Raw genomic sequence first — 72,089 nt, forward strand, 5'->3', positions numbered from 1 at the left:
AACAGACTAAGAACATGATGTCAGGTCTACTGGCTGTGAGATACATCAGAGACCCAATCATTTGTCGATAGAGCGTCATATCAGCTGCTGGTTTCTCCAATGAGGGTGTAAGCTTTGTCCCAAAGGCCATAGGCACTTTCAGTTTGGAGTCTCCCATCATCCCAATCATTTGTCAAGAACCGTTACCCATTTCCGAGGATCGATGATTTGTTCGATCAGTTGCAGGGAGTATCTTGGTTCTCCAAGATCGATTTGAGGTTGGGGTATCATCAGGTAAGGGTGCGAGATGAGCACATTCAGATGACAACATTCAGGACTCGTTATGGGCATTATGAGTTTGTGGTTATGCCTTTCGGACTCACCAATGCCTTGGCAGTGTTCATGGATGTCATGAACAGAGTGTGCAGGCCGATGTTGGATCGGTCAGTGATCGTGTTCATCGACGATATTTTGGTGTATTCGAGATCCAAAGAGCAGCATGAGGAGCATTTGAGGGAGATCCTCGGAGTACTGAGATCAGAGAGGCTTTACGCTAAATTCTCCAAGTGTGATTTTTGGTTGCGAGAGGTCCAGTTCCTAGGGCACCTCGTTAACCAGAAGGGGATATTGGTCGACCCGGCCAAAGTGGAGGCAGTGATGAGTTGGGAGGTGCCGAGGTCACCGTCCGAGATCAGGAGTTTCTTGTGGTTGGTAGGCTATTATCAGAGATTTATCAGGGATTTCTCCAAGATCGCCATGCCACTCACCAGGTTAACCCGGAAGGGTGTCGCTTTTTCCTGGGGACCAGAGCAGCATACCTCCTTTGAGACGCTTCGCCAGAGGCTATGTGAAGCCCTAGTGTTAGCCCTCCGAGAGGGGATGGAGAACTTTGTGGTGTATTGTGATGCGTCGATCTTGGGGTTAGGAGCGGTGCTGATGCAGAGAGGGCATGTGATAGCATACGCATTGAGGCAGCTGAAGCCTCATGAGACGAGGTATCCCACCCACGATCTAGAGTTGGGGGAAGTGGTGTTCGCCCTCAAGATTTGGCGTCACTATATGTACGGGGTTCGCTGTATGATATACACGGACCACAAGAGCCTGAAGTATTTGATGGATCAACCCAACCTAAACATGCGGCAGAGGAGGTGGTTGGACGTGGTCAAGGATTATGATTGTGAGATCCTATAGCACCCGGGCAAGGCTAATGTTGTAGCCGATGCACTGAGCCAGAGGGCGGAGAGCACCCCGTTGCGAGATGTATGTTTGAGATTGACCGTGGGGCACAGGCTGAGGCCGTGCAGCTTGAGATGTAGAAGAAAGAGTGAGTTGTTGGGTTAGTATCGGAGTTCGTTACCGATGGCCGGGGGCTTATGACATTTCATGGGCGTATTTGGGTACCATTTGTGGGAGGGACGCGTACCATTTTGATGGAAAAGGCTCATCGGTCGAAGTTCTCGATCCATCATGGGGCCAATAAGATGTATTTAGACTTGAAGAGGGAGTATTGGTGGCCCTGTGTGAAGAGGGATGTCGCGTGGTTTGTTGAGAGGTGCTTAACCTGCCGTTGGGTTAAGGCCGAGCACCAGAGACCGCATGGTAAGTTGCAGCCATTGGAGGTTCTCGAATGGAAGTGGGAACAGATTACCATGGATTTTATCACCAAATTGCCAAGGACTGCTAGGGGAGTCGCTGCAATGTGGGTGATTATGGACAGGTTGACAAAGAGCGCCCACTTCCTTGCTATGAGTGAGACCTCATCCGCAGTGAAGTTGGCAGAGATGTAAGTGAGGGAAGTGGTATCACGGCATGGAGTGCCAATCTCGATTGTCTCAGACCGAGATGTGCGTTTCACTTCCAGATTCTGGAAGAAATTTCATGAGGAATTGGGTACTAGGTTGCATTTTAGTACCGCATATCACCCCAGACTGACGGTCAGAGTGAGCGGACGATTTAGACGCTCAAGGACATGCTCCAGGCATGTGTGTTGGATTTCGGGGGGAGTTGGGACACGTATTTGCCCTTGGCAGAGTTTTCCTACAACAACAGCCATCATTCGAGCATTGGTATGCCACCCTTTGAGCTGTTGTATGGGAGGAGGTGTCGGTCTCCTATTTGCTGTGGAGAGGTCGGGCAGTGTGTTATGAGTAGTACAGAGATTGTGCTGCAGGCGACTGAGCAGATACAGCAGGTCAGGCAGAGGTTATTGACCGCTCAGAGTCATCAAAAGAGTTATGCGGACAGGCGCCGGTCCGAGCTCGAGTTCAAGGTCGGCGACTTTGTACTCCTAAAGGTCTCTCCATGGAAAGGAGTGATCCGATTCAGGAAGAGGGGCAAGTTGGGGCCCCGTTATATCAGTCCTTTTCGGGTGATTGCAAGGGTAGGCAGGGTAGCCTACCGGTTGGAGCTACCTGCAGAGTTAGGTCAGATCCATGAAACTTTTCACGTGTCGCAAATGCGGAAGTGTATAGCCGATGAGTCAACTGTGGTACCATTGGAGGATATTCAGGTGGATGCGAGCTTGAATTATGTTGAGAGACCGGTGGCAATCAAAGATCAGAAGATCAAGGTTTTGAGGAACAAGGAGGTGCCTTTGGTTTTGGTTCAGTGGCAACATCGAAAGGGATATGAGATGACTTGGGAGTTAGAGTCGAAGATGCGAGGGAAGCATCCAGAGTTGTTCGAGGAATGAGACTTCGAGGGCGAAGTCTAGTTCTAGTGGGGGAGAATTGTAACACCCCGAGATTCAGGTATATTCCTTTCATCGTTGTTATTTATTGTTTGGGCATGTTTAGTCCTTGAGTGGAGGGTTTGTAGCAAGTGAGTACACTGAGCGTACCAGAGGGGTACGCTGCGCGTACTCACGCACTTAATTTGGACACGGAGTCGCCAAGGTACGTTGGGCGTACCTAGAGTTACGCCGGACATACCCGGCCCAGGTGCAAAAACCCTAATCCTCCTTGTGCACTATTTGAAGGGTGTTATGGCTCATTCCTTAGCCTCCATATCCGTGAGTGAAACCCTAAAAGAGAGCCCCATCATTCTTAGTGTGTGAGAGTGTTGATTTGAGCTTGTTGGTGCTTTAATGGCTTAGTGAAGAAGAAGGAAGGGAGTTCTTGGAGGCTAAAGCTTGAGGTGCCATTTTGGATCTGAGATCTACAGAGGAAAGGGCTACACTTGGAGGTATAAAGTTCAAAACTTCCCTCTTCTTTTGGTTGTTGTTGTGTGTGTCCTTTTTAGGGCTAAAACCCCCAAAGGTGGAGACTTTATGAGTGTAAAGTGCTGCATGGTCCGAGATCTGTCCCTTTTCAGTGTTACTAGTGATTTAGAGCCATAAAGTTCCCATCTTGGATGTTACTTTGGAGTCATGCATGTGTTTTAAGCCTTCTAGAGTTGAAGGTTGGATCATTTTGGGAGTTAGTGACTTATTTAGCCATGCAAAGGCTTAAGGTCATCAACTTTATGGATTAATGGACTTAGATGGGGTCAGATCTAAAATATGGACGTAGGTCTTAACTATTTAAGATCACAAAAGAAAAAGGGCTAAAGCAGGGGAGTACGTCGGGCGTAATCCCTAGTACGCGCCGCGTACTGGGTGGCGCTCCCCGATTCTGAGATGCAGCATGGTACGCTCAGCGTAACCCAGAGAGTTGACTTTTGGCTGACTTTTAGGGAATGGTCTATTGTGGGGCCTTTGAATTACGAGAGGGGTAAAATGGTCTTTTACCCTTCTGAGAGTGCCATAAGAGAACATAGTCTAGCCTTTGAGAGTTATATTAAATAGAGTGTTATTTTCATATGATTAGGCGGAGGCTAGGCCAACGTTTACCGAGTCAGAGATTTACCGAGATACCCGAGGTGAGTCTTCTCACTATACTTTACCTAGTGTGGTAATAGAGTTAAGAGACATAGTATTATAGAGTTATATGCCAGTGTGATTGCATGTTATTATGTGATGTCATTTATTCTGATATGTGATATGCATGATTCAGAGTTACAGAGTTGGGACTTTCGGGTCCCTAGAGCTAGGGCCAGAGGGCCCACAGAGAGTTGGGGCTGGAGGACCCCACTGAGACAGTTTGACCAGAGGGTCAACAGAGTTACAGCCTTGAGTGGCTATTATGTGATTAGTGTGGTATTTTGGGGAACTCACTAAACTTATGCTTACAGTATTCAGTGTTATGTGTTTCAGGTACCAGTGATGACCGCGGGAAGGCGCCAGATTCATTCGTACACACACATGGGATTAGATGTATTTTGATCATGGGAGACACTTTGTGAAATAAAAACATGATGTTATGACATTTTATGAATGAATAGTTTTGTTAAAATGTGTTTTTCAAATGCGAAAAATTGTTTTAAATTTTACGGTGTTACAAGTTGGTATTAGAGCCTAGGTTTGAGGGATTCGGGTGCACCTTTGGGCGTATCTGAACTCAAACCGAGGATTTGAGAAAATTTTTATAATAAAATTTTTTTTCAAAAGAAGAACTTGCGGGACAAACAAAGCAGAGTCGTGTGTACGAACAGCCAGCACCCGAACGGTGATTTCCTAAAATACCATTATTATAAGTGTTATGAGATATGATGTGATATGTTATATGATGAGCTATGATATGCATGCTAGAGTAGACTAGGTATTCTTATTAGGACTAGAGTGGCCTGATATGTGATGCCTGAGTCTAGGAGTATTGATGCTATGAATATTTTAGAGTGGTTAGGTAGCAGTGAGGAGATTGTGAGAGATCTGTTTGCGAGTATCATATGATTAGAGAGAGTAGAGTGCTTGGGACTTGGGACTCTGGGAGGAGGACTTGGGGTGGATGCTGATGCGGTGTGGACAATAGTATTGGGCCCATACTACTGAAGACACCGGGTCAGTGCACAGTCCAAGTAAGAATCTTTGGAGTACCAAGGAACAAGTAGGATGGAGTACTTGAGTGTGAGAATACTCGAGCGAGTCCCTGATATTATTCTTATGTTGTATTTCAGAGAGAGAGATCATGGTTGGGACTCGCCACACATCCGGGACCAGTGATACGAGGGATGAGGAGATCCGTAGGATCATCCAGGAGGAGGTGGTTGCGGCCATCTGGGCAGAGATACCAAAGATGTTCGGGTCTATCAAGACCACGTTTATAGAGTCATTTGATGACAAGTACGCTGCTCTTTCTGAGGTTGCTGTTGCTGCAGCCACTGCAGCTATAGCTGCGACGAGGCCTCAAGGTGGTGATGCGTTGCTGTTCCGAGAGTTCAGCAACACAAAACCACTGGAGTTTGACGGGACCCAGGACCCGATTGCGGCGATGAGATGGATTTCAGACATAGAGGGGTGTTTCTTTACTTGCTCATCTCTTGAGCATTTGAGAGTCCGGTTCGCGCTGAACCAGCTTCGCTTGGGAGCGAAGGATTGGTGGAAATTTATGACGGCGCACTATACGCCTGCTGAGCTTGCAGCAGTGACCTGGGAGAGGTTCACTGCTATGTTCCGAGATGAGTACGTTCCCCAGGTGGAGAGGGAGCGTTTGGCCCAAGAGTTTCTCACCCTCAAGCAGGGTACTGAGTCTGTTACGGTGATCACGAGGATGTTTCATGAGCGGGCGATGTTCTGCCCAGAGCACGTGTCCTCCGAGCAGGCACATATGAGTCGATATTTGAGCATTCTGAGGAGGGACATACGTGAGTTCGTGGTGAACTAGACGTATCGGACATTTGCCGAGCTTCAGCCAAATGTCCGAAAGAGGGAGATAGAGCTGGAGACTCAGGCTAGGGAGGAGACTGAGTCTCAGGTGAGGGATCGGCGACCGGTGCAGTCCTAGCCGGATGCCAAGCGGGCCAAGCACGCCGATTCGAGATCAGGGAGCCAGAGGGGCCGCACTTGTGGCAAGTGCAGCAAGAGCCACGACGGGGTGTGCAGAGCAAGGTCTTGCTACAAATGTGGCAAGGAGGGGCATATGGCCGAGGACTGCCCCAAGGAATTTGCAATATGTTTTCACAGAAACCAAACCGGACACCGAAAGGCAAAGTGTCCACAGTTGCGGGGATCAGCATAGGGAGCACCTCAGGGATCTGCCTCTTCCGCCATCAGAGCTACCGAGAGTCGGCAAGTGAAGGCCGAGGCGCCGAGGGCACGAGGGAGAGCCTTTCAATTGACCGCGGAGGAGGTCCGTGCAGCGCCCGATGTCGTGGCTAGTATGTATTCTTTTGTGTATTTATTTTGATGTTGAGATATTGTGCTTATATTATGTTATGCGTAGGTACTTTTCTTGTGAATTCTATACCTACCTTGGTGTTATTTGACTCGGGTGCGAGTCGGTCTTTTGTATCTTTGGCTTTTAGTCAGCATATCAGTGTTAGTCATGAGGCGTTGAGTCGGCCTCTGAGAGTTTCCATAGTTGAAGAGAGGGTGATATATGCCACAGAGGTGATCCGAGGGTGCGTATTCGAGCTTTTTGGTATTGAGTTCTCAATTGATTTGGTTCCTATTGTGATGGGTGATGTCTGTGTCATTGTGGGCATGGACTGGTTGAGCAAATTCGGTGCGGTTATCGACTGCGAGCGACAGCTGGTGACCATACGAGACCCTAGTGGGGGAGTTCTTATGGTGTACGGCGAGGGTACACGTTCTGGGTCAGCGTTTTGTTCGGCCGCTAGAGTGAGGCAGTGTCTACAGCAGGGCTGTAAGGGCTTTGTGGCGTATGTGATGGATACGCGGGTTGATTCGGAGAGACCGAGGTCAGTTTAGGAGGTTCCGATAGTGTGTGAGTTCCCGGACGTATTTCCAGAGGAGTCGCCCGGTGTTCCTCCCGTGAGGCAAGTGGATTTCAGTATCGATTTGGTTCCGGGGGCCGCGCCTATTTCCAAGGTGCTCTATCGCCTTGCACCTCTAGAGATGCAAGAGTTATCCTCGCAGCTTCAGGAGCTGTTGGGAAAGGGATATATTCGGCCGAGCAGCTCGCCGTGGGGAGCGCCTATCCTTTTTGTCAAGAAGAAGGATGATTACATCGGATGTGCATTGATTACCGGGTGTCGAACAAGCTGACGGTCAAGAACCATTACCCGTTGCTGAGGATCGATGATTTGTTCGATCAGTTGCAGGGAGCATCTTGGTTCTCCCAGATCGATTTGAGGTCGGGGTATCATCAGGTAAGGGTGCGAGATGAGCACATTCAGAAGACATCATTCAGGACTATTATGGGCATTATGAGTTTGTGGTGATGCCTTTCGGACTCACCAATGCCCCGGCAGTGTTCATGGATCTCATGAACAGAGTGTGCAGGCCGATGTTGGATCGGTCAGTGATCATGTTCATCGACGATATCTTGGTGTATTCGAGATCCAGAGAGCAGCATGAGGAGCATTTGAGGGAGATCCTCCGAGTACTGAGATCGGAGAGGCTTTACGCCAAATTCTCCAAGTGTGGTTTTTGGTTGCGAGATGTCCAGTTCCTAGGGCACCTCGTTAACCAGAAGGGGATATTGGTCGACTCGGCCAAAGTGGAGGCAGTGATGAGTTGGGAGGTGCCGAGGTCACCGTCCGAGATCAGGAGTTTCTTGGGTTTGGCAGGCTATTATCAGAGATTTATAAGGGATTTCTCCAAGATCGCCGTGCCACTCACCAGGTTAACCCGGAAGGGTGTCGCTTTTTCATGGGGACCAGAGCAGCAGACCTCCTTTGAGACGCTTTGCTAGAGGCTATGTGAAGCCCCAGTGTTAGCCCTCCCAGAGGGGATGGAGGACTTTGTGGTGTATTGTGATGCGTCGATCTTGGGGTTGGGAGCGGTGCTGATGCAGAGAGGGCATGTGATAGCATACGCATTGAGGCTGCTGAAGCCTCATGAGACGAGGTATCCCACCCACGATCTAGAGTTGGGGGAAGTGGTGTTCGCCCTCAAGATTTGGTGTCACTATCTGTACGGGGTTCCGTGTACGATATACACGGACCACAAGAGCCTGAAGTATTTGATGGATCAGCCCAACCTAAACATGCGATAGAGGAGGTGGTTGGACGTGGTCAAGGATTATGACTGTGAGATCCTGTACCACCCGGGCAAGGCTAACGTTGTAGCCGATGCACTGAGCCACAGGGCGGAGAGCACCCCGTTGCGAGATTTATGTTTGAGATTGACCGTGATAGCTCCGGTGTTGGACACCATTCGTGGGGTACAGGCTGACGCTGTGCAGCCTGAGATGCAGAAGAAAGAGCGAGTTGTTGGGTTAGTATCGGAGTTCGTTACCGATGGCCGGGGGCTTATGAAATTTCAGGGGCGTATCTGGGTACCGTTTGTGGGAGGGACGCATACCATTTTGATGGAAGAGGCTCATCGGTCGAGGTTCTCGATCCATCTTGGGGCCACTAAGATGTATTTAGACCTGAAGAGGGAGTATTGGTGGCCCTGTATGAAGAGGGATGTCGCGTGGTTTGTTGAGAGGTGCTTAACCTGCCGTAGGGTTAAGGCCGAGCACTAGAGACCGCATGGTAAGTTGCAGCCATTGGAGGTTCCCAAATGGAAGTGGGAACAGATTACCATGGATTTTATCACCAAATTGCCAAGGACTGCTAGGGGAGTCGCTGCAATGTGGGTGATTATGGACAGGTTGACAAAGAGCGCCCACTTCCTTGCTATGAGTGAGACCTCATCCGCAGTAAAGTTGGCAGAGATGTAAGTGAGGGAAGTGGTATCACGGCATGGAGTGCCAATCTCGATTGTCTCAGACCGAGATGTGCGTTTCACTTCCAGATTCTGGAAGAAATTTCACGAGGAATTGGGTACTAGGTTGCATTTTAGTACCGCATATCACCCCCAGACTGACGGTCAGAGTGAGCGGACGATTTAGACGCTCAAGGACATGCTCCAGGCATGTGTGTTGGATTTCGGGGGGAGTTGGGACACGTATTTGCCCTTGGCAGAGTTTTCCTACAACAACAGCCATCATTCGAGCATTGGTATGCCACCCTTTGAGCTGTTGTATGGGAGGAGGTGTCGGTCTCCCATTTGCTGTGGAGAGGTCGGGCAGTGTGTTATGGGTAGTACAGAGATTGTGCTGCAGGCGACTGAGCAGATACAGCAGGTCAGGCAGAGGTTATTGACCGCTCAGAGTCGTCAGAAGAGTTATGCGGACAGGCGCCGATCCGAACTCGAGTTCCAGGTCGGCGACTTTGTACTCCTTGTTAGGGTCAGTATAGTGTTGCGTCTATTGGGCTCATTAGCTAGTCCATGTTTATCTCCGGTATGGGCCTGTCCATCCGTGATTTTTGTAGGGTTTAATATAAATAGATTCTTGCATGCGTTGTAAAAAAGTATGATTAGTATTGATTAGAAAAGTATTGTTCAGAATATCATCGTTCTTATTTTGTAACCCTAGAATCCTCTACAGTGGAAGTTCTTAGTCAAGCTCTGCTGAGGTTCGAGTAATCTAATCATTCGACACATTTTGATTCATACTTGTGTTTTGTTTACTGTTTTATGTTCATCACCTACCTGTTACAAAGATCTAACTGATCAAAGAGTTAATTCATAACTCATCAATTGGTATCAGAGCAGGAGGCTGTGTAATTCATACACATCTTTTCTGTGAAAGAGTTTGCGATTAGGGTTATTCCGGATTAACTAATATTTATTGAGCCGTCATTCCATAATTGACGTAACTCAACATTTATTTGTTTTGCCCTAATATTACATATTACAAGTCTGATCTTTCAAACAGGTTAAAACGATAAAGCATGGACGAGTCACAAGCTAATCCCATCAACATCTCTAACAGCATTGGATCGACGACGAAGATTCCTATTCTTTACACCCAGGATTACGAAGTCTGGGCACATCTCTTTGAAGATTATGTCATCGGATCGGAAGACAATGGATACCTTATTTGGGAAGCAATCATTTCTGGATCGTTTGCTCATTCAGGAACATCAAAAATCATTAAAACCCAGAAAGAGTATAATGATTTGTTAAAGGACGTAAAGGATGTTGCTCAAGACGAAAAGGAAAATTTTCAATGCAACATTAAAGCATTGAGACTGATTCGATTCACTCTGTAATCAGATACATTCAGGCTAGTGAGTTCATGCAGCACCGCTAAAGAAATCTGGGATAGGCTGTGAGGATTTGGAGCATTCTATTCAGACCTTGCTTTTCTCTGAGTTTGGTGAATTTAAGTAGAATTCTGATGAAACTGTTACTCAGACGTTCGATCACTTCAATCATCTTCTTAGCAAGATGATCAAACACGATATAGAAAGGAAGCTGATTGAACAAAAAGTAACCTTTTTGAATGGCCTTAGATCCGAGTGGAGAGCGGTTGTGTCCACTGTTAAAGCTCATGAGCAATTTAAATCTTATTCGTTGGCAAAGCTAGTGGGGATTTTAAAATCCCATGAAAAGATTGTTTTGCAAGAGAAAAATGTGGTCTCTAGTTTAGGGTCCTTGGCCCCCCTGTCCAAAAGCAAAAGTGTGGTAGAAGATGAAGATCTCAACTTAGAAGCCTATGATCTTACTTCTGAAGACTATGCAATGATGGTGTCGAATCCAAAGAGGTTCATTAAGAAAAGGTTCCCCACCAATAACAACCGAAATTGGCAGGGAAGCTATAGTTCTGAAAAGGTTAGGGAGGAACCGAAGACAAAGGAACCAAAGAAAGAGGCGAAAGTTGAAGGTGATTATGATGTGAACTGCTACTACTGTGGAGGAAAGAACCACTATGCAAAAGAATGTGTCCTAAAGAAAATGGCAGAGAAGGATGAGGAAAAGGATGAAGAGGTCGTGTTGATGAAAAAGCTGGAAGAGATCAAGAATAAGAAAGCTGCTACTAACCCTTCCATGAATGCTTTAATTGGGCAGGGTTCGGCAGCGGATGATGAGTTCGGTGGCATGCAGGTCTGGTCAACCGACTCAGACGATGATGAGGTCAGGAAGCCATCTCATGGAAAGGCATACGTTGCAAGAGGTGAAGAAAGCGGTGGGAAGTGTTTGATGGTGACGGATGTATCTCAAATGAGGGGATACAATACGGATGGTGGGAATGAAGACACCAAGGAGCGAGAGGACCTATGCTTCACAGCAAAACCTCTCAATGTGCAGATCAATGAACTTGATGAATTGATCAAGAAGGTACAATCTATTTTTGTTTCATTCAAAGTCCCACAAAATTCATATGAAAAAGAATTAAAAAGCTTAAATTCAAGAATCTCAAATCTAGATAGTAGTTTAACTCAAACACGGGTCACCAATTCTAACCTAACTGACCAAATAAGCAGGGTGTCATCCAAGAGTGAGGAACGGAGGATGTGGATAGAGCTGAAGGAGTTGGAGCTGATTAAATCCAAAGACGAAAACATTTATTTACAAAGAGACAGTTTAAAACTTCTGAAACAGAGAAATGTTTTTTGTTTAATTGCTAAACGTCTTTATGCTAACATCACTCAACTTCATCTTAACTATGAAATAGGGCAGAAAATTCATCGCATGATTTTGCCCTTCCGTGAGTTTAAGGAGGATGAAATCGATGCTGAAGCATATAATTACGAAAGTGTAGTTTCGTCTGATGATGTGAATTCGACATATATGTATGGTCTAGACAAAATTGAATCTTTTATAAAGTCCAAGGACCATAAGGACATGCTGAAAAACCATTTGGATGAAAACGATAAACTGAAACTAAGGACCGAAACCATACAAAAGTTTGACTCATTGAATGCCAACTTGAGGTCAGGAAATAAAATTGATGTTGAAAACGCGTCTGAGCTTAATGAAGATGATGATATGAGTGAAATTTCTGTAGAGGATGAAGTCGACTGTTCTGAGTTTGTCAAGAGCGAACCCGAAAACCACAAAAATCTTATTTCTGAAAATTCTGTGGAGTTTGCTCGTTTGTCCCAAAATAAGTCCCCGATTCTTGAAGAAAAAGCTGTTGTGTATCAAAAGGTATGAACAACACCAAATCAGGTGTATAAGGTCACAGGAGTAACCAAACATCAGACAGTCGAACTCACCGCCATAGTAAACGAAGATAATGCAGATGGCTGTGATGAATTTTTCTGGTCTGCTCCTATAGATAATGCTGACGAAACCGTTGGTCTGTCAGAGCGGACGTCATGGAAAACCAAAGGCAGATATGTGCCAGAGCCTCTAAACAAGCATGACAACTTCAATGTGCCAAGTACTAGTGGTGCAAAAGAAGTTCCTGTAGAAAGAGTTACTCCTACAATCGAAACATCATCTATTAAAAGTGAACTGGCTGACAGGAAGCAAAAGCAAAAAGCCAACATTCACCGACAGCCGAAGCAAGTGAAGGATCAGAAGCAACAAAGGAATCTGAGATACAAGAAGAATCTCTCAGAGTGAAAACAGGTTTGGCGATCTCAAAACGCCCATTTCTCTTATCATGACAAAAACTCAAGATCAGAGAAAAGTACTTACAGGCCACAAGAAATTAATAACAACCGAAAGGACAGGTTCGGTTCTGAAAGGAATAACAACCGAAGGGAAAGGTTCAGTTCCGAGAGCAAAAGCTACCAAGGTTCTAGGTTCGGTCCCACTAATGACCAAAAACAGAAGGGTCACTTAGAACCTCAAGTCAAGAAAACTTCTCAGTCTAAATTCTCTCATTCTAATTCTTCTCAACCCCATTCTAAATCCAATTCTGTTCAAACTCAAAATCCGAAAGCTTCAACAGATTTGAAAGGAAAATCGAAGGTTTCCTCAGTCAAGAATGATCAAAAGCATTCCAAGGCCCAAACGCCTGAACCTAAATCCAAACCGACTGTAACAAATCCCAACAAAATTAAAGTTTTCACTATTAAGAAGAAAAAGGAAACAACTTTAATAAAAAGAACATATCTTGTTGACATTTCTCTTACTATTCCTGTTCCTATGAAAGGCTCACGTGGACCCAAGAAACTTTGGGTTCCTAAATCTGCTTGATTTTTGTAGGTTATCAGTGACGAGCAGTTCGACGAAGAATGGTATATTGACAGTGGCTGCTCACGTCACATGACAGGAAGGAAGGAAGAGCTGAGGGAATTTCGATCTCTTTCAAACGGCGGGATGTCAAGTTCGGGAACAACTCATATGGCACGATTAAAGATTATGGGATGATAACAAATGGAGACTTCACGATTAGAAAGGTTGAATATGTTGAAGGACTACAGCATAACCTCATCAGTGTATCTCAGCTTGTTGGAGGTACCGGTCTTAAAGTTTCGTTTGATGATGAGGGTTCGGAAATAATAGAGAAGAAAACAAAAAGAGTAATTCTCAAATCGGAGCGCAAAGGCGAAATGTTTCCTCTCAATCTCAAAACCATCAAAGGAAATCCAGCTATCTGTCTATTATCCAAAGCACATTCTGACGAAAGCTGGCTGTGGCACCGAAGACTCTCTCATCTCAACTTCAAGGATATCAACAATCCATCATAAACACCAAAGTCGTTGAACCACTTGAGTTAATTCACATTGACTTGTGTGGTCCATCTTCTATCGAAAGCATTGGCGGTAGCAAGTATATTCTTGTTATTGTTGATGACTTTTCACGTTTTACATGGGTGTTCTTTCTGAAGCACAAATCTGAGGCAACTCTCAAGCTAAAGATGTGTATTAAGCAGGTTGAAGTGCAACTGAGGAAAGTCGTTCGCAACATCAGAAGCGACAATGGGCTGGAGTTCAAGAATAAAGAATTTGAAGACTTTTTAGCAAAAAAAGGAACCAGTCACAACTTCACAGCCCCCTACACCCCTCAACAAAACGGGATTGTCGAAAGACGAAACCGATCTTTAACATCGTAACAAGTTCGATGTTAAAGCCGATGAAGGGATTTTTCTCGGATACTCTCTTACTTCAAAAGCATACCGGGTTTTAAACAAGCGTTCGAGGAAGATTGAAGAAACGTATTATGTGACTTTCGACGACTGCTACGTCAAGAAGCTGAAGGCCACGGAAGAAACAGTTGGAGAAATTTTCTCTCAAACAGGCCAACTCACAGCCTCGATTGCAAATTTGTTTGAGCAGTTTGTGGAGTTATTCGATGAACCAGAGAAGGCTACTCTCTCAGAAGCCAATGCAGCAGACAAGAAAGTTGACCATCTGAAGCAAATCGTCGATGACGCTGCCAAACGACTGGGTGAAGGAGAATCAGTTCCAAATGGACCTTCTCAGCACGGTGCTTCAGTTGAGGGGGAGAATCCATCTTCTTCAAAACTGCCGAGTTCACAAGTTGAGGGGGACAACTCTTCTCCAGCTGCACCCGAAAGCTTTATTGCACCCGAAGGTACTGTAGCTCCCAAAAGCTCTACTGCACCCGAAGGTACTGTAGCTCCCAAAAGCTCAAATGCACCCGAAACTCGTGTAGCACCGGAAGGACAAGACACACCTGAAAGCTCATCAGTCGAGGGGGAGAATGCCGATATGTTTTATGACGATGACAGTCAATCTGAATTAGAAGAGATGGTAAATGCTGAATTGGATCCATCCTATGATCCAAATTACCCTCCTCTTGTCAAATAGACTAGAGATCATCCTGTTTCATAGGTTGTGGGTAATGTCTCTGAAAAGGTCTTCACCCGATCTCAACTGAAGGCAAAACAAACTTCTTTATTCTCAAAAGTAGAGTTCTGGATGTTTAACTCTTTCGTCTCAAAAGTTGAACCTAAGACAGTAAACACTGCTCTTGATCATTCTGATTGGGTTCAAGCTATGCAACACGAACTTAATGAGTTCGAAAGAAATAAGGTTTGGCGCCTCATTCCAACTCCTAAAGATGTCTCGGTTGTTGGTCTCAAATGGGTCTTCAGAAATAAAATGGACAAGGAAGGCAATGTAATAAGAAACAAAGCCCGTCTAGTGGTGAAAGGATACTGCCAGGAGGAAGGAATCGATTATGAAGAAACTTTTGCTCCTGTAGCTAGGCTGGAATCTGTTCGAATATTCCTTGACTATGCTGCACACAAGAACTTTGAGGTCTACCAAATGGACGTAAAGTGCGCATTTCTAAATGGAGAACTTGAAGAAACGGGGTACGTGGAGCAACCTCCGGGATTCGTCAATGAAAAGTACCCCAATCACTGCTATATTCTGGACAAAGCGGTTTATGGGCTGAAACAAGCACCTCGGGCCTGGTATGAAATGCTAACCAAGTTTTTAAAGATGTACAAATTCAAACAAGGTTCGGTTGACCCAACCTTCTTTCGTAAGAAGGAAGGTAACCAACTTATGATTGTGCAAATCTTTGTCGATGATATCATCTTTGGCTCAACGAATCCTAGCTTAACAGCAGAATTCAGAAAGCTGATGGAGACTAAATTTGAAATGAGCTCAATGGGTCCAATTAACTTTTTCCTTGGTTTAAATATTAGACAGGGACCCGAAGGCATCTTTATTAACCGGGAAGCCTACACCAAGACTCTCCTTGCTAAATTCGGCATGATGGGAGACTCAAAGGTTAAAGTTCCAATGGCGTTTGGCACCAAGCTCACTCCATCCTTGGATAAACCAGCAGTCGATATTACGCTATATCGCCAGATGATCGGTTCTTTAATGTACCTTACTGCTAGCAGGCCTAATATAATGTTTTTTGTTTGTTACTGTGCTAGATTTCAGGCGAATCCTCGTGAACCTCATATGCTTGCAGTGAAGAACATACTCCGGTATCTAAAACGAACTACCTCTCTCGGCTTATGGTATCCATCAAACTCAGGTTTCTTCGTTCAAGCCTACTCAGATGCAGACCTTGGAGGTTGTGGGCCAGACAGGAAAAGCACCACTGGAGGATGCCAATTCCTTGACGGGAAGTTGGTTAGCTGGCAATCAAAGAAACAGACTTGTGTATCTCTGTCTACAGCTAAAGCAGAATACATCGCAGCTGCCTCATGTACATCTCAAGTGATTTGGATCCAAAGCCAACTTAGGGACTATGGACTCAATATGAAAAAGATCCCACTATATTGCGACTCTGAGAGTGCAATTAGGATCTGTCATAACCCTGTGCAACACTCCAAGACCAAGCACATAACACTGAGGTATCACTTCATTAAGGATCATGTGGAAGATGGGAACGTCGAAATTCATTTTGTTCGAACCACTGATCAACTGGCTGACATGTTCACCAAAGCTCTTCCAGAAGCTTCTTTCAACAAAATTCTACAAGGGCTAGGAATGATGGAATCGGAGTCAGTACAAAAAATTACCTCTCAAGATCACAAGTAAGAAGCGAAATAGACCGAACATTCGGGTTCGGGTCTCTTGTATGCCGAAATGGACCGAACGCTTAGGTTCGGGTCTTGCTCTGGTGTACTGAAATAGACCGAACGCTCGGGTTTGGTTGTATCATCTGATCTTTGCTTATTACTCAAAGGTAGTTTCCTTGGTTGTAAATCTTTTGTATTATTTTTCCAAATTCATTTATCTTGTTGTCAAAGTTCTTTTCTTTTTTATTTTTTGGCAACCGAAATGGACCGAACGTTCGGGTTCGGTTTCAAGAATTTTCTCACCCAAAATAGACCGAACGCTCGGGTTCGGTTCCAAATTTTTCTCAACCGAAATAGACCGAACGCTCGGATTCGGTTCCAACATTTTTTTGTATTCATTGTTTTTATTTATTTCGATCAAAAATTCCAAAAATATTTTTTTTCTTTCGTAAATTCAAAAACTCCAAAAATATATTTTTTTTTATTTTGGCTTTTATCTTTTTGTATGTCTTTTTGTGGGTAAATTATTTCACTAGCTAAGTGTCCCTAGAAGCATGCTGCTGTATGTGTCCAAAGCCTCACCTGATTCTGAATAAAAGTCTTACTAACTTGGTACAAACAAACCTTGTCTTCCCTATTAGGCTCTCATATTTATTCTAATCATCAGCTACCTAACTCTCTTCTCACATGAGATAAGAGTTTTCTGCTTAGTCATTATTTTTCACAGCAGATGTACTTTGGTCTCTTTACACCATCTACATCACTATTCTCCATCACATTCGCTTCACAAATGTAACCCTTGAGACTCTCATACATTACCACTGAGGTTTATGGTTACACAATTTCTGTGTTCATGATCTTAGCTTCATGTCACTACGTGCTAAGTGAAACCCACAATTCAATACCTACTATGCATTGACGGTGAACAATTAACTAGCTCTAGCTTTCACTAATGAATTGACAGACTTATCCATGGGGGTACCACATGAAATCTCTATTTTTGTTTTGAGTGATTCCTATGAAATTTTTAAATCCAATAACATTTCTTCCCTTGGGATCCAATTTTAATTTTTTTTTTGAGATTTCACATATCTTAGTTTATCTTGCCACTTAAATTATCTCCAACCTACTTGTTCAACAGACTACACTGGTCTCACAAGTAATTCATTCAATTTCTATCTTATATGAAGATCATGAATTATGAATCGAAGCGAAAGCCACCCACATAAGCCTATTTAAAAAAAAAAACTTTCAACACTTCTTAATAAGTGTCTGATCGTTATTCAACGGGACACCACACAAACACTTTAAAATCTCTCTTGACTTCGAAGGAAGAGATTCGTGCTCGGGATCAATTATTTCGTGTCTTTATTGACATCACATAATCCCTCAAACGTGTTGCTTTATTTCTTTTTCTTTTACACACTTAGCACGAAAATCTTTTAGATTTTTCAAAATTCTGGTTTCATTAACTCCAAGGCATTTTAATTGGATTGGTTGTTATAAAAAGGTTGTGGTTAATATTGATCCACGTGGGGATTTCACTTTAAAAGATGCCGTTAAACTCTAAAGGAATAAGATGATGACATGGTGACTCAGGCGGGAGTCTAATCGATTTAATTTCAAACGGCACATGAAGGAAAAGCGTGTGAATAGGAACCGTTTCATCTCCTAATGGCTCCTGATGGGAAGGCGTGTGATTAGGGACTGACACTCTCTCTCCTGTGTGATCATCGGCAACCCCAACTGTCACGTGTCAGTCGCCTCCGAAAAACCCTTCGTTTTTCAATCGAAGATTTGGGAAAGATTCTTCTCTCTCCTCGACCCACAGTATAAAAGGCAATGTAAACCATCATTTACCTCTTTACTGCACCTATATTTCCAGAGAGCACGAAATTCCTCCAAACTCTACTGTTCATCATCTCTCCCACCTTCATCGCAACAATGGCGGATTCTTCATCAGTTCACGCGACCTCTCACATCTTGCCTATTCGTCCTCAACAGAGTTTGATCATTGATCTTACTCCTCAGGCATATGACGCTTTCATGTTTCCCATCATTGAATGCCTGAAGTTCTCGCCAATTTCTCCTGCTCTTACCAGGGCTGAAGCTGTTCCAATGGAGTTCCTGTCACAGATTTTTGCCACGGCTCACTACGACAAGGTCGTCGATAGGATTTTCTTCGATGTCTTCGAGCACAAGGCGTCGATTTCCAAGCAAAGGTTTTGTACATTGTTAGGGTTTGAACCTGATTCTTCAAGGGTTAATCTTGAAACCATTCTGATGGGTCATCTGTTCAACATGTTCTACAACATGGGGTACACTGAGGTGCTCACCACGGTCACGAAATTCAAGAAATCATGTCTGCCCCCTCAGTGGAATGGGATGTTCACTATGCTTTTCAAGGGCTTATCTGAAAGAAATGCTGGATCCGATGGGGCAAGTCGTCTGTTCCTATCAATCATGTACGGGATCTACAATGGCATCAACATGGACTACGGGTCGGTCCTATGGCAACAACTCATTCAGAGTCTCTCTTCCACCTCTCGACACTCAGAGATCTCTTATGCCAGGTTCTAGACTATTGTCACGAAATGGGTGATGGACAAGTACCACGTCCCCATTGTCGCTGGTGCTCCAATGTCTTCTGATGCATCAAAATTTTCCTTCAACGGGTCTATCCCTGAAACAATGTATGGTGATGTTCCTGCCGACAACCAGATCATTCAAACGTACAAGGAGTTCCGACGATCTGGTCCGAGAGACCTTACTCCGGAAATGCTGAAGTCGATTCATGATGCTGACAAGCCTGCCCCCAGAGGAAAGAAAGTTGATAAGGGCAAGCAGGTTGCAAAGGGAGCAAAAGGCTCATCTCCCAAGAAAAGGAAAACCACTAAGGCTGCTCAATCTGCACCACAGAAGAGGAGAAAAACCCAACCGATGCGAAAACTGATTATCGCTTCATCCTCAAGCGAATCTGAGGAAGAGAGTTTTGCTTCTGAAGGCTCTCCTCGTGGTAATACTCCACCAAGATCTCTAACCCCTGAAGTTCACTTCTCTACTTCTCCTATCTCCACTCCACCAGTTACCATTCCTATTTCTATTCCCCCCATTACCTCCACCACTCAAATACCACCTACCTCCATCCCAGTATCCCCACCTATATTTACCGAAGCAACCACCACCACCACTGCAGATGTTAGAACCAACGTATCTGATACGGGGGTTCATACTGACGCACCAACATCCACCTCAGCACCCGAGCCCACACCAACAACCGAACACACCACCCAACCCGAAACTACTACTACTACCGAGCCTCCAGCTTCACCACCACCATCTTCTCCTGCTCATGCATCAGAGGATGACGAACCACTCTTTGGCGGGGAGGACATGACCTTTGACTCGGTCTATTACAGTCCGTTTCAGGTTCAGAGTGACGATGATGACGATGCTCCGGTCACAAAGAAGCATCTCAAGGAGCTACATGACAAAATCGATTCGCTCATCGCCTCGTCTTCCACATCTCAGTCCTCCATTTCTGAAGCTGCCATTAAGAAAATTGTTGAGGCTTTCTCCAAAGCTCATCAAGTTTCTATCGATTCCGCCACTGCAGCTATAGACGCCTCCACCAAAGCATGTGAGGCAGCGACCGAAAAAGTCGATAAACTATTCACTGATGCTTCTTCCTTGTTAAAATCTTTCCAGGAAACCGCTGAAGCCACCTCAACAAAGTTGGAAGCCATTGTCAACCAGCTGGCTAACTCAGTCGCATCAGATCTGAAGTCGTTCGCTTCACTTCGACAAACCATTTCTGACGACAACTCAGGTTTCAGAACAACCATTGAGGAGCGTCTCTCTAAGCTTCAAGAAGACTTAGCTGCTGAGAACTCTCTCATGGATGCTCTCGCAAGGAAGACTACCGCTCTGAAGGTCAAGAGTACTCAACTCTCAGACTCTCAACAGGAGATTGACTCTCTTCGATCTGAAAGAGAGGTGGTTAAATCGTGTGTTTCGGATGTCCACTCAGCTATCTCAAACATCCTTGAAGCACATGACCCGATCCTCAATTATTCTGTGAGGCGTGACCTTGCAGAGAAGCTTGCTCCTGCCCTCTCTCTACTGAACAAACATGAAGGGATCCTTGATTTCGTGTCTATTCTGAAACAAGGGGGAGAAAAACTGAATATGTCTCAACCGCCTCCTACATCAACAGCAACCGAACCTCCTCCTATAGGCCAAGCCTCTGGTTTCGGTGTAAAAGACAAGGGCAAGAATATTGCTGAGGAGAGCGATGAAGATGATAAGGAGACAATTGCCGACCTTTTGAAGCGACAGGGTCGAAATAAAGAGGCGGACATCAGTGATCGTGTGGCTAGAGAGGCTGAAGAAGCCGAAAGAAGACAGAAAGAAGCCCACGACCTTCTTGAGAGTAGGAAAAATCTTTTTCCTCCTTGGAGTCTTGAGAAGCTGATTAAAGAAGCCATCGAAACACCAAGTATCTTGTGGCTAGAACCTGTGATCTCTTTAGATTGTTCTAACACTGTCGAATCTCAGTTCGATATGCCACTGACCCAAAAGGCGTTTGTTTTTCACGCCTTTGAAAACATTGCTGAGTTCCCCCATCCTCATCCACAGGTTGATCGGGACTTAGTTGAATTTTATCTGAGGGCAGCTCAACCTCAATACCAAACTTGGAGCGCTCAAAAAATGATCAATGTTCGGGTCCTAAATCTGTTCAGGGAAGGAAACTTCACCAACGTTCGGTTCAAGGTACTACGGGGATCTGCCAAGACTGAACATGCCATCTCACTTGTAGATCTTCCCAACCTTAATCCCCATGACTGGATTATCTTGCACAACATCCTTCTTACAAACGAAGCTGAATATGGTCCGATCATCGACCACTTTAAGAGGATGCTTGTATACTATGTCATGGAAGTTGCTCTGATGGATCAGGAGATAGCGAGCATATTCAAGAAGAAGCCCACCATATCTCCTGTTGGCTCTGCCAGTGATCTCAACATGATACAGATGGGGAAGATTGGCCCAAAGAGAAACTCCGTCATGTTTACTAGGAACGAAGGACATAAATGTCTTTTCGCCTTGGCAGACAAACATCTCTACACCACTGCCTGTTTGGAACACGTTTTAGGGATCATCCATCAATGCAAGCAGAACACAACGGATGATATCAAGTACTTTGATGATATGATTCAATGGTACATTCGCTTCAGACAGACAATCCTTGCACTTATCACACGTCTGTTTGATACAATAAAGAAGGCTCCTGCTGCTGGCCCAAGCAAGAAGAAACGATAGTCTCACTCCAAATTGACGCAAAGGGGGAGATTGTTAGGGTCAGTATAGTGTTGCGTCTATTGGGCTCGTTAGCTAGTCCATGTTTATCTTCGGTATGGGCCTGTCCATCCGTGAGTTTTGTAGGGTTTAATATAAATAGATTCTTGCATGCATTCTAAAAAAGTATGATTAGTATTGATTAGAAAAGTATTGTTCAGAATATCATTGTTCTTATTTTGTAACCCTAGAATCCTCTACAGTGGAAGTTCTTAGTCGAGCTCTGCTGAGGATCGAGTAATCTAATCATTCGACACATTTTGATTCATACTTGTGTTTTGTTTACTGTTTTACGTTCATCACCTACCTGTTACAAAGATCTAATCGATCAAAGAGTTAATTCATAACTCATCACTCCTGAAGGTCTCTCCTTGGAAAGGAGTGATCCGATTCAGGAAGAGGGGCAAGTTGGGGCCCCATTATATCGGTCCTTTTCGGGTGATTGCAAGGGTAGGCAGGGTAGCCTACCGGTTGGAGCTACCTGCAGAGTTAGGTGAGATCCATGACACTTTCCTTGTGTCGCAATTGCGGAAGTGTATAGCCGATGAGTCGACAGTGGTACCATTGGAGGATATTCAGGTGGATGCGACCCTGAATTATGCTGAGAGACCGGTGGCAATCAAAGATCGGAAGATCAAGGTTTTGAGGAATAAGGAGGTGCCTTTGGTTTTGGCTCAGTGGCAACATCGAAAGGGGTCTGAGATGACTTGGGAGTCAGAGTCGGAGATGTGAGGGCAGCATCCAGAGTTGTTCGAGGAATGAGACTTCGAGGGCGAAGTTTAGTTCTAGTGGGGGGAATTGTAACACCCCGAGATTCAGGTATATTCCTTTCATCCTCGTTCTTTATTGTTTGGGCATGTTTAGTCCTTGAGTGGAGGGTTTGTAGCAAGTGAGTACGTTGGGCGTACCAGAGGGGTACGCTGCGCGTACTCACGCGCTTAATTTAGACGTGGAGTCGCCAAGGTACGTTGGGCGTACCTAGAGTTACGTCGGGCGTAGCCGGCCCAGGTGCAAAAACCCTAATCCTCCTTGTGCACTATTTAAAGGGTGTTATGTCTCATTCCTTAGCCTCCATATCAGTAAGTGAAACCCTAAAAGAGAGCCCCATCATTCTTAGTGCGTGAGACTGTTGATTTGAGCTTGTTGGTGCTTTAGTGGCTTAGTGAAGAAGAAGGAAGGGAGTTATTGGAGGCTAAAGCTTGAGGTGCCATTTTGGATCTGAGATCTACAGAGAAAAGGGCTACACTTGGAGGTATAAAGTTCAAAACTTTCCTCTTCTTTTGGTTGTTGTTGTATGTGTCCTCTTTAGGGCTAAAAACCCCAAAGGTGGAGACTTTATGTGTGTAAAGTGCTCCATGGTCCGACATCTGTCCCTTTTCAGTGTTACTAGTGATTTACAGCCATAAAGTTCCCATCTTGGATGTTACTTTGGAGTCATGCATGTGTTTTAAGCCTTCTAGAGTTGAAGGTTGGATCATTTTGGGAGTTAGTGACTTATTCAGCCATGCAAAGACTTAAAGTCATCAACTTTATGGATTAATGGGCTTAGATGGGGTAAGATCTAAAATATGGATGTAGGTCTTAACTGTTTAAGACCTCAAGAGAAAAAGGGTTGAAGCAGGGGAGTACGTCGGGCGTACTCCCTAGTACGCGCCGCGTACTGGGTGGCGCTCCCCGATTCTGAGATGCTGCTGGGTACGCTCAACGTACACATCTGGTACGCGCAGCGTAACCCGGAGAGTTGACTTTTGGCTGACTTTTAGGGTATGGTCTATTGTGGGGCCTTTGAATTATAAGAGGGGTAAAATGGTCTTTTACCCTTGTGAGAGTTCCATAAGAGAACATAGTCTAGCCTTTGAGAGTTATATTAAATAGAGTGTTATTTTCATATGATTAGGCGGAGGCTAGGCCAGCGTTTACCGAGTCAGAGATTTACCGAGATACCCAAGGTCAGTGTTCTCACTATACTTTACCTAGTGTGGTAATAGAGTTAAGAGACATAGTATTATAGAGTTATATGCCAGTGTGATTTCATGTTATTATGTGATGTCATTTATTGTCATATGTGATATGCATGATTCAGAGTTACAGAGTTGGGACTTTCGGGTCCCTAGAGTTAGGGCCAGAGGGCCCACAGAGAGTTGGGGCAGGAGGACCCCACTGAGACACATTGACCAGAGGGTCAACAGAGTTACAGCCTCGAGTGGCTATTATGTGATTAGTGTGGTATTTTGGGGAACTCACTAATCTTATGATTACAGTGTTCAGTGTTATGTGTTTCAGGTACCAGTGATGACCGCGAGAAGGCGTCGGCTTGATTCATACACACACATGGGATTGGATGTATTTTGATCATGGGAGACACTTTGTGAAATAAAAACATGATGTTATGACATTTTATGAATGAATGGTTTTGTTAAAATGTGTTTTTCAAATGGGAAAAATTGTTTTAAATTTTACGGTGTTACAAGAGTCTTGGTGTATGCCTTGTGATTTATAAAAATGCCTTCGGGCCCCTGTCTAATGTTTAATCCAAGGAAAAAGTTAATTGGACCCATTGAGCTCATCTCAAATTTAGTTTCCATCAACTTCCTGAATTCAACTGTTAAGCTAGGATTCGTGGAGCCACAGATGATGTCATCAACATAAATTTGGACTATCATAAGGTGGTTACCTTCTCTCTTGCGAAAGAAGGTTGGGTCAACCGAACGTTGTTTGAATTTAGACATTTTTAAGAAACGAGTGAGATTTTCATACCATGCTATGGGAGCCTGTTTTAGGCCATATACAACTTTGTCAAGGACATAACAATGATATGGATACTTGTCGTTCACGAAGCCTGGCGGTTGCTCAACATACACAGTTTCTTCAAGTTCCCGGTTGAGAAAGGCACAGTTGACGTCCATCTGATTAACTTCATAGTTCTTGTGAGCTGCATAGGCAAGAAAGATATGCACAGAATCTAATCTTGCAACTGGAGCGAAGGTCTCTTCATAATCGATGCCTTCTTCCTGACAATATCCTTTGACCACCAGCCTTGCTTTGTTACGAATGACATTCCCCTCCTTGTCTATCATGTTTCTGAATACCCATTTGAGACTGACAACCAAAGCATCCTTTGGAGTTGGAATAAGACGCCATACTTTGTTTCTTTCAAACTTATTTAACTTATCTTGCATGGCTTGAACCCAGTCTGAATGATCAAGTGCTGAGTTAACGGTCTTCGGTTCAACTTTGGAAGCAAAGGAGTTGAACATGCAAAACTCTACTTCAGAAAAGAGTGTAGCTTGTTTCGCTTTGATTTGAGATCGAGTTAACACCTTTTCTGAAGATTCCCCGATAATTTGACTTTGAGGATGATCTTTGGTCCATTTGATAAGTGGTGGGTAATTTGGATCGTAAGTGGGATCCAATTCGGCATTTATTTCTTCTTCTAACTAAGAGAGAATGTCATCATCATTGATGTTGGTGTTCTCCCCCTCGAAGAATGACTCCTGTTCAGTACCTGTATTGGTATTACCTCTTTTGATTGGAATTTCAGAAGAGCTTGACGAATGAGACGATAAGTTCTCCCATGGAACGATGAACCTTGATCATGATGAGGAGTTGGACCCTCCCCGTGGACATTAGGACGGTCACTTGAAGGTTCACTTGCTTCTGGCCTTTCGGTTTCTTTGGATTGTTCATCAACCATCTTTTGAGCAGCGTCGTCGATAATTCGTTTTAGATTGTCAACTTTGTTGTCTTTTGCAGTAGATTCAGAGTCAATCGCTTTTTGAGGCTCATCAAACAGAAGCAAATATTGCTCGAAAAGATTTGAGATAGAGGTCGTAACTTGACCATTCTTTGGAAAGATCTCTTGCGTTGCACCTTCTATTGATTTCATCTTCTTAACATAACTATCGTCAAAGGTGACATAATATGTTTCTTCAATCTTCTTTGAGCGCTTATTGAGAACTCTATACACCTTGGAGTTCAAGGAGTAGCCTAAGAAAATTCCTTCAACAGCCTTAGCATCAAATTTATTTCGATTCTCTCGGGAATTGAAGATGAAGCATCTTGAACTGAACACATGAAAGAATTTCACATTCGGTTTACGATTATTCAAAATCTCATAAGGTGTAATGGAGAATCGCTTGTTCAAATATGATCTGTTTTGAGTATAACAAGCAGCGGCAATTACATCAGCCCAGAAATACAGAGGTAAAGATACAAAGCATAGCATTATTCGAGCTGCTTCACACAAAGATCAGTTTCGTCTTTGAACGATACAATTTTGCTGTGGAGTATAAGGGGCTGAGAAATTGTGATTCGTGCCCTTTTCAGCAAGAAAGTCTTCAAAATCTGTGTTCCTGAATTCCAAGCCATTGTCGCTTCTCACATTACGAACGACTTTTCTTAGTTGTGTTTCTATATGTTTTATAAAGAGCTTAAGCTTTGGCGTGGCTTTAGACTTTTGCTTCAGGAAAAATACCCATGTAAATCGAGAGAAATCGTCCACTATAACCATAATATATTTGTTCCCCCCCAATGCTTTCAATGGACGAGGGACCACACAAGTCAATATGTATCAGCTCCAACGGTTCTATCACCTTAGTACTGATAATAGAAGGATGACTTTGCCTACTCTTCTTTCCCATTTCACAGGCAGCACATAGATGTTCTCTATCAAATTTTTGAACCGGAATACCTCGAACATGATCACCCAAAACCAGCTTGTTGATATCCTTGAAATCCATATGAGAGAGTCTTCGATGCCATAACCAACTTTCATCAGAGTGAGCCTTTGTGAGTAAGCAAACTGCTGGTTTGCCTCGAATTGGGTTGAGGTACAAAGGATACATTCCCCCCTTTCGCTTTGACTTCAGCAGAACGTTATTAGAATTCTTCTCGACAATCTCTGAGCCTTCATCGTCAAATGATACTTTCAATCCAGTGCCAACTACCAGCTGTGATACACTGATAAAGTTGTGTTGGAGCCCTTCAACATAAGCCACTTTTCTTATAGAGAACTCACGATTAGTGATCATTCCATAGCCTTTGATAGTACCGAATGAGTTGTTGCCGTACTTCACAATACCACCATCCTTGAGAGACCTAACTCCCTCAGTTCTTCCTTCCTCCCAGTCATGTGACGTGAGCAACCACTATCAATCTACCATTCTTCGTCAAATTGCTCGTCACGAATAACCTGCAAAATATTAAGCAGATTTAGGAACCCAAAGTTTCTTTGGTCCTTGTGAGCCTTTTACAGGACAGGGAATAGTAAGAGAAATATCAACCTTGTATGTGCGTTTAACTAAAGTTGTTTCGTCTTTTCTTTTTATGGTGAAAACTTTAATTTTGGTTGATTTAGTAGGATTGGAATTTGTGGCGTTGATATCAGCATTCTTTTGGTTCTCATTTGGAAGATTGTTATCTTCAGGAAAGAGTTTTCCTTTTCCCTTTGAATCAATTGAAGGACGAGAATTGGAATGTGAAGTGTTGGATTCAGAAGTGACTTTGGATCCCCTGTGTTTCTGATTGGACTTGTATGGATGGGGACCGAAACTGCTCTTTCGGCTGCTATTTCTTCGAGGACCGAACCTATCCTTTCGGTCAAGGGACCGAACCTCTCCTTTCGGTTGCTGTTGTTCTGAGGACCGAAACTACTCTTTCGGTTCATTTCGGTCGTGGGACCGAAACTCCCCTTTCGGTTCCTTGATTCCTCTTGCGATTTGTGCTTCCTGTTTATCCTTATAAAGTGAGGATTTTGTGATTTCCAAAATTGTTTTCTTTCTGAGAGATTCTTCTTCTATCTCAGATTTCTTTGGTGCTTTCGATCAGCCGCCTGGTTTGGATTTTTGTGGATGTTGGCGTTTCTTTTTGAAGCATGAGCACAACACTCACTTTTTGCCGAGTATGTTTCACTAGTGGTTGGCACCGGTTCGCCCAATGAGGTTTTGGTTCCACTAGTGCTTGGCACATCATATCTTGCAGGCTCATTTAATGGTTCGGGTATATATCTACCTTTCACTCTCCATGAGGTCTTCTGAGATAAGCCCTTAGTCTCATTAGCCTTCTCTATTGGGGCTAACCAGAAGAACTCGTCACATCCCCCAGCATTATCTTCTTCCACCATAGCTGTCAATTCTGCAGTTTGTTGTGGAGTGACACCCGAAACCGTGTAGACTTGATTTGGAGTGGTTTGTACCTTTTGGTACACAACAGCTTTAGCTTTGAGAACTTTGGTCTTATCAGTAGACGAGCGAGCAAACTCAACATAGTTTTCAGAAATCAGGTTTTTGTGTGACTTAGGTTCGATTTTCACAAATTCTGAACAATCCACCACATCCTCTATAGAGATTTCACTCAGATCATCATCCTCATTAAGTTCATATGCATTTTCAACATCAATTTTATTTTCTGAACGTAATTTGGCATTCAAAGAGTCAAATTTTTGTACGGTTTCGGCTCTTAATTTCAATCTATCATTTTCGTCTAACAGATTTTTGAGCATGTCCTTGTGGTCTTTGGACTTATGTAGGATTGAATTTTGTCCAAACCTATTTTATATGCAGGAGAAACCTCGTCAGAAGTTACAACGCTTTCATAGTTGTAGGCTTCAACATCGATTTCATCCTCCTTTAACTCAAGGAAGGGTAAAATCATGCGATGTATCTTCTTTCCTATTTCACAATCATGATGCAACTAAGTGATGTTAAAATAGAGTCTTTTAGCAATTAAACAAAACACATTTCATTGTTTAAGAAGTTTAAGATTGTCTCTTTGCAAATAAATTGAATCATCCTTAGATCTAATTAACTCCTCCTTTTGCTCGATCAACATCCTCCTTTCCTCACTCTTTGATGGAATCCTGCTAATTTGATTAGTTACGTTAGAATTTGTGACACGGGTTTGGGTGAGACTGCTACTTATGCTTGAAAATTTAGATTTTAAGTTATTTAATTCCTTTTCATAGTCAGTAACAAGTATTTTTAGAGAAGCAAGAATATTTTGTACCTTCTTGACCAACTCATCACATTCGTTGATCTGTGCACTGACAGGTTTGGCAGCAAAACACCTATCCTCTCGCTCCTTCTCGCCTTCTACTCCCCCGTCGGTTGTATATCCTCTCATTTGAGACACACCTTCGGTTACCATAAAGCACCTTCCTGTCACAGGTTCTTCTTTTGCCAGCATAACCTTCCCATGAGTGGCCTTCCTGACTTCTTCATCCTCTGAATTTGTGGACCAAAATTCCACACCACCAAATTCATCACAGTTGTCTGTATCCTGCACAATTAAAGCGTTCATAGTAGTATTGTTAATAGCAGACTTTCTTTTCTTGATTTCCTCCAGTCTTCTCAGGAGGCTCGCTTCCTCATCTTCATCATTTATCTTTTCTTCTTTCTTTCTCAGCATACAATCTTTTGCAAAATGGTTCTTGCCTCCACAGTAATGGCAGTCAAATCCTGAGTCTCCTCCAACTTTCGCTTCTTTCTTTGACTCTTCAGACTTTGACCCCATCTTCGGTTCCTCCTTGACCTTTTCGATGCTGTAACTACCCTGCCAGTTTCGGTTCTTGTTGGCTGGGAATTTCTTCTTAATGAATTTTCTGGGATTACACACCATCATGGCATATTCTTCACCGGTTAGATCATAATTGGCAAGATCCAATTCCTCTTCTTCTTCATCCGATCTTTTTCCTTTAGAGACAAGAGCTAAAGAACCCAGACTGGAAACCACATTAATTTCCTCAGACAGTGCACTTTCATGGGATTTCAAAATACCCACTAGTTTCGCCAGAGAATACGACTTGAACTATTCATGAGCCTTAACTAGAGATATAACAGCCATCCATTCAGATCTAAGACCATTCATGAAAGTAACCTTTTGTTCGATAACTTTCCTTTCAATCCCATGGTTTATCATCTTACTTAAAAGATGATTGAAGCGATCAAAGGCTTGAACAAGTTTCTCTTCAGGCTTCTGCTTAAAGTCTCCAAATTCAGACAACAAGAGAGCTTGAATTGAATGTTCCAAGTCTTCGTCAGTGGAATATAATTCTTTGAATTTGTCCCAGATCTCTTTAGCCATGGCACAAGAACTTACCAAACGAAATGTATCTGACTGCATCGCAAACCTTATCATCCTTAGGGCCTTGATGTTGCATTGAAACTTTTCCTTCTCGTCTTGAGGAATATCTTTGACATCGTTAACAAGCTGATTGTACTCTTTCTGAGTTTTGACAATCTTAGTGGTGCTTGAGTGAGCGAATGGGCCAACAGTGATTGCTTCCCAGATCAAGTATCCATTATCCTCCGATCCAATCACATAATCTTCAAAGTGATGCATCCAAACTTCATAGTCTTGTGTATACAAGATTGGTATCCTTGTCGTAGAACCAATGCTGTTGGAGATGTTGATTGGATTGGTTTGTGAATCATCCATGGACATTGTAATGACTTTTGATCAATTACCTGTAAAAGATCAGACTTGTAATATATCGTTAGGGTTAGATCAACAATTAATGAGACACGTCAATATGGAATGACGGCTCAATTAATATCAATCAATGCGGAATTAAGAACCCTAATAACTTCTTCGACGGAAGAGATGTGTATGAATTACACAGTCTCCTGCTCTGATACCAATTGATGAGAATTAAATTCTAGATCGATTAGATCTTTCATAGGTATGAATATGAAAATCAAAGAAGACAAATACAGTAAGAGAATGAGCACATAATGGAATCAAATGTATGCTTATGATTCAATAAAGTCACGCCTCAGCAGAGCTCGATGAAGAACTTCCGTTGTAGAGGCGAGCTAGGGTTTACAAACTCAAAGAGAAAAATTATGAAATCATTTTCATCTAAGACTGCATGCATGCAGCTTATATACTAAATCCGAGAACAAAAACATGCACGGTTGGACAGGCCCAATACCAGCAATCAAAACTGGGCTAAGGACCGAGCCCACGACGCAACATAATAATCCCAACAAAAGCGATAAACAAATTAAAAAGTTTCTATAAGAGAAACTTACAGATTACTTGTTAAAGTAATTCTAATTAATATGACTTTTACTGGTTCCTTCTATGAGGACATAATGCATACCAGTTATATACTACTTAAGTTGAATATACCTTCAAATACATGATCCTACTCTAAGTCCACATCCAACCAAGGAAAAGGAAATAAAGCTTAGACCACACATTCTAAGTCTATGAAACCTAATTATATATATAACTGTGACACATGCACTTAGTACTCATAGAGCTATCAGCAATAGCCTTCTGTTCTCATGTAGTTTGTTCTTTGAATGAATAGTGCCTAAAATACTCCTACAATATTTTACTTTATGTTTTGTTCTAACGTTCTTCTGTATATAGTATAAGTATAGTTTGGTAAGTTTTAGACTTGTCGCAACACCACTATCACTCCCAATCACATGTTCATCGTATCTCAAGTAAATATAGTTGATCATGTTATGTTGATTTCAGATATGATTACATTACTGCCCAGGTTTGACTGTAGTATCTAACATCTAAATTACTTTTGTTCTATTCTATCATGACATTGTTCTATAGTAAGTATCTAGGTATGTATACTTTAATTAAATATTTTATTATTTAAAAAGTATAAACTCTTAGTCAGAGTATTTTAATCCCAATGTATTTATAGTTGTATATCTTTTATGGTTTGACATACTCGATTCACTATAAACAATGCTTTGATACCAAACTATCACACCCCAAAACCGGAATGGCGAATACGGGGGTTCATACTGACGCACCAACATCCACCTCAGCACCCGAACCCACACCAACAACCGAACATACCACCCAACCCGAAACTACTACTACTACCGAGCCTCTAGCTTCACCACCACCATCTTCTCCTGCTCATGCATCAGAGGATGACGAACCACTCCTTGGCGGGGAGGACATGACCTTTGACTCGGTCTATTACAGTCCGTTTCAGGTTCAGAGTGACGATGATGACGATGCTCCGGTCACAAAGAAGCATCTCAAGGAGCTACATGACAAAATCGATTCGCTCATCGCCTCGTCTTCCACATCTCAGTCCTCCATTTCTGAAGCTGCCATTAAGAAAATTGTTGAGGCTTTCTCCAAAGCTCATCAAGTTTCTATCGATTCCGCCACTGCAGCCATAGACGCCTCCACCAAAGCATGTGAGGCAGCGACCAAAAAAGTCGATAAACTATTCACTGATGCTTCTTCCTTGTTAAAATCTTTCCAGGAAACCGCTGAAGCCACCTCAACAAAGTTGGAAGCCATTGTCAACCAGCTGGCTAACTCAGTCGCATCAGATCTGAAGTCGTTCGCTTCACTTCGACAAACCATTTCTGACGACAACTCAGCTTTTCAGAACAACCATTGAGGAGCGTCTCTCTAAGCTTCAAGAAGACTTAGCTGCTGAGAACTCTCTCATGGATGCTCTCGCAAGGAAGACTACCGCTCTGAAGGTCAAGAGTACTTAACTCTCAGACTCTCAACAGGAGATTGACTCTCTTCGATCTGAAAGAGAGGTGGTTAAATCGTGTGTTTCGGATGTCCACTCAGCTATCTCAAACATCCTCAATTATTCTGTGAGGCGTGACCTTGCAGAGAAGCTTGCTCCCGCCCTCTCTCTACTGAACAAACATGAAGGGATCCTTGATTTTGTGTCTATTCTGAAACAAGGGGGAGAAAAACTGAATATGTCTCAACCGCCTCCTACATCAACAGCAACCGAACCTCCTCCTGTAGGCCAAGCCTCTGGTTTCGGTGTAAAAGACAAGGGCAAGAATATTGCTGAGGAGAGCGATGAAGATGATAAGGAGACAATTGCCGACCTTTTGAAGCGACAGGGTCGAAATAAAGAGGCGGACATCAGTGCTCGTGTGGCTAGAGAGGCTGAAGAAGCCGAAAGAAGACAGAAAGAAGCCCACGACCTTCTCGAGAGTAGGAAAACTCTTTTTCCTCCTTGGACTCTTGAGAAGCTGATTAAAGAAGCCATCGAAACACCAAGTATCTTGTGGCTAGAACCTGTGATCTCTTTAGATTGTTCTAACACTGTCGAATCTCAGTTCGATATGCCACTGACCCAAAAGGCGTTTGTTTTTCACGCCTTTGAAAACATTGCTGAGTTCCCCCATCCTCATCCACAGGTTGATCGGGACTTAGTTGAATTTTATCTGAGGGCAGCTCAACCTTAATACCAAACTTGGAGCGCTCAAAAAATGATCAATGTTCGGGTCCTAAATCTGTTCAGGGAAGGCAACTTCACCAACGTTCGGTTCAAGGTACTACGGGGATCTGCTAAGACCGAACATGCCATCTCACTTGTAGATCTTCCCAACCTTAATCCCCTTGACTGGATTATCTTGCACAACATCCTTCTTACAAACGAAGCTGAATATGGTCCGATCATCGACCACTTTAAGAGGATGCTTGTATACTATGTCATGGAAGTTGCTCTGATGGATCAGGAGATAGCGAGCGTATTCAAGAAGAAGCCCACCATATCTCCTGTTGGCTCTGCCAGTGATCTCAACATGATACAGATGGGGAAGATTGGCCCAAAGAGAAACTCTGTCATGTTTACTAGGAACGAAGGACATAAATGTCTTTTCGCCTTGGCAGACAAACATCTCTACACCACTGCCTGTTTGGAACACGTTTTAGGGATCATCCATCAATGCAAGCAGAACACAGCGGATGATATCAAGTACTTTGATGATATGATTCAATGGTACATTCGCTTCAGACAGACAATCCTTCCACTTATCACACGTCTGTTTGATACAGTAAAGAAGGCTCCTGCTGCTGGCCCAAGCAAGAAGAAACGATAGTCTCGCTCCAAATTGACGCAAAGGGGGAGATTGTTAGGGTCAGTATAGTGTTGCGTCTATTGGGCTCCTTAGCTAGTCCATGTTTATCTTCGGTATGGGCCTGTCCATCCGTGAGTTTTGTAGGGTTTAATATAAATAGATTCTTGCATGCATTCTAAAAAAGTATGATTAGTATTGATTAGAAAAGTATTGTTCAGAATATCATTGTTCTTATTTTGTAACCCTAGAATCCTCTACAGTGGAAGTTCTTAGTCGAGCTCTGCTGAGGATCGAGTAATCTAATCATTCGACACATTTTGATTCATACTTGTGTTTTGTTTACTGTTTTACGTTCATCACCTACCTGTTACAAAGATCTAATCGATCAAAGAGTTAATTCATAACTCATCACTCCTGAAGGTCTCTCCTTGGAAAGGAGTGATCCGATTCAGGAAGAGGGGCAAGTTGGGGGCCCATTATATCGGTCCTTTTCGGGTGATTGCAAGGGTAGGCAGGGTAGCCTACCGGTTGGAGCTACCTGCAGAGTTAGGTGAGATCCATGACACTTTCCTTGTGTCGCAATTGCGGAAGTGTATAGCCGATGAGTCGACAGTGGTACCATTGGAGGATATTCAGGTGGATGCGACCCTGAATTATGCTGAGAGACCGGTGGCAATCAAAGATCGGAAGATCAAGGTTTTGAGGAATAAGGAGGTGCCTTTGGTTTTGGTTCAGTGGCAACATCGAAAGGGTTCTGAGATGACTTGGGAGTCAGAGTCGGAGATGTGAGGGCAGCATCCAGAGTTGTTCGAGGAATGAGACTTCGAGGGCGAAGTTTAGTTCTAGTGGGGGGAATTGTAACACCCCGAGATTCAGGTATATTCCTTTCATCCTCGTTCTTTATTGTTTGGGCATGTTTAGTCCTTGAGTGGAGGGTTTGTAGGAAGTGAGTACGTTGGGCGTACCAGAGGGGTACGCTGCGCGTACTCACTTGCTTAATTTAGACGTGAAGTCGCCAAGGTACGTTGGGCGTACCTAGAGTTACGTCGGGCGTAGCCGGCCCAGGTGCAAAAACCCTAATCCTCCTTGTGCACTATTTAAAGGGTGTTATGTCTCATTCCTTAGCCTCCATATCAGTAAGTGAAACCCTAAAAGAGAGCCCCATCATTCTTAGTGCGTGAGACTGTTGATTTGAGCTTGTTGGTGCTTTAGTGGCTTAGTGAAGAAGAAGGAAGGGAGTTCTTGGAGGCTAAAGCTTGAGGTGCCATTTTGGATCTGAGATCTACAGAGAAAAGGGCTACACTTGGAGGTATAAAGTTCAAAACTTTCCTCTTCTTTTGGTTGTTGTTGTATGTGTCCTCTTTAGGGCTAAAAACCCCAAAGGTGGAGACTTTATGTGTGTAAAGTGCTCCATGGTCCGACATCTGTCCCTTTTCAGTGTTACTAGTGATTTACAGCCATAAAGTTCCCATCTTGGATGTTACTTTGGAGTCATGCATGTGTTTTAAGCCTTCTAGAGTTGAAGGTTGGATCATTTTGGGAGTTAGTGAATTATTCAGCCATGCAAAGACTTAAAGTCATCAACTTTATGGATTAATGGGCTTAGATGGGGTAAGATCTAAAATATGGATGTAGGTCTTAACTGTTTAAGACCTCAAGAGAAAAAGGGTTGAAGCAGGGGAGTACGTCGGGCGTACTCCCTAGTACGCGCCGCGTACGGGGTGGCGCTCCCCGATTCTGAGATGCTGCTGGGTACGCTCAACGTACACATCTGGTACGCGCAGCGTAACCCGGAGAGTTGACTTTTGGCTGACTTTTAGGGTATGGTCTATTGTGGGGCCTTTGAATTATAAGAGGGGTAAAATGGTCTTTTACCCTTGTGAGAGTTCCATAAGAGAACATAGTCTAGCCTTTGAGAGTTATATTAAATAGAGTGTTATTTTCATATGATTAGGCGGAGGCTAGGCCAGCGTTTACCGAGTCAGAGATTTACCGAGATACCCAAGGTCAGTGTTCTCACTATACTTTACCTAGTGTGGTAATGGAGTTAAGAGACATAGTATTATAGAGTTATATGCCAGTGTGATTTCATGTTATTATGTGATGTCATTTATTGTCATATGTGATATGCATGATTCAGAGTTACAAAGTTGGGACTTTCGGGTCCCTAGAGTTAGGGCCAGAGGGCCCACAGAGAGTTGGGGCAGGAGGACCCCACTGAGACACATTGACCAGAGGGTCAACAGAGTTACAGCCTCGAGTGGCTATTATGTGATTAGTGTGGTATTTTGGGGAACTCACTAAGCTTATGATTACAGTGTTCAGTGTTATGTGTTTCAGGTACCAGTGATGACCGCGAGAAGGCGTCGGCTTGATTCATACACACACATGGGATTGGATGTATTTTGATCATGGGAGACACTTTGTGAAATAAAAACATGATGTTATGACATTTTATGAATGAATGGTTTTGTTAAAATGTGTTTTTCAAATGGGAAAAATTGTTTTAAATTTTACGGTGTTACAAGAGTCTTGGTGTATGCCTTGTGATTTATAAAAATGCCTTCGGGCCCCTGTCTAATGTTTAATCCAAGGAAAAAGTTAATTGGACCCATTGAGCTCATCTCAAATTTAGTTTCCATCAACTTCCTGAATTCAACTGTTAAGCTAGGATTCGTGGAGCCACAGATGATGTCATCAACATAAATTTGGACTATCATAAGGTGGTTACCTTCTCTTTTGCGAAAGAAGGTTGGGTCAACCGAACGTTGTTTGAATTTAGACATTTTTAAGAAACGAGTGAGATTTTCATACCATGCTCTGGGAGCCTGTTTTAGGCCATATACAACTTTGTCAAGGACATAACAATGATCTGGATACTTGTCGTTCACGAAGCCTGGCGGTTGCTCAACATACACAGTTTCTTCAAGTTCCCGGTTGAGAAAGGCACAGTTGACGTCCATCTGATTAACTTCATAGTTCTTGTGAGCTGCATAGGCAAGAAAGATACGCACAGAATCTAATCTTGCAACTGGAGCGAAGGTCTCTTCATAATCGATGCCTTCTTCCTGACAATATCCTTTGACCACCAGCCTTGCTTTGTTACGAATGACATTCCCCTCCTTGTCTATCATGTTTCTGAATACCCATTTGAGACTGACAACCAAAGCATCCTTTGGAGTTGGAATAAGACGCCATACTTTGTTTCTTTCAAACTTATTTAACTTATCTTGCATGGCTTGAACCCAGTCTGAATGATCAAGTGCTGAGTTAACGGTCTTCGGTTCAACTTTGGAAGCAAAGGAGTTGAACATGCAAAACTCTACTTCAGAAAAGAGTGCAGCTTGTTTCGCTTTGATTTGAGATCGAGTTAACACCTTTTCTGAAGATTCCCCGATAATTTGACTTTGAGGATGATCTTTGGTCCATTTGATAAGTGGTGGGTAATTTGGATCGTAAGTGGGATCCAATTCGGCATTTATTTCTTCTTCTAACTAAGAGAGAATGTCATCATCATTGATGTTGGTGTTCTCCCCCTCGAAGAATGACTCCTGTTCGGTACCTGTATTGGTATTACCTCCTTTGATTGGAATTTCAGAAGAGCTTGACGAATGAGACGATAAGTTCTCCCATGGAACGATGAACCTTGATCATGATGAGGAGTTGGACCCTCCCCGTGGACATTAGGACGGTCACTTGAAGGTTCACTTGCTTCTGGCCTTTCGGTTTCTTTGGATTGTTCATCAACCATCTTTTCAGCAGCGTCGTCGATGATTCGTTTTAGATTGTCAACTTTGTTGTCTTTTGCAGTAGATTCAGAGTCAATCGCTTTTTGAGGCTCATCAAACAGAAGCAAATATTGCTCGAAAAGATTTGAGATAGAGGTCGTAACTTGACCATTCTTTGGAAAGATCTCTTGCGTTGCACCTTCTATTGATTTCATCTTCTTAACATAACTATCGTCAAAGGTGACATAATATGTTTCTTCAATCTTCTTTGAGCGCTTATTGAGAACTCTATAAACCTTGGAGTTCAAGGAGTAGCCTAAGAAAATTCCTTCAACAGCCTTAGCATCAAATTTATTTCGATTCTCTCGGGAATTGAAGATGAAGCATCTTGAACTGAACACATGAAATAATTTCACATTCGGTTTACGATTATTCAAAATCTCATAAGGTGTAATGGAGAATCGCTTGTTCAAATATGATCTGTTTTGAGTATAACAAGCAGCGGCAATTACATCAGCCCAGAAATACAGAGGTAAAGATACAAAGCATAGCATTATTCGAGTTGCTTCACACAAAGATCAGTTTCGTCTTTGAACGATACAATTTTGCTGTGGAGTATAAGGGGCTGAGAAATTGTGATTCGTGCCCTTTTCAGCAAGAAAGTCTTCAAAATCTGTGTTCCTGAATTCCAAGCCATTGTCGCTTCTCACATTACGAACGACTTTTCTTAGTTGTGTTTCTATATGTTTTATAAAGAGCTTAAGCTTTGGCGTGGCTTCAGACTTTTGCTTCAGGAAAAATACCCATGTAAATCGAGAGAAATCGTCCACTATAACCATAATATATTTGTTCCCCCCCAATGCTTTCAATGGACGAGGGACCACACAAGTCAATATGTATCAGCTCCAACGGTTCTATCACCTTAGTACTGATAATAGAAGGATGACTTTGCCTACTCTTCTTTCCCATTTCACAGGCAGCACATAGATGTTCTCTATCAAATTTTTGAACCGGAATACCTCGAACATGATCACCCAAAACCAGCTTGTTGATATCCTTGAAATCCATATGAGAGAGTCTTCGATGCCATAACCAACTTTCATCAGAGTGAGCCTTTGTGAGTAAGCAAACTGCTGGTTTGCCTCGAATTGGGTTGAGGTACAAAGGATACATTCCCCCCTTTCGCTTTGACTTCAGCAGAACGTTATTAGAATTCTTCTCGACAATCTCTGAGCCTTCATCGTCAAATGATACTTTCAATCCAGTGCCAACTACCAGCTGTGATACACTGATAAAGTTGTGTTGGAGCCCTTCAACATAAGCCACTTTTCTTATAGAGAACTCACGATTAGTGATCATTCCATAGCCTTTGATAGTACCGAATGAGTTGTTGCCGTACTTCACAATACCACCATCCTTGAGAGACCTAACTCCCTCAGTTCTTCCTTCCTCCCAGTCATGTGACGTGAGCAACCACTATCAATCTACCATTCTTCGTCAAACTGCTCGTCACGAATAACCTGCAAAATATTAAGCAGATTTAGGAACCCAAAGTTTCTTTGGTCCTTGTGAGCCTTTTACAGGACAGGGAATAGTAAGAGAAATATCAACCTTGTATGTGCGTTTAACTAAAGTTGTTTCGTCTTTTCTTTTTATGGTGAAAACTTTAATTTTGGTTGATTTAGTAGGATTGGAATTTGTGGCGTTGATATCAGCATTCTTTTGGTTCTCATTTGGAAGATTGTTATCTTCAGGAAAGAGTTTTCCTTTTCCCTTTGAATCAATTGAAGGACGAGAATTGGAATGTGAAGTGTTGGATTCAGAAGTGACTTTGGATCCCCTGTGTTTCTGATTGGACTTGTATGGATGGGGACCGAAACTGCTCTTTCGGCTGCTATTTCTTCGAGGACCGAACCTATCCTTTCGGTCAAGGGACCGAACCTCTCCTTTCGGTTGGTGTTGTTCTGAGGACCGAAACTACTCTTTCGGTTCATTTCGGTCGTGGGACCGAAACTCCCCTTTCGGTTCCTTGATTCCTCTTGCGATTTGTGCTTCCTGTTTATCCTTATAAAGTGAGGATTTTGTGATTTCCAAAACTGTTTTCTTTCTGAGAGATTCTTCTTCTATCTCAGATTTCTTTGGTGCTTTCGATCAGCCGCCTGGTTTGGATTTTTGTGGATGTTGGCGTTTCTTTTTGAAGCATGAGCACAACACTCACTTTTTGCCGAGTATGTTTCACTAGTGGTTGGCACAGGTTCGCCCAATGAGGTTTTGGTTCCACTAGTGCTTGGCACATCATATCTTGCAGGCTCATTTAATGGTTCGGGTATATATCTACCTTTCACTCTCCATGAGGTCTTCTGACATAAGCCCTTAGTCTCATTAGCCTTCTCTATTGGGGCTAACCAGAAGAACTCGTCACATCCGCCAGCATTATCTTCTTCCACCATAGCTGTCAATTCTGCAGTTTGTTGTGGAGTGACACCCGAAACCGTGTAGACTTGATTTGGAGTGGTTTGTACCTTTTGGTACACAGCAGCTTTAGCTTTGAGAACTTTGGTCTTATCAGTAGACGAGCGAGCAAACTCAACATAGTTTTCAGAAATCAGGTTTTTGTGTGACTTAGGTTCGATTTTCACAAATTCTGAACAATCCACCACATCCTCTATAGAGATTTCACTCAGATCATCATCCTCATTAAGTTCATATGCATTTTCAACATCAATTTTATTTTCTGAACGTAATTTGGCATTCAAAGAGTCAAATTTTTGTACGGTTTCGGCTCTTAATTTCAATCTATCATTTTCGTCTAACAGATTTTTGAGCATGTCCTTGTGGTCTTTGGACTTATGTAGGATTGAATTTTGTCCAAACCTATTTTATATGCTGGAGAAACCTCGTCAGAAGTTACAACGCTTTCATAGTTGTAGGCTTCAGCATCGATTTCATCCTCCTTTAACTCAAGGAAGGGTAAAATCATGCGATGTATCTTCTTTCCTATTTCACAATCATGATGCAACTAAGTGTTGTTAAAATAGAGTCTTTTAGCAATTAAACAAAACACATTTCATTGTTTAAGAAGTTTAATATTGTCTCTTTGTTGATCTGTGCACTGACAGGTTTGGCAGCAAAACACCTATCCTCTCGCTCCTTCTCGCCTTCTACTCCCCCGTCGGTTGTATATCCTCTCATTTGAGACACACCTTCGGTTACCATAAAGCACCTTCCTGTCACAGGTTCTTCTTTTGCCAGCATAACCTTCCCATGAGTGGCCTTCCTGACTTCTTCATCCTCTGAATTTGTGGACCAAAATTCCACACCACCAAATTCATCACAGTTGTCTGTATCCTGCACAATTAAAGCGTTCATAGTAGTATTGTTAATAGCAGACTTTCTTTTCTTGATTTCCTCCAGTCTTCTCAGGAGGCTCGCTTCCTCATCTTCATCATTTATCTTTTCTTCTTTCTTTCTCAGCATACAATCTTTTGCAAAATGGTTCTTGCCTCCACAGTAATGGCAGTCAAATCCTGAGTCTCCTCCAACTTTCGCTTCTTTCTTTGACTCTTCAGACTTTGACCCCATCTTCGGTTCCTCCTTGACCTTTTCGACGCTGTAACTACCCTACCAGTTTCGGTTCTTGTTGGCTGGGAATTTCTTCTTAATGAATTTTCTGGGATTACACACCATCATGGCATATTCTTCACCGGTTAGATCATAATTGGCAAGATCCAATTCCTCTTCTTCTTCATCCGATCTTTTTCCTTTAGAGACAAGAGCTAAAGAACCCAGACTGGAAACCACATTCATTTCCTCAGACAGTGCACTTTCATGGGATTTCAAAATACCCACTAGTTTCGCCAGAGAATACGACTTGAACTATTCATGAGCCTTAACTAGAGATATAACAGCCATCCATTCAGATCTAAGACCATTCATGAAAGTAACCTTTTGTTCGATAACTTTCCTTTCAATCCCATAGTTTATCATCTTACTTAAAAGATGATTGAAGCGATCAAAGGCTTGAACAAGTTTCTCTTCAGGCTTCTGCTTAAAGTCTCCAAATTCAGACAACAAGAGAGCTTGAATTGAATGTTCCAAGTCTTCGTCAGTGGAATACAATTCTTTGAATTTGTCCCAGATCTCTTTAGCCATGGCACAAGAACTTACCAAACGAAATGTATCTGACTGCATCGCAAACCTTATCATCCTTAGGGCCTTGATGTTGCATTGAAACTTTTCCTTCTCGTCTTGAGGAATATCTTTGACATCGTTAACAAGCTGATTGTACTCTTTCTGAGTTTTGACAATCTTAGTGGTGCTTGAGTGAGCGAATGGGCCAACAGTGATTGCTTCCCAGATCAAGTATCCATTATCCTCCGATCCAATCGCATAATCTTCAAAGTGATGCATCCAAACTTCATAGTCTTGTGTATACAAGATTGGTATCCTTGTCGTAGAACCAATGCTGTTGGAGATGTTGATTGGATTGGTTTGTGAATCATCCATGGACATTGTAATGACTTTTGATCAATTACCTGTAAAAGATCAGACTTGTAATATATCGTTAGGGTTAGATCAACAATTAATGAGACACGTCAATATGGAATGACGGCTCAATTAATATCAATCAATGCGGAATTAAGAACCCTAATAACTTCTTCGACGGAAGAGATGTGTATGAATTACACAGTCTCCTGCTCTGATACCAATTGATGAGAATTAAATTCTAGATCGATTAGATCTTTCATAGGTATGAATATGAAAATCAAAGAAGACAAATACAGTAAGAGAATGAGCACATAATGGAATCAAATGTATGCTTATGATTCAATAAAGTCACGCCTCAGCAGAGCTCGATGAAGAACTTCCGTTGTAGAGGCGAGCTAGGGTTTACAAACTCAAAGAGAAAAATTATGAAATCATTTTCATCTAAGACTGCATTCATGCAGCTTATATACTAAATCCGAGAACAAAAACATGCACGGTTGGACAGGCCCAATACCAGCAATCAAAACTGGGCTAAGGACCGAGCCCACGACGCAACATAATAATCCCAACAAAAGCGATAAACAAATTAAAAAGTTTCTATAAGAGAAACTTACAGATTACTTGTTAAAGTAATTCTAATTAATATGACTTTTACTGGTTCCTTCTATGAGGACATAATGCATACCAGTTATATACTACTTAAGTTGAATATACCTTCAAATACATGATCCTACTCTAAGTCCACATCCAACCAAGGAAAAGGAAATAAAGCTTAGACCACACATTCTAAGTCTATGAAACCTAATTATATATATAACTGTGACACATGCACTTAGTACTCATAGAGCTATCAGCAATAACCTTCTGTTCTCATGTAGTTTGTTCTTTGAATGAATAGTGCCTAAAATACTCCTACAATATTTTACTTTATGTTTTGTTCTAACGTTCTTCTGTATATAGTATAAGTATAGTTTGGTAAGTTTTAGACTTGTCGCAACACCACTATCACTCCCAATCACATGTTCATCGTATCTCAAGTAAATATAGTTGATCATGTTATGCTGATTTCAGATATGATTACATTACTGCCCAGGTTTGACTGTAGTATCCAACATCTAAATTACTTTTGTTCTATTCTATCATGACATTGTTCTATAGTAAGTATCTAGGTATGTATACTTTAATTAAATATTTTATTATTTAAAAAGTATAAACTCTTAGTCAGAGTATTTTAATCCCAATGTATTTATAGTTGTATATCTTTTATGGTTTGACATACTCGATTCACTATAAACAATGCTTTGATACCAAACTATCACACCCCAAAACCGGAATGGCGAAAACGTTTTGGGGTGGAGGACGTCATATACAATATCATAACAATGTAAAGTAATAAAAAAACAACAACATCATCCATTGAATTAGTAGTATAATTTCATACAAGTGTGTTGTTTCATAGTAATTAGACACCAAAATATGAATCAAAATAAAGACGAGTCTTGTATATGCTCCGTCTTCTCAAAACTTGGTCATCGGTACTTGTCTACTATCGACCTGAGAATACAAGTTATTTTGAAAGCATAGATCAACACTTAAGCTTGTGAGTTCATATGTATTTAGTGTCAGTGTTTGTATAAGTTTGCTGAAAGTGTTTGTAAATGTTTGATGTAAAAGTTTGTATATGTTTGGAAACTCCTAGAAAATCCGATATTTTCTACTAGTATGAAAAGTAGTCTTCTACCAAGACACAACTATTTTGTATGTTCGTTTCTATATAAAAGTGAGTGTTTTCCCAAGTATGACTATCGTTACCAAAATATAGTTTACATTACCGTTTATGTGAGAAGATCACAACTTAAATGTAACGGGAAAATGCATGTGTACTGCAGTATTGTATATAGTAACTGTTGTACTAATAACTACCTTAAAGCAATTGTTTAACTAAGGTAAAATGTGATGAAGTAAAAACCATGCTTAATCGACTAATGAAACACGACAATGTAAGAAATCGAAATGTTATGACATTTGTCACCCGTAGACTTGAAATGTCCCACTGTAGCTAGCAACAAGGTGTAGCATAGTCAATCCCGTATAGTACTATACACAAACTCACGCTCTCCCTCCAAGAGATTCTGGTTATAAAACATGACACGATCGAAGGTTATCATATCATGAATTAGTGGCTCACATTATGCTATACTATTCTTGTATTTGAATAGTATGTTCTCTCTATTATAGTGGATAATGTGTTCTTTTTGTATAGTAAGTAGTATGTTCTTCCTTGTTTCTCATTATAGTATGTCCTTCCTTGTTTCTCATTATAGTATGTTTAAACTGACTCATGTATGTTTGTTTGTAATAGAAATAGTGAGTAGTGGACCTCTAAACTATATCTATTATAAATTACTAGTAATGTTGTTTGAATAACTGAGTATGTTTGTACACCTTTGCTACCCAAAGGTGTTGAAATGATGTAATAACTTTGATATCTATATACATATACATAATATATAACGAAGATTTGAACGACCTTCGAACAAACTACCGATTACCCTAAGTCCACAACCAAACAAGGAACAGGAAGTAGAGCGAGTTATTAGTCCTAAGTCCTTTAAACATTACTTATATAATTATAGATATATAGACATGATTTTGAAAATATATAAGTTTAAAAAGAAGTTTTGAAATACATTTGAAGAGTTTAACAGTTTGAATAAATATTGATGATTTGATGTCAATTTATAGAAATATTTTGAAACTGTTTGTTTGATAGCCCAGTTTGAAGTATAAGAAATCTTTTGTTTGATAGTTACTAATCACATTCGATTGATATAATAACTATAATGTTTTCAACTTGTATTCCCCCCCACCCCCCATAAAGGCATTTAAAATCATTAAAAGATAAGTTAAGGGGTATGAACTTACCTGTAGTGAGTGATGTGAATGTAAGATCGGTATAGGATGCTAAGTGTCAAATGAAGACCCGAGCACACACGGATCCTATTTAGCAAATAATGACACATATTTGTGTTAAGTTAGTGTATAACAACACTATTTACGATAGGGAATCACCCTAGGGACTAGGAAACACTTATATTGAAGTGTTACAATCATATACGATTGCATACAACGGGTGTACGACCACAAATTGGAGTACACGACCAGAATGCATGAGTTTCATGAGTGTGCGCCTAGGGTGTATGGCCCAAGTGGGTTTACGGTCGTACACTCACTATGGAACATGCGAAATTGTGTTTTGAAGCCTTATGAAGCATATAGGAAGTGTGTTTTGACCAATGTTTAGTTTAAAGGGAGGTTTGTTACTATTTTGGACCTCAAAAAAGTTGTCTACGGCCACATGGGGTGTGTATGCCTGTACACCCTTGATGATCTTGAAAAATGGTCGATTTTATGTTAATCATCAAGTGTTTCTAGCATATAACAAGCTATGGAAGGAGTACTCACGTTTTAGAAGCTTGAAAGGGGTGATTAAGGTCCAAAAACTTAGTGTGTGTTCTTCAAGATCTAACCCAAAAAGATGAATTTCATGGATGAAATCAAAGGGTGATGCTAGTTAAAGCCATGTATCAACAATTGAAGGGATTAAAACACTTACTTATTTGAGATTCAAAGTGTAACTGTTGAAGATAGTTGAGAGAGAAATCCGATTTCTAGGCTTGTAAGAGTGTAAAGTGAGGAAAATGGAAGAATACATCATATGTACACATGAGTGTACGGCTGGGGTGGGTGTACGGTCGTACACCCATGTGTGAGGCTGCATAATCCTCATTAAGGAGTGTTTGGCTCAATTGAAAGGTGTTAAACTCACATACAGTCATCCCTACACCCATATTCTAACGCCCGTAGATCCGGGCTAGTCAATTTAGAGGCAATAAGTGTCGAAAATGACTTTTCGACAAAATATTATTTAGAATAAATAATCTTAACCAAGTTGTAGTATATGTTACAAGGTTTATGTACATATAAAGACCGCCGAAATCCGAGTTATAATGAAGAAGTTACGACCCGTCGAAGTTTCGCGACGGAAGCAGCACGATACCGGGGAACGTAAATAGTGAATTTACGATAGAGCGAGATTTAGCTTAGCGATCTAAATGAAAGTCATAGAATACATTAAGCCGAAAGCGTCCATAAAAAGAACGCCCAAATCTGACTACGTATGAGGAGGTTATGATTTTTCGAAGTTTCGGATTAGCAGTGTACGACTCGAAATTCGAATATTACATCGATCAGTATTTAGCCGACACAACCTAAACGAGAATTGAATATCTCGTTATTGGTAGCGTAATGATAAAAAGACATATGAAAATGGACATAGAATGAAAAAGTTATGAGATTTTAACAGACCAATCCTGTCCCGGCCTGTTAAAAATATAACTTTAAAAATAATGTCAAAATTAGCCGACGGAGTCTAAACGAAAGTTGTAAAGTACGTCTCCACCTACGTGTGGATCTAAATAATGTCAAAAACGGAGTTCGTATGAACGAGTTACAACTTATAAGACCATATTTACGTATTAAAATAAAGTATAAATCATATATACGTACACATATATATACATATGTATATATCATTAGATAGGTATCGACGATGCGGTCATTATAAGACTAATGTTGAGTTCTTTCGACATTAGTTTAGTACAAATATCGTTAAATATATTTAAAATAGTATTATAAAGGGGTGTTTAGTTGTTTATGTAACTAAAATGTCATTAACTAATTATGGAGGGTAGTTTTTGAATATTTAATTAGTATAAATAAGAGCCTTGGGATCTCATATTTCTTGCACCATTCTCTTGATTCAATAGTCTTTCTCTCCTTATCCCCCGAGCATTTCGGTCCCTTGTGATTCGACTTTTCTTTCTATAGTTTTATTATAGTAAGGTGAGCGCTGAAGAGTTGCATGAAGTTTTCTTAGAAAGATTCAGCGACGAAGTTCTGCCCCTGCAGAGCCCGACTCCTAGCTAAAATCCCCTTGTAAGTAAGTTATGCTTACCCTATTTTAAATATAGTTTATATTTAAAATTAGTATTGTTATTATAAATTTATAATAAATATTTGAGCTACTATTATGACTTATATAAGTGTCGTTATAATATCTTTTTAACTACTCGCGGTATGGGGAATCTGGTTTAAAGGGCCGTATAGGGTTGTTGGATTTCAGAAGTGCTATACGCTAAAATGGTCATGCCCTCCGGTGTTTTATGTCTGGCCCCTGTCAATACACAGTGGTTGGAAAGTTTTGCTTAAACGATTGTATAATAATAATAATAAGACTAATAATTAGTCACGGTAAATATTAGACTAAAATCTAGTGGTAATAATAGTAGGTTTCGTCGAAGGAAATTATTTTAATGTAAACGAAGCGCTGTCCGAGTACCGAGTCACCACCTTCTTAGGTGAGTGCATATTTACTTTCATCTTACATGTAGATATGAAGTATTTTTTATAAAATACGTGTTATCTGTGCATATTATCTGAATATTTGCTGTCTATGCTGGATGAACGTTTTTTTATACATGTTTTAAATGATTTGAATTGTATACGTATTTTAAATATACAAGTATGTTGGGTATGAGATGGGTAGATGAATGATGAGAGATAAAAGATGATGTGAGTAAAAATTGGCAACTATAGACTTAGTGCCTAACAAATAACATCGGCCGCTATGGACTTAGTGCCTATTGGACAAACACTGGTAGCTATGGACTTAGTACCTGTTAGGTATTGGTAGCTGTGGACTTAGTACCTATTAGATAAACACTGGTAGCTATGGATTTAGTACCCAACAACTATGGAATTAGTGCTTTATGAATGAGCATTGGCCGCTATGGATTTAGTGCCAGTCCTATAACTCTGGAAGCAAAGGACTTCAGAATGAACGAATGCGGGATAGATGACTCTTAGGATAGATCCTTAAGAGTAAAGAAGATAATGGGGATGGGTAATTGGGTCGATTGTTTGATTGTTTAAACATAATAATTATATTATTGTGGGTTGAAAACCTTATGTACTCACCAGGTTTCCCAACCTGACCCACTAAGTTTATTTATATTACAGGTGTTGACATGAAGTCACATTACACTGAGAGATTAAAGAGATATAGATCACTAATGTAAATAAATGTAAGTTCTGTTTATGCTTATGTTTCTGTATTAACGATGACATCCGAAATGTTTTAAAATGAATTAAAAATACTTTTCTTCGGAAATGATTTGATAACGTATTTATCATATTTTACTAGGAAAAAATTCCACAACATTTTCATCAAAAGAGGTACTCTGATTTTTATAAAGCATAAAGAAAATCGGTCTTTTTTTGGCCGTGAAAATGGGGATGTCACAGTTGGTATCAGAGCATTAGTTTAAGCGAACTAGGAATTTGTAGGAAATTTCTAGACTTAAACTTAGAATGCTAAGCGATGATTGTGAGATGAGTGCCTCCTATAATTTAGACACGAGTACTAGTTTATTTTAGAAAGATGCCTAAAATGATTTATGTGCTAAATGATTTATGTTATAGCTATAAATATTCCTTATATGCTATTATTTGTTCGGATCTATGGTCTGTTGCCAACCGGATCTGGAAACCTTATGTGCTCAGGATTTTAAGCGTATGATTACGATATTAGAACTAGTATGTAACGTTTCGGTGTGACAAGGAGATCTATACGTTTATCATAAATAAAATCTTTCATATCTTAAATTCTCGTCTCAGTACACCAAACGTCTGCTTGGGTGTACAAAACAAGAGGAGGATGACAACCTGAGCCTAAGAATGTGATGGGTCATACATCGGTCGTTACGCCTGCACCCGAACCTATCACAATGGCAAAAGTTCAGGAAGCGATGCAAACCATGATAGACTGAGAAAATAGAGGAAATGAGATGGCTTACGATACTGAATGATACCTATCGAAAAATATCATAAGAGAGGTATCTTGCCTTTAGAATACGTCTGATAAAATAGCAATACGTTTATAGAAGTAGGGTACATTTGAATGTACACATTTGATTGGCGGGATGATAGAACGATTGGTGTAATTCTTAATGTTTTCCTATCATTTGGAATGTTCATCACCAACCGAGTTGAAGCATAATTGATGATTGAAGACATGGAAGAGGTCCTAGTAGAGTCTAGGGAAATTTTGATGATTATTGGACACACTCGTATGTGTTAAATTGTTTCGTGATTTTAGAACTTCGGGACTGCGAGACAATACTTGGGACGAGTATGAGTAGGTGTGAAAGGTAGTAGATGCATATATTACCGGAAGCATAGGGCTCACGCTTGGATCGGGGAAAGTCACAAGGTTACCAAGAAGCTAGTAATTGATTCCGATTTGTTCATGTATGTCGTTACCATCATTTCGGTAATGACTAAGAAGATGATTGTTAATCCAACCCTAGTGTTCATATCAAATTGAGTCCGACTACGTTGAGTATGCTATGTGGTTTAGAGAATCAAGTTTGATGTAGCGTCTGACTTAAGACAAAAGATTGAAAAAATAAGCGATCAGTAGAGGTATCACGAAAGGTTGCTTGTAGCCAAAAATGCTACCTTTTAAGATGTGGTTAGAACATGAAGGAAGGTATAGTCTGTTCTGTAAATTGACTATAAAAGACCTGAATCTAAGCAATGCATCATGCGGTGGGAGGTCATTAGAACATGACCCATCGGTCTATTATGGTAATCAAAGGAAGAAAATTATCTCAAGTTTGTTAAAGAAGGAGTCTCCAAAAAAGATCGAGATCGTGCCATGAAGATAATGATTTGGAATTCTAACATGAGATAGAGAGCAGGTCCAAGATCGGGCATCGCATGCAGTCAGGAAGTCTTAGAGTTAGATACTCGTTCGAAGAAACATGAAAGTTACACTTATTACTTAGGATGAAGAGATATCGTATGGAGTCATTATACGAACCCTGTTTCGATGATGATTCTGGGACGTAATCATCCTAAGGGGGAGATAATTGTAACGGCTGTCGATCCGAGCTAGTCAATTTAGAGGCAATAAGTGTCGAAAATGACTTTTCGGCAAAATATTATTTAGAATAAATAATCTTAACCAAGTTGTAGTATATGTTACAAGGTTTCTGTACATATAAAGACCACCGAAATCCGAGTTATAACGAAGAAGTTATGACCCGTCGAAGTTTCGCGACGGAACAGGCACGATACCAGGAAATGTAAATAGTAAATTTAAGATAGATCTAGATTTAGCCTTAGTGATCTGAACGAAAGTCGTAGAATACGTTAAACCAAAAGCGTCCATAAAAAGAACGCCTAAATTTGACTTCCTGTGAGGAAGTTACGATTTTTCAAAGTTTCGGATTAGCAGTGTACAACCTAAAATTCAAATATTAGATCGTGCGGTTTTTAGCCGACACAACCTAAATGAGAATCGAAGATCTCGTTATTAGTAGCGTAACAATAAAAACACAGACAAAAATGGACATCGGATGAAGAAGTTATGAGATTTTAACGGACCAATCCTGTCCTGGCCTGTTAAAAATATAACTTTAAAAATAAAGTCAAAATTAGTTGACGGAGTCTAAACGAAAGTTGTAAAGAACGTCTCCACCTATGCGTGGATATAAATAACATCAAAAATGGAGTTCGTATGGCCGAGTTACAAATTATAATAGCATATTTACGTATTAAAATAAAGTATAAATCATATATATGTACACATATATATACATATGTATATATCATTAGAAAGGTATCGACGATGCGGTCATTATAAGACTAAGGTTGAGTTCGTTCGACATTAGTTTAGTACAAATATCATTAAATCTATTTAAAATAGTATTATAAAGGGGTGTTAAGTTGTTTATATAACTAAAAGGTCATTAACTAATTGTGGAGGGTAATTTTTTAAAATTTAATTAGTATAAATAAGAGCCTTGGGCTCTCATATTTCATGCACCATTCTACTGATTCAAGAGTCTTTCTCTCCTTATCCCCCAAGGATTTCGGTCCCTCCTGATTCAACTTCTCTTTCTGTAGTTTTAGTATAGTAAGATGAGCGCTGAAGCGCTGGACGAATCTTTCTTAGAAAGATTCAGCGACGAAGTTCTGCCCCTGCAGAGCCCGAATCCTAGCTAAAATCCTCTTGTAAGTAAGTTATGGTTACCCTATTTTAAATATTGTTTATATTTAAAATTAGTATTGTTATTATAAATTTATAATAAATATTTGAGTTTGTAACAGCCCGGAATTCCAGGTATCGTTACATTTATGATTTTGGTGTTTTGAGAGGGGACTCGGCGAGTTGGAGCTCAGACTCGCCGAGTAGGATCGCGGATCTGGTCGCGGGTTCGCGACTGGACTCGGCGAGTTCAGATATGGACTCGGCGAGTCCGCGCTGTTTAACGAAACCCTAACTTTCCAGGTTTGGGACATATATAAAAGGGGCCTTATGGCCGTCATTGTTCACCCCAGTCCTTTGAGCGAAACCCTAATTCGAGTGTGAGCATCTGGAGCAAGGTAGAAGACCATTATTGATCTTGGAAGTGTTATTTTGCAAGGAGGAGGAGACTTGGTTAAGGGAACAACAGGAGAAGCTATATTCGGAGAGTTGGGGGCATAGAGCAACGTTATTCAGGTAATATTTTCGAGTTGTTCCCTTCTATGTTGATGTGTATATTGATTTAGGGTTTATTGAACCCTTTTGTGGCTAAATCGAGTGCTCCCTTAGTCCTCCAAGCGATTGGAACCCTATATCGGGACCCTTGGAAGTCCAGAGTGTCCCTTGCCTGAGCTTTTCGGGAATCAATGGAGGTTTTGGATTGGAATCCTTATGCCTTAGGTCAAAACGTCAATTATGAGTCATGGGGTGTGTTATGAACACCGAAATAAGGACTTTACGTGATGAACCAGTCTAGGAAGGCCAGATCTATGAATTGTCGGAGCAGATCTGACCTTAGAAACCAGTTTGAGCGGTTGCATGGCATGGACTCGCCGAGTCCGATGAACAGACTCGGCGAGTAGCTTGAAGATTGCCTTAGAATGGTCTTGTCCGGGTTATGGGTTGGATCGGTGAGTCAAGGCGAGTTAGAGAGGGTTAAAAGGTGGTCTGAGTCGAACTGGGACTCGCCGAGTTGTTCTTCAGACTCGGCGAGTTGAGTCGGGGTGGCCCCGCGATTCTTCCAGGAGGAACTCGTCGAGTCGTGTCACACCCCAAAACCGATAACGGCGGAATACGTTTCGGGGTGGAGGACGTCATGTACAGTATCATCACAATTGCATAATAGTAAAAACAAGGAAACATACCACCATTGCATTTACATAGTGAATTTAATTACAAGTGTGTTTTGTAATGTTTAACAATCACCCAAAAGTAAATAAAAAATAAGAGATGGGTCTTGTGTGCTCCACCTTCTCCAAAAATGTTGCGTCTGTACCTGTCTATCTTTGACCTGAAGATACAAGTTATTTTTGAAAACGAATATCAGCATAAAGCTGGTGAGTTCATAAGAGTTTAGTGTGAGTTTTTGTATAAAAGCAATAGTGCGAAAAATGCGCCATTTATATTCATAAGCAGTAGAAACCTAGAAAATCCCAATTTTCCAGCAAATACATTGTAAGTGAAAATCTGTTAAAAGTATGCATTCTTCCTTTTTGAAAACAGTTTATTGTAAAAGTATATTAGCAAATCTCCAAATAGTAATGTGATAGAATAGGTTAAGCCTGTAATCATTGATAGTGGTGAAAGCTTCCTTTAGTGATAGATACTTACTTACTTCGGGATGTAGTTTAGCGTTTAGTGTAATATTTTAGTGTAGTTATAGTGTATTCCTTGTATATTTCTACTAGTGAGGATAATAGCGGATCCCATGACCTTTCCAGTCACGCACAATATAGTGAAGTAGTGGCATCCCTGGGCCTGCACGGTGCGGACTGAAATTATCAGTCGGGATGTAATAGCGTCTGCCCCGTATAGATCTATACATGTAGTGTCGTCTTCCTGCCGGAAAACTCCGGGCGTAGTGGGTAGCAAATAGAGTATCTCGTAGCGGGTTAGTGTATTATTGTTAGTTTAGTGTTTTCTCTTCTGTTATAGTGTAGAAATCTTTTAGTATTGATCATAGTGTATTCTCTTACTAGTGTATTGTCTAGTAATAGTGAGTATTATAGTGTAGAGAGTAGTGACTTTAGCGAGTAGTAGCAGCAGCAACATTAACTATACCTATTATAGTTATCTTAGTGTGGATGGTTCTTGACAGGTTAGTGACTTTAGTATTTTAGTGAAAGAGAATTATTCGTATCCCATACTAATATACAAGCTATATAACTAAGAAATCAACGACAGTCGGACAGATAACTACTACCCTCAGCCCACAATCAAACAAGAACAGGAAATAAGGCGAGATATCGGTCCTAAGTCCTCCAAGTCTTACTTATATAAATATATCAGAGTGGTTACGTTTTATAAGTAAATTGATTTAATAAAAGTATTTTCCAAAAGAACATTTAAAATCTGGCTTGCTGTCCAAAAATAGTTTTGAAAATGTAAAAACCTGTTTATAAGGCATAGTGATAAATCACATGTGATTTGAACTAATGATAGTGAATCACATGTGATTAATCCTCGTAACGTGGAAAATCATTCTGTAAAACTTTCCATAAACATATATAAGTAACTTGTATCTCCCCCCTAAAACATTTAAAACATTTGAAAGGTTCATTAAAGGGGTATGAACTCACCTGAAATCGCGTAAATCGGGTGAATCGAGTAAAAGTGCCGGTTGAGCGTTTGGTACCAAATAACGACTTGAGCACCTTTTAGGACCCTAATGTCATATGAAATATGTATTTTTCAAGAAATTAATCATCTTATGCTTTTTATTATAGTATTTGGACATTCTAGCATCGTTTTCGGGGTTTTAGGGCCTAGAAGGGGTTCCCGGGAGTGGTACAAGGCCAAGAATGATTTACGGGAGGGTCCATGAGTTCACTCCCTTGGATTTTACGGCCCAAAGGCCACTCTTTGGGAGTTTACGGCTGTAAGCCCCCTAGGCTTGGCCGTAAACTCATGTGGTCCTCCAAAATGCAAGTTTAATGCCTTATTTCACTTCCCTAATTTACTAGCAAATGTCTTGAACTAATATGGAGGGTTTAATCTCTCATTTGGTGACATTTTGGGGAGTTTACGGCCAAGGCTTGTTCTTAGGCCGTAAACTCCATTTAATCCATCAAAATGGTTGTTTAAATGGTACAACACCCCTTCCTTCATCTTAGATAAATACTAGAAGGCCTTATAAGGAGTTTTGGGACATTTTGGCATAAATATTGGGGAGTTTACGGCCCAAGAATATCCTTGGCCGTAAACTCTTCTTTTGGCCTCAAAATGGGAAGTTTAATGGTACAACACACATCTAAGGGCCTTAGCTAAATTCCTTACATGCATTAGATAAGTTTTGGGACTTGTTTGACACAAAAACTTAGGTGTTTATGGCCCAAGCTTAGCCTTGGCCGTAAACTCCTCTTTTTGTCCTCAAATGATGTTGTTTAATGCATTTAAACATTCCTTAGTGTCAAGACTAAATTACTAAACACCCTAGATGAGTTTTTGGGGTTTTTAACAAGGGTTTTTGGGGTGTTTACGGCCTAAGCACAAGCTTGGGCCGTAAACTCCTTTTTAAGCTTCAAATCCTTGTGTTTTAATGTCCAAACTCTCCTAGGTATATGTCTTAATTAGTCCATAAGCTTAAAGGAAGGAAAAATGAGGTTTTTGGCATGTTTTTAGGGTTTACGGCCTAAGGGGCTTCTTAGGCCATAAACTCCCTTTTGATCCTTGTTTTCTATGAGTTTTGGTCTCTAATTACAATGAAGTATGTCTAGATTAAGATAGGGAATGAGTCCTTACGTTTGGAAGTCGGAAATTCGCGGATTTGGGGTCGATTCCGGGTCTAGAGAGAGAAAGTAGTGAGAGAGAGTGAATGTGTGGAAAAAGAGTGTTCAAATGTTGTGTACACTCATTTCATATGCCTCGGGTATCGTACCCGGTACACGGCTACCCGATGCTTAAAGTTTAACAGGGTTAAAACTTTTTACCCGGGTGAAGTGGTTGAAAAAGTAATATAACTCTATTAGGTTAAACGGGGTTAACACATACAAGTTATATTTACTTATGATAATATCAAGACATGCATATAACTAGATATTCGGTTATTGACGATTCCAAATATTACAGAAAATAACGTATAGTGACGCATTCCGTTAGTGAAGATGAGATTTGTAACGGGAATAGATTTGGGGTTGTCACAAGTCGGGGGGGGGGGGGGATACTCGACGTGTATCTTAGAGAGTTGATGAGAACGTCTAGACTCGCCGAGTCGCCCTAGCGCTCGCCGAGTCTGGTCAAAGTTGACCGTTGACCGTTGACCAGAGTGGACCTGTGTTGACTTCTTAGGGATAGTCAACATTAGAGATATAGAGTGTTAACTAGGGACATATGATGTTATAGGAGGATTAGAGCTCGGAGAATCGAGCACGAGGGATTCCCAGGATTGTGAGATATCGAGACACGCGAGGTGAGTCTTCTCACTATACTTTACCTTGAGTAGGTAACCAGAGTTATGTGATAGAGTATTTGTATGCTATGTATGTTATGTGTTGCACTGCATTCTTCTATGTGATTTATGCTATGCTTGTTTACAGAGTTAGAACCTGAGGGTTCACAGAGTATGGGTGCACGGACCCACAGAGTTATAGCCTCGAGTGGCTAATATGTGTTATGTGGTATTTTGGGGAACTCACTAAGCTTTGTGCTTACAGTGTTGGTGTTATTTGTTTCAGGTACTAGTGAGGATCGCGGGAAGGCGCCGGCCTGATCAGTGCACACACGCGGGATTTTTATATTATGTGATCTTGGGGTTTTTATATGTTATGAAATGAGTTACAAACAATGATGTTTTTGTGAATACTAAATGAATTTTGCCTTTATAAAATGCGAAAAATTATTTTTAAATTCTTGGTGTTACAATTTGGTATCAAAGCCTTGGTTTGAGGGATTCGAGTACACCTTCGGGCGTATTTGAACTCAAACTGAGGATTTGAGATGTAATTTTCAAAAGATTAAAAGATTTTTGAAAAGACGCAGAGCAAGAGATGTGTGTACGATCCGCCCGCGCCCGAACGGTGATTTCCCAAAATACCCTTACATTATGTGATGTTAATATCCATATGATGTATCTGCATGCTAGAGTAGGCTAGGTATTGCTATTAGAACTAGATTGGCCTGATTTGTGATGCCTTAGCCTAGGGAGAGGTGAGCTGCTATGTGACGCTTGAGAGTGAATAGGTAGCAGCGAGGCAATTATGAGAGATTTATTAGAGAGTAGTCTACGCATGATAGAGTACTTGGGACTTGGGATCCGAAGAGGAGGACTTGGAGTGTACCCCGGTGCGGTGCGGGCAGTAGTATTGGGCCCGTTCTACTGAAAGCACCGGAACGGGGTGCAGCCCAAGTAAGAATCTTTGGAATGCCAAGAATCAAGGAGGAAAGAGTTGACGAGTGTGAGTGTGCTCGTGTGGATTCTAAATTTATTGTATGTCGTATTTCAGCGGTAGATCATGGTGAGGACACGTTTGACGCCCGAGAGCAGTGGTACCAGTGAGGAGGATATCCGCCGGATCATCCAGGAGGAGGTAGCTGCAGCCATCAGGGCAGAGATTCCGGAGATGTTTGGGTCCATAAAGACCACGCTGATTGAGACGTTCGACGAGCGTTATGCCGCTCTTTCTGAGGCTGCTGCTGCAGCGGCTATCGCAGCGGTGACCGCTGCAAGGCCGCAGGGTGGGGATGCGTTACTATTTCGGGAATTCAGCAACACCAAACCACCAGAGTTTGATGGGACCCAGGATCCGGTGGCAGCGATGAGGTGGATATCTGATATTGAGGGGTGCTTCTTCAGTTGCTCGTCTCCTGAGCATTTGAAGGTCCGGTTCGCGCTGAACCAGCTTCGCTCGGGAGCGAAGGACTGGTGGAAGTTTGTGACAGCGCATTATACACCTACTGAGCTTGCGACAGTGACCTGGGAGAGGTTCACTGTCATGTTCCGAGACGAGTATGTTCCCCCGGTGGAGAGGGAGCGTTTGGCACAGGAGTTTCTGACCCTCAAGCAGGGTACTGAGTCAGTTACGGCGATTATGAGAAAGTTCCATGAGAGGGCGATGTTCTGCCCTGAGCACGTAACCACTGAGCAGGCTCGGATGAGCCGTTATCTGAGCATTTTGCGTAGGGATATCCAGGAGTTCGTGGCGAACTCCTCGTACCGGACATTTGTTGAGCTTCAGGCAAATGCCCGGAAGAGGGAGATTGAGCTTGAGACCCAGGCCAGGGAAGAGGCAGAGTCTCAAGGGAGGGATCGGCGACCGGCACAGTCTCAGCCGGCAGCCAAGCGGGCCAAGCCCGCTGATCCCAAACCAGGGAGTCAGAAGGGCCGCACTTACGGGAAGTGCGGCAAGGGTCACGATGGAGTCTGTCGAGCAGGGTCTTGCTACAAATGTGGCAAGGAGGGGCACATGGCCAAGGACTGCCCCAAGGGGTTTACAGTGTGTTTTCACTGCAACCAGACCGGACACCGGAAGGCTGAGTGTCCGTAGCTGCGCGGAGCACCTCAGGGATCTGCTCCTGCCGCCATCAGAGCTACAGCGAGTCGGCCTATGATGACCGAGGCACCGAGAGCTCGAGCGAGAGCCTTCCAGCTGACTACGGAAGAAGTCCGCGCTGCGCCCGATGTGGTGGCTGGTACGTTTCCTTTCATGTATTTATATTGATGTTGAAATATTATGCTTATATTAGGTTATGCGTAGGTACCTTCCTTGTGAATTATGTGCCTGCTTTAGTGTTATTTGACTCGGGTGCGAGTCGGTCTTTTGTATCTTTGGCCTTTAGTCAGCATATAAGTGTCAGTCGTGAGGCATTGAGTCGGCCTCTGAGAGTTTCCATAGCTGCCGATAGAGTGATTTGTGCCACGGAGGTTCTCCGGGGATGTGTGTTAGATATTTTCGGGGCGGAGTTTCCGATTGATCTGATTCCTATGGCGATGGGTGATGTCTGTGTCATTGTGGGCATGGATTAGTTGAGACAATTCGGTGCGGTTATCGACTGTGAGCGTCAGCTGGTGACCATACGAGACCCTAGCGGGGGAGTTCTTTCAGTGTACGGCGAGGGTACGCGTTCAGGATCAGCTTTTTGTTCGGCCGCTAGGGCGAGGCAGTGTCTACAGCAGGGCTGTAAGGGTTTTGTGGCGTATGTGATGGATACGCGGGTGGCTTCCGAGAGACCGAGTTCAGTTGAGGAGGTTCTGGTGGTGCGTGAGTTCCCAGATGTTTTTCCCGAAGAGTTACCGGGTGTGCCTCCCGTGAGGCAAGTGGAGTTCAGTATTGATTTGGTTTTGGGGGCCGCGCCTATCGCTAAGGTGCCTGATCGTCTTGCTCCTCCAGAGATGCAAGAGTTATCCTCGCAGCTTCAGGAGCTGCTGGGGAAGGGGTTCATTCGGCCGAGCAGCTCACCGTGGGGAGCGCCTATCCTGTTCGTCAAGAAGAAAGATGGTTCACACCGGATGTGCATTGATTACCGGGAGTTGAACAAGTTGACGGTCAAGAACCGTTACCCATTACCAAGGATCGACGATTTATTCGATCAGTTGCAGGGAGCATCTTGGTTCTCCAAGATCGATTTGAGGTCGGGATATCATCAGGTGAGAGTGCGGGATGAGGACGTCCAGAAGACAGCGTTCAGGACGCGATACAGACATTATGAGTTTGTGGTGATGCCTTTTGGGCTCACCAATGCCCCGGCTGTGTTCATGGATCTCATGAACAGGGTATGTAGGCCGATGTTGGATCGGTCAGTGATTGTATTTATCGATGATATTTTGGTGTATTCGAGATCTAGAGAGCAACATGAGGAGCATTTGAGGGAGGTCCTTAGGGTTTTGAGATCAGAGAAGCTTTATGCAAAGTTCTCCAAGTGTGACTTCTGGTTGCGGGAGGTCCAATTCCTAGGACATCTTGTTAATCAGGAAGGGATATTGGTCGATCCGGCCAAGGTTGAGGCGGTGATGAGTTGGGAGGTGCCGAAGTCACCCTCTGAGATCATGAGTTTCCTTGGGTTGGCAGGGTATTATCGGAGATTTATTAAGGACTTCTCCAGAATTGCAGTGCCACTCACTAGATTGACCCGAAAGGGGGTTGCATTCTCATGGGGGCCCGAGCAGCAGACCTCTTTTGAGACACTTCGCCAGAGATTGTGCGAATCCCCGGTGTTAGCTCTCCCGGAAGGAATGGAGGATTTTGTAGTTTATTGTGATGCATCTATTTCGGGGTTGGGTGCAGTTCTGATGCAAAGAGGGCATGTAATAGCATATGCATCGAGGCAGCTGAAGCCTCACGAGGCGAGATATCCCACGCATGATCTAGAGCTGGGGGCGGTAGTGTTCGCCCTCAAGATTTGGCGTCATTACTTGTATGGGGTTCGTTGCACGATATACACGGACCATAAGAGTTTGAAGTACTTGATGGACCAGCCCAACCTAAACATGCGTCAGAGGAGGTGGTTGGATGTGGTCAAGGATTATGATTGCGAGATCCTGTATCACCCAGGCAAAGCTAATGTGGTAGCAGATGCGTTGAACCGTAAGGGGGAGAGCACTCCACTACGAAATGTATGTTTGAGATTGACCGTGATAGCTCCAGTACTGGATGCCATTCGTGGGGCACAGTCTGAGGCTATGCAACCGGAGATGCAGAAGAGGGAATGGGTTGTTGGGTTGGTTTCAGAGTTTGTTACGGATGTTCGAGGGTTGATGACCTTTCAGGGTTGGATTTGGGTACCGTTTGTGGGCGGTACGCGTACTACTTTGATGGAGGAGGCACATCGATCGAAATTCTCGATCCATCCCGGGGCTACAAAGATGTATTTGGATTTGAGGAGAGAATATTGGTGGCCCTGCATGAAGAGGGACGTCGCGTGGTTTGTCGAGAGGTGCTTGACCTGCCGTAGGGTTAAGGCCGAGCACCAGAGACCGCATGGAAAGTTGCAGCCATTGGAGGTTCCCAAGTGGAAGTGGGAATAGATCATTATGGATTTCATCACCAAATTGCCGAGGACTGCCAGAGGAGTTGATGCAATTTGGGTGATTGTAGACAGATTGACGAAGAGCGCTCACTTCCTTGCCATTAGTGAGAGCTCTTCAGCAGAGAAATTGGCGGAGGTGTATGTGAGAGAAGTAGTATCTCGGCATGGGGTGCCGATCTCGATTGTTTCAGATCGTGATGTCGTTTCACTTCCAGATTCTGGAAGAAATTTCATGAGGAGTTGGGTACTAGATTGCATTTTAGTACCGCATATCATCCCCAGACAGACGGTCAGAGTGAGCGGATGATTCAGACGCTCGAGGACATGCTTCGGGCGTGTGTGTTGGATTTTGGGGGTAGCTGGGATGCGTACTTGCCCTTGGCGGAGTTTTCCTACAACAACAGCCATCACTCGAGCATCGGTATGCCGCCCTTTGAACTGTTGTATGGTAGGAGGTGTCGGACCCCCATTTGTTGGGGAGAGGTGGGACAGAGAGTGATGGGCAGTACAGAGATCGTGCTTAAGACGACAGAGCAGATTTAGCAGGTCAGACAGAGGTTATTGACCGCCCAGAGCCGACAGAAAAGTTATGCAGACAGACGCCGGTCCGAGCTCGAGTTTCAGGTCGGCGACTTCGTGCTCCTGAAGGTCTCTCCTTGGAAAGGAGTGATTCGATTCAGGAAGAGGGGCAAGTTGGGGCCCTGGTATATTGGACCCTTTCGTGTGATTGTGAGGGTAGGCCGGGTGGCCTACCGTTTGGAGTTGCCAGCGGAATTGAGGCAGATCCACGACACTTTTCATGTGTCACAGCTGAGAAAGTGTATAGCCGATGAGTCGGCAGTGGTTCGATTAGAGGACATTCAGGTGGATGCGAGCCTGAATTATGCCGAGAGACCAGTGGCCATCAGAGATCGGAAGATCAAGGTTCTGAGGAATAAGGAGATACCTCTGGTGTTGGTTCAGTGGCAGCACCGGAAGGGATCGGAAATGACCTGGGAGCCGGAGCGTGAGATGCGGGAGCAGCATCCGGAGCTATTTTCAGAGTGAGACTTCGAGGGCGAAGTCTAGTCCTAGTGGGGGATAGTTGTAACAGCCCGGAATTCCAGGTATCGTTACATTTATGATTTTTGTGTTTTGAGAGGGGACTCGGCGAGTTGGAGCTCAGACTCGCCGAGTAGGATCGCGGATCTGGTCGCGGGTTCGCGACTGGACTCGGCGAGTCCGGATATGGACTCGGCGAGTCCGCGCTGTTTAACGAAACCCTAACTTTCTAGGTTTAGGACATATATAAAAGGGGCCTTATGGCCGTCATTGTTCACCCCAGTCCTTTGAGCGAAACCCTAATTCGAGTGTGAGCATCTGGAGCAAGGTAGAAGACCATTATTGATCTTGGAAGTGTTATTTTGCAAGGAGGAGGAGACTTGGTTAAGGGAACAACAGGAGAAGCTATATTCTGAGAGTTGGGGGCACAGAGCAACGTTATTCAGGTAATAGTTTCGAGTTGTTCCCTTCTATGTTGATGTGTATATTGATTTAGGGTTTATTGAACCCTTTTGTGGCTAAATCGAGTGCTCCCTTAGTCCCCCAAGCGATTGGAACCCTATATCGGGACCCTTGGAAGTCCAGAGTGTCCCTTGCCTGAGCTTTTCGGGAATCAATGGAGGTTTTGGATTGGAATCCTTATGCCTTAGGTCAAAACGTCAATTATGAGTCATGGGGTGTGTTATGATCACCGAAATAAGGACTTTATGTGATGAACCAGTCTAGGATGGCCAGATCTATGAATTGTCGGAGCAGATCTGACCTTAGAAACCAGTTTGAGCGGTTACATGGCATGGACTCGCCGAGTCTAATGAACAGACTCGGCGAGTAGCTTGAAGATTGCCTTAGAATGGTCCTGTCCGGGTTATGGGTTGGATCGGTGAGTCAGGGCGAGTTAGAGAGGGTTAACAGGTGGTCTGAGTCGAACTGGGACTCGCCGAGTTGTTCTTCAGACTCGGCGAGTTGAGTCGGGGTGACCCCGCGATTCTTCCAGGAGGAACTCGTCGAGTCGGGGGGGGGGGGGATACTCGACGTGTATCTTAGAGAGTTGATGAGAATGTCTAGACTAGCCGAGTCGCCCTAACGCTCGCCGAGTCCGGTCAAAGTTGACCGTTGACCGTTGACCGTTGACCAGAGTGGACCTGTGTTGACTTCTTAGGGATAGTCAACATTAGAGATATAAAGTGTTAACTAGGGACATATGATGTTATAGGAGGATTAGAGCTCGGAGAATCGAGCACGAGGGATTCCCAGGATTGTGAGATATCAAGACACGCGAGGTGAGTCTTCTCACTATACTTTACCTTGAGTAGCTAACCAGAGTTATGTGATAGAGTATTTGTATGCTATGTATGTTATGTGTTGCACTGCATTCTTCTATGTGATTTATGCTATGCTTGTTTATAGAGTTAGAACCTGAGGGTTCTCAGAGTATGGGTGCACGGACCCACAGAGTTATAGCCTCGAGTGGCTAATATGTGTTATGTGGTATTTTGGGGAACTCACTAAGCTTTGTGCTTACAGTGTTGGTGTTATTTGTTTCAGGTACTAGTGAGGATCGCGGGAAGGCGCCGACCTGATCAGTGCACACACGCGGGATTTTTATATTATGTGATCTTGGGGTTTTTATATGTTATGAAATGAGTTACAAACAATGATGTTTTTGTGAATACTAAATGAATTTTGCCTTTATAAAATGCGAAAAATTATTTTTAAATTCTTGGTGTTACAGATTTATTATTATGACTTATATAAGTGTTGTTATAATATCTCTTTAACTACTCGCGGTACGGGGAATCTGGTTTAAAGGGTCGTATAGGGTTGTTGGATTTCAGAAGTGTTATACGCCAAAATGGTCCTGCCCGCTGGTGTTTTATGTCTGGCCCCTGTCTATACATAGTGGTTGGAAAGTATTGTTTAAACGCTTATATAGTATTAATAATAAGACTAATAATTAGTCACGGTAAATATTAGACTAAAATTTAGTGGTAATAATACTAGGTTTCGTCGAAGGAAATTATTTTAAAATAAACGAAGCGTTGTCCGGGTACCGAGTCACCACCTTCTCAGGTGAGTGCATAGTTACTTTCATCTTACACATTGATATGAAGTATTTTATATAAACTACGTGCTATGTGTGCATATTATCTGAATACTTGCTGTCTATGCTGGATGAACGTTTTTTTATACATGTTTTAAATGATTTGAACTGTATACGTATTTTAAATATACAAGTATGTTGGGTATGAGATGGGAAGATGAATGATGAGAGATAAAAGATGATGTGAGTAAACATTGGAAGCTATAGACTTAGTGCCTAACAAATAACATCGACAGCTATGGACTTAGTGCCTATTGGACAAACACTGGTAGCTATGGACTTAGTACCTGTTAGGAATAGTTAGCTATGGACTTAGTACCTATTAGATAAACACTGGTAGCTATGGATTTAGTACCCAACAACCATGGAATTAGTGCTTTATGAACGAGCATTTGAAAATATGGATTTAGTGCCAGTCCTATAACTCTAGAAGCAAAGGACTCCAGAATGAACGAATGCGGTATAGATGACTCTTACGATAGATCCTTAAGAGTAAGGAAGATAATGGGGATGGGTAATTGGGTCGATTACTTGATTGTTTAAACATAATAATTATATTATTGTGGGTTGAAAACCCTATGTACTCACCAGGTTTCCCAACCTGACCCACTAAGTTTATTTATATTACAGGTGTTGACATGAAGTCACATTACACTGAGAGATTAAAGAGATGTAGATCACTAGTGCAAACAAATGTAAGTTCTGTTTACTTATGTTGCTGTATTGACGATGACATCCCAAATGTTTTAAAACGAATTAAAAATACTTTTCTTCGGAAATGCTTTGGGAACGTATTTATCATGTTTTACTAGGAAAAAATTCCGCAACATTTTTATTAAAAGAGGTACTCTGATTTTTATAAAGCATAAGCAAAATCGGTCTTTTTCTAGCCGTGAAAATGGGGATGTCACACATACCTTGATTGTACTAGGCTTAGAACTCTCAAATAGACCCTAAACAGTGCTAAAAGATAGCAACGACGAGTCTGAATTGGATAGAATTGATTGATTGTACAACATAGAAATTTCGGGTTGTCACATGTATGAAGAGGGATGTGGCTTGGGTAGTTTAGAGATGCTTGACTTGCCGCCAGGTTAAGGAAGAGGACCATCGTCCGCATGTTCCATTCCATCCTTTGGGGATTCCTCAGTGGAAGTAGGAACAAATTTCTATGGAGTTTATTACCAAGTTACCGAGGACTACGCGCGAAGTTGACGCGATTATGGTGATTGTGGACCGGCTGACGAAGAGCGCCCGCTCCCTCGCCATTAGTGACAGTTGTTTAGTAGAGAGATTGGCTAAGATTTATGTGAGGGAAGTGGTAGCTCGACATGGAGTGCTGACCTCGATAGTGTCAGATCGAGACATGCGCTTTACTTCCAGATTCTGGAAGAAATTTCATGAGGAGTTGGGTAACCGGTTACAATTCAGTACCGCATCCCATCCGCAGACCGACGGGTAGAGCGAGCGGACGATTCAGACGCTTGAGGACATCCTGCGTGCATGTGTTATGGATTTGGAGGAAGTTGGGACATTTATCTACTTTTGGTTGAATTTTTTTACAACAACAACAACTATGATTCGAGCATTATTATGCCTCCCTTTGAGTTTCTTTATAGGAGAAAATGTCAGACTCCTATTTGTTGGGGAGAGGTGGGGCAGCGAGTGATGGGTGGCACTGAGATAGTGTTGAGACGACTGAGCATATTCATCAGGTAAGATAGTGGTTATTGACCCCCCAGAGTCACCAGAAGAGTTATGCGGACAGGCGATGATCCGAGCTGGAGTTCCAGGTCGGAGATTTTGTACTCCTGAAGGTGTCCCCTTGGAAAGGATTGATCCGATTAAGGAAATGAAGTAGGATGGGGTCCAGATACATTGTTCATGTCAGAGCGACCACCGGAGTGGGTATGGTAGCTTACCGGTTGGAGCTACCTGTAGAGTTGAGTCAGATCCATAACACATTCCACGTGTCTCAGCTGAGGAAGTGTGTATCCGATCAGACGACAATGGTGCCATTAGAGGAAATTCAGGTGGATGCGGGACTGAATTACATTGAGTGACTGATTGCGATTGTGGATCGAAAGGTGAAGGTTCTAAGGAAAAAAGAGGTGCCACTAGTTCAGGTCCAGTGGCAACATCTTAGAGGGTCCGAGTTGACTTGGGAGCCGAAGTCCGAGATGCAGCAGCAGTAGCCTGAGTTATTTTCGGAGCATGACTTCAAGGGAGAAGACTAATTCTAGTGGGGGAGAATTGTAACATCCGGACTTCCAGGTATATTGTTTATTTATGTTTTTGGGAAGGACTATTAAGTGAATCGACTAGTTGGTGCTATAACTCGTCGAGTTGGGTCATGATATGTCACGTGGATTAATGATCTACTCGACGAGTCCGAAGAGCCGACTTGCCGAGCAGACGCTGTGAAGAGAAACAATAAATCCCTGGGTTTGGGGCCTATTTAAGGGCACTTATAGCCTTATTTGCGGCTCACCTTCAATGAGAGTAAACCCTAATCGGCCATTGAGCTTAGAGAGAGTATCTTGAGCTAACTTAGAGTGTTTGGTGCATCTTTTGAAGACAAGGGAAGGATTCCAAGCCAAGGGACAAGAAGGAGTTGTTAGATACGTGGTTATTTCATCTTATAGCTTCTGGGAAAGGTATAAAGCTTGCACCTTTATCATTTTGTTGAGTAGATCTAATGATTTGGGTAATCTAGGGCTTTTTCCATTTAATATGAGGACCTTGAGTATTTTGAGTTCATATAGAGGTTTGGACTTCAGATCTGGACCATGTGAGGTCTTAGAGTCCTCCCTGCTTTATTCAGCCATAATAATGCTCTTGAGTGAAAACCCCTTATTAAAGTATGTTTTTGGCATTTCAAGCCCTAAGTGTGATGCATGGACATAAAGCTTGTGACGTTACATGATAAACAAGCCTTAAGAGTATAGATCTAGAGTTTGGGAAGGTTTTCTGCCTTGAAATCATATGAATGAGAAAAGAGTCTGAATGGACTCACCGATTCGAACAGCCGACTCGACGAGTCGGTTAGGTTTTCTGCCCATGAGCTGGCTATGCTATAACTCGGCGAGTTATGGGTTAACTCGATGAGCTGGACCGTCACGAAGACTTCTGAGGGACGACTGGACTTGACGAGTCACATGAGTGCACTCAGTGAGTCAGGTCAAACATGGACCGTTGACTTTAGGGTTGGCCAACATGAGTAATGGGGATCATGGAGGGGTAAAATGGTATTTTACCCAGCACAAGAATTTGAGAGAAAGAGAGAACAACCTTGGTGTAATTGAGTACGAATAGAATATTAATTAGAGATGGTTATCCTATGTATTACACGGAGGATAGTTTGAGATTTTCGAGCACGAGACATGTACTTACTAGCTTATGAGCTGAGTTTTCTCACTATACTTACCATGAGTGGTATCCTTGTGTGACTGAGATGTCTTATGTGCTTATTTGTGTTATTGTGCTACCTTTCATGTTGTTCTTGTGATTTATGCTTATTATTGTGAACTTATTGAGTTAGGGCCAGAGGGTCCTCCCGAGTAGTGGAACAGGAAAATCATCTCCATTGGAACACATTGACCAGAGGGTCGTATTGAGTTAGCCTCGAGTGGCTAACATGATAAGTGTGGTATTTTGGGGAATTCACTAAGCTTTGTGTTTACTGTGTTATGTGTTTTAGGTACTTCTACGGATCACGGGAAGGCACCGACCAGATTGTACACACATCAACGATTGAGTTGTGATTTAGAGGATCCCAGAGTTTTGAAATATGAGCAGTTTTGGTACTGGATTTGATGATTTGACATTGTGACATTAAGTATTTATTGAGACTAATGTGTTTTTAAATTGAAAAAATTGGTTTGAAATTTCACATTGTTAAACTATTATGATGTGATGTTATGTGAAATGTGATAGGAGGGGTAGGATAGACCCCGGAGACTGGTCGAAAGGACCGAAGGGGTAGGCCTGCACCCAGATATGCTAGGCAAGGTTACCGATCGAAAGGACCGAAGGGGTAGGCCAGCACCCATGTATGCTAGGCAAGGTTACCGGTCGAATGGACCGAAGGGGTAGGTTAGGCACCCATATATGCCTGACAGTATGCGTTATGTATGGTATGTGGTATGATGGGAAAACTCACTAAGATTTATTCTTATAGTTTTCAGTTTTGTTTTAGGTACTTCTTCAACGAAGGGGAAGGAGCCGGCGCGGTTACTGCACATCACACGCATACCAGATTTCTACATTATGTGATTCATGGGATTGTACTATTATTTTATTACTATTTTATTATATGATTTTGAAACATGTTTATCATGTTTTTATGGATTTATATGATACTTACTATGTTTTTTGTAAACAATTTTTATAAGTTACTTAATTAAAAATGAAATTTTTGGCCTTGAAAATTTGGATGTTACAAGTTGGTATCAGAGCCATGGTTTGAGGGATTCGGACACATCTTCGGGGGTTTCTGGACTCAAACCGAGGGTTTGAAAGGTTTTTCACAAGAAAAATGTTTTTCTAAAGTTAATGTAAGAAGTTTTGAGAAAGAACAAGGTTTGTGATGTGCGCGACCGGACGAGCTCAAGTAAGTTTTCCCCAAAATACCCATAAATGTTATGTTATATTATGATACGATTATGAGAACTGCATGCTAGATTAGGGCTAAGGATCTAGGGAGGATGCCTTTTTATGCCTGCTATGTGTATATGAGAACTGCATGCTAGAATTGGGCTAAGGATTTAGGAAGATGCCTACTATACCTTTTGTATATGCTTATTAAGTTGCATGATAGTCTGAATAAGATATGCTCAGTTTGCGTTACTCAATGCCCGAATGCTGCTTGCTTTGTGCTAATAGGAGTTCTAGCTATCTTTTAGTTAACTAGTAAACGAATACATTACATTACATATTGTGAGGACTAAATAGTTTCAGAAGGTAAGGTCTAGCCCTATTTCGCAACTCTCGTTTGAGTCTAACCGTTGTTGGGTAGGACCCCTCATTCGGAGAATTATCTGGTCTTAGTGATATGTAATGGTATTCGCGAGTTAGTTAGGTGAAGGTAGTAGGAACTTCTTACGTGGCTGATTTTGGAGTGTGGGTTGGAGAGTTACCCTAGGTTAAGCCTCGGATGAGATTAGCAAAGAGTACAACAGTAGAAGAAGGGACTTGGTGAAGTCGAGGAAATCCTTGACGAAAATATGGATAGATGTGGAAGGTAGTATGGGCCCGTAATACTAAAAATAGAGGATTCGTACTCGAGTCAAGGAGGGCTAAGATGGAACCAAAAAACTTGTAGAGTGTGTAAGATCTCTCGACATTAAGTATGACCCTAACATTTATGTATTTTGTTTCAGAATGGTGATGATTACGTGTCACAAAGCAGGAGGATCAGGGTCAGGATCAGGATCAGGATCAGATTCAGGTTCGGGTTCCGAGCAAGTGGATGAGAGGCTACGCGAGTTCATCGCATCGGAGATTACGAGAGCTATCCTTAAGGCGACCCCAATTATCTTTTGTTGATCAAGGAAGGGATCATAAAGCTGATGGAGGATCGCCTCAAGGCATTCAGGAGCGACATGGCGTTCAGCCAATCAAGATCGTGCACACTGTCATCCAAGGACTTTAGGGGGAGTGGTGCCCCAAATTTCCATGGGGTGAAGGACCCCATCGTGGACAGGGGATGGATTGCAGACATCGAGTTTGCACAGTTGGCGAGCTTCTGCCCTGAGGGGTCGAAGGTTCGATATGTTGCAGGTTGTTTAAGGGACAGGGTGAGAGATTGATGGGAATCAGTCGGTGACTCTTCGGGAGCCTCGACAATTGAGGCTATGACTTGGTCAGATTTTGTAGCCCGGTTTAGGGTTGAGTTTGCGCTAGCTGTGGAGCATTAGAAGTTGGCCAGGGAATTTCTTGATATGAGGTAGATGACTAAGATAGTGGCGGAGATTACCGCTAAGTTCTAGGAGAGGGAATTGTTGGTGCCCTAGTATGTGGGGGACGAGGAGACGTGGAAAACCCGCTATCATGACATGTTATGGGATGATATCTAGGAGCATGTTAGCTATGTTGGATTAGGTGTCTATGCCCATAACTATTATTGGTATGTATTCGACCCGAGAGTAGCATGGTCCATTTGAGTTGCATATCATCAGGACAATTTGTTAGGATTGACTTTTGAGAGAAGGTTATTTATGGTTTATTAATATATTATATGTAATAATATATTAATATGAAATCATATGTTTTCATCAGTATTGATCAAGAATTAATTTGGAATTAATTTAGTAGTCGAAAAAGACTAATTAAATTTATGGGGACTAATTATGATAATTAGTTATATTTATATGTGTTGGGCTTATGATCCATGTTGGACCAAGTTTATGTATGGAGACATAAGGAGTTGGGCCACATGAACCATGGATCAGAAAACCCATGGTTATGGATTTGGGTTATATCCATAACCCTAGAAATCCCACATATAAATAGATACTTCATTGCCCAAAATTGCCACTTGTATCTTTTTAGACTTCATGGTGTCTTTTGTGTGCATGGAATTCTCTCTCAAGTTCATCGTTTGTCCATGGTGTGTTGTGATTCCATTTGAGGCTTCCACACTATTGGGGCGAAGCTCTTTAATACCTTGGAAACCGTTTGCATGTATAATTAGTGAAAACATAGATCCAAGGTATTTAGGGTTATATGTGAACCATAGGATGTTGTAGTATACCAAAACCCAACAGTGGTATTAGAGACATGGGTTGTTTTCAATTATACTTGATGCAAGTTGCTGAAAAAAACTGAAAAAAAAATCGAATTTTTTTGCTGTCGGGACAAAAGACTCGACGAGTTCAGTGACAGACTCGACAAGTCCATGAACAAATGCATCCAACTCGTCGAGTTGGTTCATGGACTCGATGAGTTGGACCCCCTGACAACTTATCTTCGAGTTTTTTGGCCTGTTTTGGATTAGAATCATTACCGCAAAGTGTTTTTGTTGATAAAATTTGTTTTTGATACTATGGTAATGTTTACTCTCATCCAAATAAAGGATAATAATCAAAGTTTCAAGTTTTATACATGTTTATATGATGCTTGAAATTTTTTGATTATAATGTTCATGTTTATGAGTTTGTTTAGATTAATAGGAAAAATTATGAGATAGTTGTTTTCAATCCAAATTAATCTTGAAGTTGTTCATAATATGTGTTTTTGTAACTTTTCCTCAAGTTACATGAAAAGTCACATTCATGAATTTTAAAATTCATAAAATTTCCATAAGTTATGAAAAAAATGAAGAGTCACATTTTTTAATGCTTTTAAAGTCTTCCATAACTTGTCTACAAGTTATGGAACTTGAAGGGTTTTTTCCATTAAACCACTTTAAAATTCATAAGTTATGGAAACCATAAGTTTTTTGAATTGTACAAAACTTGTCCTCAAGTTTTGGAATTTGTAAAGTCAAACCCCATATACACCTTAATTCTAAACCCAAGAATTTTAAAAGTTAAAGTTCAAACTTTATGGACTTCATTAAATTAATTAAAGTGTCTAATTAAAAGAGTTAATAATTCTATAAAGAAATGGTTTAAGTTCAATTAAATTAAGAGTATATTTTAACTAATAGATTAAACCACCAAGTATTTTAAATGTTCAAAATACACCCTTATACTATTATAATATTAATAGTTAATACTTATATATATATATATATATATATATATATATATATATATATATATATATATATATATATATATATATAGTAAAAGAGCAAAGTCAGTCCTACCGTTAGTAGGCCTCATTCATGATGCCGGTTTATAAGGGGTATAAGGTTACTACCAATAAAATGGCAGTTTAATGGGTGTCCACTCTCACCCATCGCTTCCTTGACCGGTGGAGGGTCGTTAGCCAAATGGGTAGGACAAGGACTATATTTCTCCCTTCATTAAAAGTATTAATGATAAATACTAAGTAACTAAACCTTTTATAAATACCCAATCGTAGTTACTTAGGAAAAAGTGAATAAGGTGCTAATCCATGAAATTACACTTTGCACTTTGTTTAAGTTGGTTAGTGGAGCGTGTGTGGTTAACCGGAACACTAACTTGTATTTAACAAGGTAGGCAAATGGTAACTTAATGTTTATCATAGTATCGATGGAGCGTGTGTGGTTAACTGGCACATCGATTGAGAGGTAAACACTTAAGGGTACCAAGTAATTTGCATGGTTAATTCACACCTTGTTTTGTGATCCTCGACATCCCAGTCACAAAACCTGAAGGGCACACTCGAGATTGAAACATGCCATTGAACAGTTCAATGAATCTCGAAGATCTAGGAGTTTCAAAAACCAATTAAAACCTAATAATATATATTTCGTTCTCATGATGGAAATTGGTGAATCGTCATTCGCCTACCTTCAAATATTTTATAGCTTGGATTACAGCATCCCTCTTCCAAGTTATAAAAGTATTGTGTTGGGTCCTAGCTTTAATATTTCATATTGGGTGTTATATTAAGGAATTTAAATCTACTATCTTCAATATCTCCCAAATGATGTCTGGTTTAGACATTTATGATCTTCCCAAATCTCTTGAAACAAGCTTTCCTAAATGAAGATGATGTCACATGAAAATCATACTTCTTTCACATCCTCCAATTATTCTCCCTAACCCACAAGTTCTTGAAAAGTTTAAGGTCACTCAAGCCCTATTGGCAAGCAAAGGTCTATGTGTGATCACATCTTGGAGATGTAGTCACATATTGACAAGCCGGGAGAGTTGGGTGTCAAAGTCTTGAGAAAGTTGGTGTCACATAGTGAGTTCTTTTGGAACACCTATGAAACAGACTATGACAAGACCCTTAATGATATTATCTATTTGCTAAGATCAACTTTCTAAAAACTTTTTGGACATTGACAATGATGACACTAGAAATCCAGAAAAAACATTCTCTTCCCAATGGAAAGGGATCGGCCATAGTCAACTTGGTTGACCAAATGGTAAAGAGAAAAGCTAAGTCTAAGATAGTCCCATTACCAAAGGGTCCATATGTTTATATTGCAAAAGAAAGGGGCATTGGTTGCGAAGCCGCCAAATTTACCTAAGGAGGTTAAAGTCAATAAGTTTGACTCTACTTCAGGTAAAGTCCACTATCTAACTCTACTAAGTTTCTATTATGAGATTCTTGATACATGATGTGACTGGGTCACATGTTGATGTTTTAAGAATCAAAGAAAAGTGAAGAATCTTA

The sequence above is a fragment of the Lactuca serriola genome, chromosome 8 (assembly GCF_051521515.1).
Source record: "Lactuca serriola cultivar US96UC23 chromosome 8, Lser_US96UC23_V15, whole genome shotgun sequence".
Taxonomy (NCBI): domain Eukaryota; kingdom Viridiplantae; phylum Streptophyta; class Magnoliopsida; order Asterales; family Asteraceae; genus Lactuca; species Lactuca serriola.